Source organism: Adiantum capillus-veneris, chromosome 8, assembly GCF_014529385.1.
Source record: "Adiantum capillus-veneris isolate H3 chromosome 8, ASM1452938v2, whole genome shotgun sequence".
Classification (NCBI taxonomy): Eukaryota; Viridiplantae; Streptophyta; class Polypodiopsida; order Polypodiales; family Pteridaceae; genus Adiantum; species Adiantum capillus-veneris.
In genome coordinates, this window is record NC_140938.1 from 129937573 (window position 1) to 130009661 (window position 72089).

The 72089-nt window shown below is 41.0% G+C and overlaps 1 protein-coding gene and 1 pseudogene across 3 annotated transcripts; one reads left to right on the top strand and one right to left on the bottom strand.

Moving 5' to 3' along the window:
* Positions 1-26392: 26392 nt before the first annotated feature.
* On the bottom strand, positions 26393-29033 carry LOC147452962 (uncharacterized). Of its 3 annotated transcripts, none has more exons than XM_086518512.1 (4): positions 28837-29033; positions 27918-28240; positions 27353-27589; positions 26393-26777 (listed from the first exon to the last, which is right to left on the bottom strand). In XM_086518512.1, exons 2-4 carry the CDS (start codon positions 28155-28157, stop codon positions 26691-26693), a joined length of 564 nt encoding a protein of 187 aa, XP_086374638.1. In that variant the 5' UTR covers positions 28158-28240; positions 28837-29033; the 3' UTR covers positions 26393-26690. The 3 variants fall into 3 exon arrangements, with proteins under 3 accessions (XP_086374638.1, XP_086374637.1, XP_086374636.1); XM_086518511.1 differs by having other exon boundaries at positions 27849-28203; positions 28837-29028; XM_086518510.1 differs by having other exon boundaries at positions 27849-28240; positions 28837-29026.
* A 13730-nt stretch (positions 29034-42763) lies between these two features.
* LOC147452963 (uncharacterized) lies at positions 42764-44052 on the top strand (annotated as a pseudogene).
* The last annotated feature ends 28037 nt before the right edge of the window (positions 44053-72089 follow it).

The following is a 72089-nucleotide window of genomic DNA, read 5'->3' on the forward strand; positions in this document are numbered from 1 at the left end:
AAGAGCCGATGATGATGAGGCAAGGAGGTTTTGGGCACATGCATAGCAGGCATGTGGAGGAGGCAACATGAGGAGTTGAAATAAAAGTTGCAAGATTGATTGAGGAAGGATGGAGAGGCATGCACATGGTGATGGAGCACGACAGCCATGGGACAGTAGGAGCAGTCAGGGGTTGGGGACGAAATAGTTACATAGATGTGGGCACATCGGTGCTCTGAGTCAAATGGTTAGCATAACAATTGAGAATGCCATGTGCAAGCATCCAAGTCAAGAAACAGAGGAGGGAATGTGTGGTTGTAGATGCCCACCAAATGTGGCACGGGAAGGTGAGGTAGCCAACATGCCAACAGTCAGTGGTCATGCAAAGAAGCAGGCCATCTACTCTCCTAGCTTCTCTATGATAAGCCTACAATTGCAATGGTCAGCTCTGTTTTCCATCGGTCCCAAACGGTATTGCATCGGACTGTCCTACATCAAAAGTCTTTCTTGAACTTTACAACTGAAATGGAATCTGTAAAAATTCCATCTATTACAAGACTGGAGCAAGTAGATATGTATCCACAATTGTGGCCTTGGTTTTTAGATGGAATCTCAAGTGGATTCCATCTCAATTAACACAAATAAAAGGCAAAAATGATGCAAGGTGGTGGGCAAGGAGGCGGGTGGTAGGACACATGCCAGTAGAAGAAAGAACGTGGAATGGGGAGGTATATCTAGCTTGTACGAGTGTCAAGGAGGTAGCTACAAACCAAGATTCGGTTAGGTGGGTTGGCGATATTCGAAGCAAGGTGCAACCAAGCCTACATCCCAAGGCGGGAAAAGGGGGGCAAAGGGCGACAATAGCAAGCTCGTTTTTTTTTGTGTGTGCATGCACAAAATCCACTGCGAGGTCCTAGCTTAGTTGAGATGTTGAGGTCGCAGGTTTGAAGTTCATGATCACATGTCATTCTTTCACAACACTCCAAAACATTTACGAAGTATCTACTCATTATTTTTGAGGGGGTCCTCGTGTATATCTCTTGATGGGTACCCAAGAACTAAATTCAATACATACGTATTCTAGGGAATTTTTAAGAGAACAAGACACACATAGGTGCATTGGCACTACCCTAGGTTACCTCTTAAAAGCTGCCTAATGAAAAAATTGCATACCTATAGCTATGTGACACACTAGTACCACAAAGATTCAACATTGAGGAGATGAACTATAGAAGTAGTTGCCTTAACAGAGTATTAGACACTTACGGTAGAAGTAAATGCATTAGGAGAATTTGATATTTGATGAACATAGTATTTTGTCATCCTTTTTTTGGCTGCTAAAGTCTTTAGTATCCATATGGGTGAGGGTTCTTCAATTCTATTTGTATGAAATGTGTCCCTCAAGAAAGTCTTAAAAATCTTCAAGACAAAGAAATCATGTCCTTTCAATGCTATTTCCTAGATATGCATTCATTTTTTTTTTTTGGCATGCTTAAAAAAGATTTTGAGAACAAAAGATCAAAAAGTGTATCCATAGGAGTTTGACTATGATGTGAAGTACTGAGTCAATAAACTTTTTGTAATATTTTAATTTGTAAAGAGTCATTTCATTATAGGACTTGACAACGCTTCGTTTTATTAAATTGTTTTAATATTCTCAATGCTTATCAAATCTATGTTTATTTATGAAAACATTAAAATATTTTTTGTTTTAGTTTTTCAATGTGTCTTTTTATTTTATTACCTTTTCATTTTATTTTGTGCACCTTTCACCTTATTATTGAATTGGAACCTTTTCTAATATATAAATTATTTGTGATTATCTATGTATAATGGATGTATAATGAATAATGTCATGCATATTTTTTTATTTATATTTTTATTTTATTCTATTTTATTTTCAAATGATAATGTGCAGCATTCATCTTTCCCCTTGTTATTGAAATGGAGCTTTTTTTAATATATAAAACATTTGTTATTATGTATGTATAATGGAAAATATAATTTTTATTAAAACACAATAAAAATTCCATGTGATTGTAGCCACTCATTTAAACTTACTCTTTATAAATTTCATCCCCCTTTTAACTTAGTAGGCCTTCATGCCTTCTCACCTTGTTTAAAAAAAATCACAATGGTGAGTAGATTATATTATCATAACCAAAAAATTACAGATTCTTCGTTTTCCCAGGCTCACAATTGTGAGTTGAGAGAATTTATATTAATCCAAAAACAGTACAAAGTCTCTCGAGCACTACATGTGTCTTGAGGGGGCTAGGGTTCTATCAGAGTCTTGTACACAGAGAAAGCCTACTAGATGTGTTATTCCTACCCTCTTGAGTGTTCTAAACATCTCAAAGCATATATCCATCCTTCATCTTTGTCAACTACCCCTCTTCTTGCTCCTACTATGTGAATGAGCTCTGTGCTTAACCGCACAATATCATCAAAGGGAGCTACCTCCAGCTTTTGCCCTCAAAGCCAAAAGGAGAAAAAGTACCCGATCGACATTCATGCAACCGACCAGTAGTAGGTAGCTCCATGGGCAACACCAATCCGGCGACCTTCCTCTCCACATGCTCTCTCTCTCTCTCTCTCTCTCTCTCTCTCTCTCTCTCTCGTCACATGCAACTTTATAACACCTCACTAACCCATGCAAGAAATGGGTAGACGGTTATTCACGCTCATGCCATGAGTCTACTCATGACTTAAGTCGAGGGATAGTGCAATATGTCCCTCTACTATAGAATACTATGTGGTGGCAAGTCTAGCAATAAACACACGCACGCACATACGCACGCATGCATGCATGCACACACACACACACACACACACATATATATATATATATATATATATATATATATATATATATATATATATATGAATGTGTGCTAGGATCTTCATTCTTCACCACAAATGTGGCGAAGGCATAGTAGCATGTGGCGATTTTGCTTGCATAGAAAATGCAGCCTTTGGCTTTTTATAAGAAGCCTTAGAGGAGAAGAGGGTTAGGTGGATATTTGAAATTTTATTGTTTCTTACATTGATTTAAGCTATCTTTTCATGTAAAGAATTGGAATCTTGTTTTGTTTTTAGCTTGTCAAATGGGTCCCTTCATTTCATAGCTTAACATGGAATGGCTTTGTAAGGATTGACCTCCCTTTCATTTCATTGATTTAGACGGGCGAAGTGAATCTTCAGCTTGTTTATTCTTCGTTAGGGTGGGACTACATTGCTTTTATATTCTATGTACCTTCCTAATTGTTTAAAAGAAAATGGTCTATACTATTTTATCAAACTCTCTTTTAGTGGACTACATAAGGAGTCTTTAGTAAAACATTGGATTTTTGGTGCAATTGTGGACCATTGGATAAAGCTTGAAGATTGATACCACGTGGCAAAAAACTTTTTGTTGGCTTTCTAAAAGAAACCTTTAGTGTTGTGTTGAGTTAAAGAGATTTTCATTGTTTTCAGTGCAGTGCACGATGGAGACTTACTTTTCATTTCACAACCTGACATGTCTTTACTTTTCTTGCATTCTATTGTTTTAGAATGCTAAAGTGAAGCTTCACCTTGCATAATTTTAGTAATTTTACACACACACATATATGTTTTTTTTTTCATTTTACTGTTTTAGAATGCTAAAGTGAGGCTTCACCTTGCATAATTCTAATAAATTCTACACACACACATGTATTAATTAGTTTTTTTTATTTCACCTTTCATTTCACAACTTCACATGGCTTTACATTTCTTGCATTCTATAGCTTGATTGGAGTCAGTGGTAACGTTCGAGAAAGTCTCTTTTACTAAGCGATTATTGGTCGAGTTTCCTTCTCACAAAGAAGAAGACCGGAAATACTAGCAAATTTTTTGAGATTTGCAAAATTTTTGGACGACCTTCTCACATATTTCACAGATTTTTCTTCCGTTTACCATGGTTTGCAGCTAGCTAGTCTCAATTTTCAATTGGCTCAAGACTAAGCTGAGGCAATCCTTTCCCAAACACTGATACTAGTTTAATTCAACCTAATAATTTTATCACTTTCTTATTGTTTTTGAAAGCCGTCGTGACTCTTTCACTTGTTTGAATATTATTTTAGGTCTTTGTGAGAGGTATTAACATTTGTGTACCTTTCTCTTTAAAGAGGACCATTGAATATTAGGTCACACACAAGCTTTCTCCTCCTTCCACCTTTTTTTAACCAATTTGCTACAATGCTTCTAAGTGGTTTTTCAAACATTATTTTTTATTTTTTTGGAATATATTGTAGTCTAAATAGTTTATTGTTGCTTTTTCAAAAATCATAATATTTTATTGTGATAAGAAATATTTCAAAAAAATTAGTGTCACTTTCTTGTTTTCTCTTACAAAGAAACCTTTTACTAAATTCTTCTCAAAGCCTTATTCAAGAAATAGTGAACTTTCACCTTGTTTTAAAGAGTAAAGAGCTTTTTCACAAAACTAGCGGTTATAAGTCTCTCTCTCTCTCTCTCTCTCTCTCTCTCTCACACACACACACACACACACACACACACACACACACACACACACACACATGCACATGTTTTAATCAAGCCATCATGAGCCTCCCCCTTTTATAATAGTATAGCTACTTACCCTTCACTTATGCATTTAAAATGTTTTGAAAAAACCTAGTATGTGACCCGCACATTGTTGCGGTCAAGGAAACATGGCATGTATTCTCATAGGGCTATCTTATGTTCCAATTAGAACACTATCAATACTCTCTTTCAACATGTATAGTCTATTACATTTCTAAAAATGATGCATGCCACAACCTCTTGATAGATTTTAACAAACATGAATATATGTAAGATGCTCAAAGCATTCTTAACCTTGTATCTCATGCTGAGGCCCTTTGTGCCAAATTTATGGTCTTATTGGCTAAACAGGACCAAGCTTGGGCTATCATGACCAAGGAAATGCTTGATGCAGCAAAACTAGGATCAAAATGGGGAAAGTGGAAGGGGGTTGGGATGCACGACAAACTTCTCGCCCCGAAGTGGTCTTATCTTATATCTGGTGGACTCTCAGGGGATCTGATGAGGAAGTGCAAAAGTGTTGCTGAGGATTTGGAATGGGGGGAAGTAACCAGATACTTTAAGAACTCCATTTGCACTGGTCCCCTTGTCTCTCTAAAATATTGGGGCCGCCACAAAGCCCTTACTAGATAGAAATGGCCAGGAAGGTGAATAATAAGGGACTCGTTTGACTAGAGCATTTCTGGGATGGCAACAGGAAGTGCTGAAAAACTGCTAACTCTTTAGCCATCCAATTTCAACTGGATGGCTTTGAGATCTTACTAGTCTATAGGGTGATTAAAGATCTTGATAAGGTGGTGATTCCAATTTGTGAATCCAACTTTGAATGGGACGCTTGGAGATGGCTCAGAAGTAGCCTCTTTTGGAGACCACACTCTAAAGGCATTTACCATGCATTAATGCACAAGGCTAATTGGTGAAGCCTCCTCAACAGATTATGGAAGAGACACTAGACGGAAAAATGGTGGGAGGGAGTCATGGAGAACATTTGGAAGCCAAGATGGCCTCAGTATATGAAGATTTTTCTGTGGAAAGTCATGTGGGGTGCTCTGTCGACGGGCGTAAAGATACAAGAAAGAGGCATCGGGTCTGATTGTTGCTCGGGGTGCAAAATTGCCAGTGAAGACCTAGCCCACCTTTTCATGGGATGCTAGGAAATCATGGGCATGGCTGGGAAAATATGCAAGTGGATTCAAAGGACATGGAAAATTAAGTTCTTCAAGAATGATCTGTTCTTTGCTAGTAACAGGATGGGAAGTCCTGCTCTTCTCGTCTGCACTCAAATAATCAGGTACTACTTCTTTTACCATATTTGGCAAGCAAGGAAGCGGCGTGTTTGAGGGGGATCTAGCGGTGGCAAGCTTTTGTGAAATCATGCAAGAGAGCAGAGTGACGATCCACATGATCGGAGGCAAACAAACCTCAGAAGACTGGTCTAGAACAATACATAACATCTTGTAATAAGTAAAGCCGGTGAGTAGGAGTGGCTTCTCTGCCAAGCAGATAACTTGTAATCCTTTGACCCTCAAGGTTTGGTCTGAGCTCGAGGATTGGTGCATATTTCTGTTCTTAATCTTACCCACTCACAATTGTGAGTTTTGCACACAAAAAAAGATGCTCAAAGCATTCTTTAAAACCAAGCTTGGGAGCTTCTCATAAACATTATCTTTCATGAGGTGCTAGCCTTTGTTCAACAAACTTAGGAGTGCTCTCCTTTTATTGGGGTGGGTAGAGAGAGAGAGAGAGACTATTAGGCAAAATTTGGACTCACAAAGGGGCCCTTTAAGGATTTTGACTTTACCTCTCTCTACCAAAATGGGTGCATGGATAATTTTTTGCAAATAAACTCCAAAGTTGGCGGAGGTTTGACAGTTAGAATGTCCTCTTCAAGCTCTATCTACTGATATATAGCACGCCATGAGATTCCTCATATTTTAGAAGATTCTTTTTTTGATTCACTTAGAGTCGCAATCTAAGTGAATCAGAAAAAGAATCTTCTAAAATATGAGGAATTTCATGGCGTGCTATATATCAGTAGATAGAGCTTGAAGAGGACATTCTAACTATCAAACTTCCGTCAACTTTGGAGTTTGTTTGCAAAAATTTATCCATGCACCCATTTTGGTAGAGATAAGTAAAGTCAAACTCCTTGAAGGGCCCCTTTGTGAGTCCAAATTTTGCCTAATTGAGAGTCCTCCTTTTGGTCTATATGTAAGATGATGCAAAGCATACTTTTTAACCAAGCTTGGGAGGTTCTCATAACCATTATCTTTCATGAGGTGCTAGCCTTTGCTCGACAAACTTAGGAGTGCTCTCCTTCTATTGGGGTGAGAGAGAGAGAGAGAGAGAGAGAGAGAGAGAGAGAGAGAGTCCTCCTTTTAGTCTATCTTGATCTAGCAATGCTACCAAACTTGATGATAGAGATTAGATAAGTTAGCCTGGTGTGAACAGATGAATGCTAAGAGAATTCAATGTGAATAACTTTTTTTAAAAATGGAGTGGGCTCTAGATTCGGTTTCAATGATAGGAACACAATTGGATTCAATGTATCTATTCCACTCTCTTACTTGCTTCTATCCTTGCACCTTTCTTATGAGCAAGACATGATAGTAGTGCACATCATAACTGCCTGCATCATAAGAAGGATGTATTTTCCTTGGTCTACCTAGGATTGACAAAAGTGCTACCAATTCAAGAAGTACAAACTGGGTAGGCCAGCAAGTTATTAAAGGTGAGGACCAATGGCTACTACATTATGTAAGAAAAGATTAGGGCTCATAGTTTCAATGTACCAAGAAATTTTCAAGCTTCAAAGAGATGAGTTGGCTTTTTATGAATATTAAGATTGCAATTGACCCTTCCATCTATGTTTCTCTCTAGATGATTTGCTTGCATCTCTATCTACGTCTTCTGAAAAAACATAGTAATGGTTTAAATCATCACCTTATCACAATAATGCATAAGCAGCTTAATACAATAAGATTCACACTACTTGTTCATTTACACTTTCACGTCATTTGCATCTTTAAAATGTGATAGAATTGAAAGTAAAATAAGTTTGCTTAGTTGTTCATTTTTGTAAGAGTTTTGGCCATTATGTTAAACTGAAGGATGTGGTGCAAATGAAGTCGATGACCTGAAATCATGCATGCAATTGATCTTCCTCTCCCTCTCTCCTTGAATTACAAAATCATGTTCCTCTTTGTGAGAGCATATTGTATTCAACCATTTACATGCTTGAGACTATTCCCTTATGCACAATCTATATCATACCAGCTATATAGCTTATCTCCTTATCTCCTACTCCCTTACATGTGAGACCGGACATTGAGGCAGTAAGAATAAGGACTCATAACCCTAAAACTATTGTGTTTGAAGTCCACCCAAACCTATGTCTTCTCTCTTCTCCATTTCTTCACACACACACACACACACATACACACATACACACACTCGCTCGCGCACTTCAATTGGTATCAGAGCTCATGGATTGGGAGCACCATTGGAGCTCAGCGAGGAGGCAAGTGGAGAAGCAGCAAAAATTGTAGGACGTTTTTGTAGATCTATTTAGGCCTATCAAAATGTCTTCATTTAAGCCGATTCCCGGAGTATGGTTGACCGGTTTTTTGTCCTCTTCAACTTTGCAGAAGAAAGTTTTCTCAAAATATTCACCAATTTTGAGATACGTCACTCAGACTGCCTGTAGGTCGTGAAGTAGAAGCTGCAGATTTTTTACAGATCTGTTTTGATATGTTCAAACAACTTATTTCAAGTCCATTTTCGCGATCCCCAACCGTTTTTGCATGGTTTACAACTTTGCAGAAGGAAGTTTCTACGGATTTTGCACAGTTCAGACAGCAAGGTGGTCTACCCTCATCGATTCTTCTTCGTACAGGTTTTCGTCGCAGACTCTTTCTGCAATGTCTGTCACGTGCATATTTGATGTAAGGTCTTGAGGGTCTATTATATCAGACAAATTGCCGTAGCGGTTACAGAAAAGGGTTTTTGTGGTTGATGTAAGATCTCATGCGGTTTATGTATTGTGATGGAAATATGCAAAGCCTATTGTTGAGGGTCATGGTAAGGTTTTATTGATTTGGGGGATTCTCAAATGTGGAGATCCTTTTGCTGATACAGGTTTTGGAGCGAGCCCCCACCATCCCCATAGTTTCGGCATCGACATAGGATGTATGTTTATGCGGTTAGTGCAGTATTGGTGTGCATCTGCTGACCCGCCATTGTTGGCATTGCTTCATCTTTATGCGTATGCCTTTGACAGTGTTTAGTTGGTCAGAGACACTCTTCTAGAGTTGGATACATTGATAGTGACAGCTCTTTGAGATATTATCTTGCCGGTTTAGCCACTTTGATCAACATTTCAGTCATTGTACACATTTGTTTTGGGTTTAGAAGTCAGTTTTGCAGGGGAGACTCTGCTGAAATTTTTCATGTTTTCTATCATCTTCTTTAGTGGAGTGGATCTATCACTTTTGTTCCTTGTCGAGTGATGGCTTCATCATCGGAGACCTCTTTGTTCAACATTGAGAAGTTATATGGCACTAACTTCCCATTTTGGAAGGTTGGATGAGCTTTCTAGGTCCATCATCATGTTGACTTTGTCAAAGAATGTGTACTTCAATGTGAACATGGAAAAGACTAGTTATGAGCTGTGGAAGAAGTTATGTGACATGTATGAGAAGCAAAGTGTAGCATCACAGGTTTATTGGCTAAAAAAGTTAGTTGATTTGAAGATGGATGAGGGCACACCCATGTGCAACCATCTCAATGAGTTCAACACAATTTTCAGTCAGCTTTCTGCGTAAGGAGTCAATATTGACAATTCGGTCAAAGCAATGTTCTTGCTAGTTACGCTGCCAGAAAGTTGGGATACTTTTCACACAGCCATAAGTAACTCAGAAAATCCTGATGGTTTAACTGTGTTGATGTTGAGGGCAGTTTGCTTACTGAAGAGGTTAGTAGGAAGAATCTTGATACTTCTCGTGGTGCTAGCAATGCTCTCGTTGTTCGTTGTCGATCACAAGAAAAGGGCAAGCAGAATCAGAGAGGAAAATCTCGTAGCAGATCACGTGGCCAAAAAGACATTGAGTGCTATCATTGTCAAAAAAAGGGTCATATGAAGAAAGACTGTCGAAAGTGGAAACAAGAGAAAGGCAAGACTAAGGAAAGCGATATAAAGATTGAAGAGATCAAAAATGTTTTTGTTGAAGATTTTGATGGAGATATTTATCTCACATCTGCCATGGATTCAGCATTTTTGGTTGCCACTGATGACTATGCTTTACAGGATTGGGTTATTGACTCAGGTGCATCGTTTAATGTGACTCCTCACAGAGAGTGGTTCAGTACATATGATGCAGCCCGTAAAGGTCGTGTTCGTCTTGGAAATGATTTTGCTTGCGACATAGTTCGTGTCGGCAATGTGCAGTTGAAATTTTAGAATGGTTCTTCATTCATGCTCAAGAATGTGAGACATGTGCCGAAGCTTACCAAAAGCTTGATTAGTACAGGCCAATTGGATGATGCAGGATATTACTGCACATTTGGTGATAGTTCATAGAAGATCACCAAAGGTTCTTTAGTGGTAGCACATGGTTCAAAGTCTGGGACTTTGTACATGCTACATGTATCCAATGTTAAAAACCATGTAATTTGTGTAACCGAGCAGCCAAGTGTTTCTTTGTGGCATCGCCGGTTAGGACATGTGTCTCAAAAGGAAGTGAAAATCTTATCTCGTTTTGGTTATGTGCCTGGCTTCAATTTCTCACATTTTTTAAGTTTGTGAGCATTGTCTTTATGGTAAACAAACACAGTCACCACACAAAAGGGGAAGCACTCGAAAAAGTGATCCGTTAGAGTTAGTGCATAGTGATGTCTGTGGACCTATGCCTAACGTATCCATGGGAGGTCCATTGTACTTTGTTACATTCATTGATGACTTCTCAAGGAAAGTGTGGGTATATCCTCTCAAGAAGAAGGATGAAATTCTTTCAAAATTTCAGAATTTTGTGGCATTAGTGGAGAATCAGTCTGGCAAGAAAGTAAAGTGCTTGAGGTCAGACAATGGTGGTAAGTATGTCACTAAAGCCTTTCAAAATTTTCGTGATTCCAAAGGCATAAAAAGAGAGTTGACCGCTCCATATAACCCTCCACAAAATGGTGTTGCTGAGAGGATGAACCGTACCATACAAGAGAAGTTATGTAGCATGTTGTCTAATGCCGAGTTGCCTAATGGATTTTGGGTGGAAGCGTTAGCAACTACTTCCCATCTTATTAATAGATCTCCTAACAAGGCTTTAGATGAGAAGGTACCTGAAGAGCTTTGGTCTGGGAAGCCACCTTCTTATAAGCATCTTAGAGTCTTTGGCTGTGAAGCGTATTGCCATGTTCCAAAGGAGTTTCAAAGCAAGTTGGCTCCTAAGTCAAAGAAATGCATATTTCTTGGCTATGGCAATCCTGGCGAGATGGGATTTCGGTTATGGGATCCTGAAGCTAAAAGGATAGTTTGCAGTAATGACGTATACTTCAATGAAGAAAAGATGCATAAGAAGCATGTGCATATAGTGGAGGTCAAAAGAGTTATCTTCCAAGAAGATGGAATTGTCCACAATAGGGTTGAAGTGCCTAATGTCAGACAACAAGTACAGAATGTTGCTACACGTCTTGATATTGCTTTTACAGTGGGAGTTGTTAGCAGATATATGTCAAATCTAGGCAAGAATCAATGGGAGGCAATGAAAGGGGTTATGCGATATTTGAATGGTACAAAAGACATGTGCATTTTCTTTGGAAGAGAGGAAGCATGTGTAATTAGTTACACGGATGCAGATTATGCAGGAGACTTGGACAAGGGAAAGTCCACTTCAGGCTATGTTTTTGAATTCACTGGAGGTGCAGTTTCATGGCGATCTCGTTTGCAAGATTGTGTTACCTGTCTACTACAGAGGCTGAATATGTTGCAGCTTCAAAAGCTTGCAAGGAAGCTATATGGCTTGGTCGGCTGGTGGGAGACTTGGGAATCAATGTTGAGATACATGTGTTACATTGTGATAGCCAAAGTGCTATACAATTGGCAAAGAATCCAGTATTTCATGCAAAGAAAAAGCATGTGGATGTGAAGTATCACTTCATTTGTGGACTATGATTGGTCGGTCTCTCTCTCTCTCTCTCTCTCTCAGGGTTGATTTTTTAATAGGCACCCTTGCATGTCAAAATTTAGAGAAGTTATAGATTTCTAAGCATGGCCCTCATTTTAACTCTTAAAAATAAAAAGGACAAAATATCCGAGAACTAGTAAAAGGTCCGTCAATTGGGCAATCTCTCTCCTCATTTGGGGTACCAATGTGAGGGTTGGTTTTTATCAAGCATTTCATCCATTTTCTACTGGTGAAAATGTTAGCTATCCTTTGAAAATTACACTATAATGCGAAGACAATCATAATATCTTGAAAATTGGAAGGGCTTGAAGGATGCCCTTGGTGAGATATAGTGCCTATGATCTCAACAATAAAATACTCTCTCTCTCTCTCTCTCTCTCTCTCTCTCTCTCTCTCTCACACACACACACACACACACACACTCACACACATACAACCAATAGCATGGATCAACCTCTTTATTCACATGCATAGCAAGACATCACCAAGTGGACATGAGGTGAGCTTTCTTTTTCTCGGTCTCTTTAAAAAAAACTAAACTTTTAGAAATCTCTAAAAAATATCGATGTTGGTCTTGAAAAAACCCTTGAAAAGATAAAACCAAGTATACATATTCCAAAATTAAATTCTTATTAATAATAAAATCTTCACTAAAATTATTTATTTATTGTTATGTATATTTAAACTAAAACATTTATTCTATGCAAAGTAGTGATCGAAAAAAACATTTTTCCAAAAACTTGGCAAACCTACATATATGAAACAACAGAGGTAAATTGACAAAATTTGAAGGTTTCCACTAATTTTTTAAAATTTTGTAGGTTCTCTCACCTTCAAATATAAAATTTAAAGATAAATTTTAACATTTGTAGGTGGGATTACACTAAACCTAGGTTTTTATCAAGACTGATGCAAAGTAGAAAGTCTATTGACTTTACATTCTGAAAAGCCTAACACTTCTTACAATGTTACCCTTTACTTTTGCATTTTAAATCTAACCCTTTACTTTTGTTTTGCAAGGCTTTCTTTGAAATGAAGTAGAATGTGACACATGGAGGGTCTCTCTTCCTTCAAATTTTTAAGTCTCTCTTCCTTGAAATTTTTAAGTCTGTCATTTCTTACAATGTTACCCTTTACTTTTGTCATTTCTTACAATGTTACCCTTTACTTTTGCATTTTAAATCTAACCCTTCACTTTTGTTTTGCATGGCTTCTTTGAAATGAAGCTGAATGTACACATGGAGGGTCTCTCCTTCCTTGGAAATTTTAAGTTGCTTCATATATAGTATAGATGTTCTTTAAAGTTCTCTTTGAAATGAAGCACAATGTGACACGTGAAAGGTCTCTTCTTCTTTGAAAATTTTAGGCTCCATTATATATAGTATAGATTTTTATTTTTCTTTAAAGCCATTTGATCTTTTTTCCACTCCACCTTTCAAGGTTTCATCCTAAATTAGTAAAAATGTTTTTCTTTTTTGGCCTACTAAAGCCTTAGTACCCCAAGGATGAAGGTCGTTCAATTTTCATTGTTAGGCAAGTGTCTCTGAGGGGCTTAAAAGTCTTGTGAATAGAAAGAAGTTATAGACTTTTAAATGTTATTTCTCTGAAGCCTCATTCACTTTCTTGGCGCCTCATTCACTTTCTTGGCATGCTTGAAAAAGGTTTTAGAGAACAAAGAATTAAACAATATATTCATAAGAGTTTGATCCCATGATGTGAGGTATTGATAAAAGTCTTTTCATTTAAAAAAATTATTTTAGTAAATTTTTTTATTATTTTCTATGTTTATTAAATCTATCTTTTCTTATATGAAAGCATTAAACTATTCTTTTGTTTAAATTTTTAATATATCTTTTATTTTATTGTTTTTATTCTGTATACATTTTTCACAAAATATAAAAATTATCAATTTTCTAAATTTTATTATATCTTATACATGTTAGACCTGCCTTTTCTTATGAAAAACTTTTAAAAAATTTGATTCAATTTGAAAATGGGTCCCTTTATTTGTTTTACTTTCTTTTCGTTTTATTCTCTTATAGAATGCCAATGTGAGCCTTTCAACTTGTTGTTTAAGTGGGGCCCTCCGTAACATATAAGCCATTTGTGATTATGTATGTATAATTGACAATAATATTTTATATTACAAAAAATGACATGTGATTGTAAGCACTCATTCATACCCGCTCCCTATCACTCTCGTTCCCCCTGATGACAGGTCTTATCTTTAGTAGGCGACTCTTTACCTTGTTCTAAGATGGGGGAGACCTACTTGCACATTACTCATTTGTGTTTCTATAAGTAGAAATACACTTAATATACGTCTTTTGTGTCTATTTCTCTCACACTGTGGTTTTCTTTTATAATATCTTTTAGTAATGTTTTATGTTCAGTCATCTTACATTTTTCTCTCTTTTAAAATTATGCCTTTTTTGTTCCTTGGAGAAGTTTCAAATCCCTCATGCGGGTGACTAGAGGCTCTTCAATAAATAAATTAGAGAGTTACCATCATTCTTGATCATGCCTAGAGATTGAATATAGTGAATTAAATCTGAGTAATTAGAGAGATCACCATTCTTGATCATGTCTAGACATTGAATGTAGTGAATGAAATTTGAGTAAGGCTTTTGGAAAAGTTGTTCTGAAGGTTGTTTATAATTGATGGTAGTGAATCGATAATTATCCTACTGCTGAAGGAGAGCTAATTTATGGGGCTCTAAAATACACTTAGTGATGTGGGTGACTTCAAGTAACTAAAGTAAATACTCTCGATTGTTGGGCCACCGCTCAATCATTGGATGTTGCTTGCTAGTAGTTTGGTGTTATTTAATTGGTCAATTTGTTGGGGAGGAAGAACGATATAGTTTTCTTTGAACTTGAACTCTACCTAGGTATTTACTTGTGGCCTTCAAAGTGGATACCACAGTACGGCGTACATCCATGATTGTTCATTTTCATCAATTTGCAAGGAAAGAAGACATTTAGTGACATCCCAAGTATATAAGGTTGTGGTCTTGACTCGTACACTCCTAGCATTCAGGTGTATGATATTTATTACTACCATAACACTCATATATACCAATGTCAATAGAAGCTATTATCTTTTCAAACAAGTCTATCAAAGCTTAAGCTTTGACGGTGCCTTCTGCACTATTTATAAAGCCATTTTACCTCCCATTGAAAGACCCAGGGGACTGAAATGAGAGATCTTTCTCCCTACTACCCTATATATAGGCTCTTTGGCTCTTAGACCTAGCCCAATTTAGGATCTCCATTCCACATTTAAGCAGTCTAGGCCCTTGGCTTGGGTCCGTGACCCCCTAGGTTGGCCCTTTGCCTTACATTACTCCCCCCTTGGAGAAGTGTTTTTGTCCTCAAAAACGAAAGTAGGAAATTTCTTCTTAAGGACAGTAATGTTTTCCCAAGTGGCACCTTCTTCAGGTTGGTCTTTCCACTTAACTAAATCTTGACGACACACATGATGACGAGTACGTAAAACATGGTATTCTAAGATTTGTTCAGTGTCATGCACTTGGACTGGAGGTCACTTACATTGTCGTCCCCAAAAGCGTTTACATAAACGACTTACATGAAATACCGGATGAATACGAGAGTACGCAAGTAACGAGAGTTTGTAGACCCGGTGACCAACTTACTTGAGTATTTTGGAAGGCCCACAATAACTCAAAGATATTTAGGTGTTGGCCCAATCTTCATACTTTTTGAATGCTCTGGCACACACAAAAATAGCTCTTCCCCTTTCGTGAAGGTAACTTGCCGACGTTTCCCATGAGCATACTTTTTATACTGATCATGCACTTGTCAAATATTTTGACAAGCCAGTTTCAACATGTCCATATGATCTTGGAGGAAACCTTGACCTTTTGAAGCTTTCCATTAGCCAATCCCATTGTAATTGGTGACCTAAGTTGAAAACCATACACAAGCATGAAAGGACTAAAACCAATCGTAACATGCTTAGCACTATTGTAAGAAAATTTAAGAATAGGAAGATAATCTTCCCAATAAGACTGCTTCTTGCTAACGTATGCTTGCAGCATATTCTCTAACACTTGGTTGACTCTTTAAATCTGACCATCCGTCTAAAGATGATCGCAATACTTAAGTTGAGTTGTATACCCAATCATTAAAACATTTTCCACCAAAAGTGACTGTTAAACTTGGGATCACGATCACTATTAATCTTACTTGGTAACCCATATATTATGTACAAATTGTCCACAAATAATTGAGCTAACTCTAGAGTCTTAATTTTGACTTGGTTGGAATCAACTTGCAAAGTTTAGTCAACCGGTCTACAACCACCCATACCAAGTCATGACCTCGAATAGTGTTTGGTAAACCCACAATGAAATCCATAGAGATACTTTCCCATTTACCATTAGGAATCTCCAATGGATGTAAGAGACCTCCTGCCTTCAGGCACTCTGCGTAATTTACTTGACATTTCTAGCAATGCAAAACATAGCCTTGAACATAGCCATATAAACCTAGCCAAGAAAACTGTCGTCATACGAGAGTATAAGTCTTCTTAATGCCATAGCCCCCTGTACATGGACTGTCGTGACATTCATAAAGAATTTGGCACCGAATGTCCGTGTCCATCGGCACACACTCTCCCGTTGTGAAGTAGATACCCATCATCTATGGAAAAATTCTTCCAGTCTCTGCAACTCATCATTCGAAAGAGGAGAACTGAGTGTGGAGGTTAAAGACACACTATCAGCATTGAAGTGAGAAGGATCCCTCATTTGCACATGGCTCCACACTTTGGAGTATGCTTCATCATGATCACATTTGCCCTTGAGAGATTGTAGAAACTCACTTCCAGCCGGATAAAGAGAAGAGAGTTGATCTCAGGCATTCGACTAAGAGCATCATCCACCACATTGTATCATCCTTTAGGATACTAGAGCTTTGAATCATACTCCTAAAGAATCTCACTCCACCTAGCCTTTCAACCCTTCAAATCTGTTTGTTGTGTAAACCATTTTATGCTTTCATGGTCAAACACGATCTCAAACTGCGCTCCATACAAACAATGCCGCCATGCATTCAAGGTAGATACTATTGCATAGAGTTCCCTTTGTAAAGTCAGAATAATTTTGCTGGGCAGAATCAAGCTTCTTGCTTTCAAATGCAATTGGCCTTCCCTCCTACAAAAGGACTAATCCAATAGCACGATTGCTAGCATACGTTTCTAGAACGAATGGTTTCAAAGAATCCACAATAGCCAAAATAAGAGTTGTAGCTAGTGTGTCCTTGAGAGCATCAAAAATTTTCTGTTTGCCCCACTAAAAGGTTTTCCCCTTAGCTTTCAGCTGGTCTGTCACATTGGAACAACAATATGAGTGTAGTTTTAAACGAACCTTCAATAAAAACCTACAAATCTCAAGAAAATCTAAAGCTCTTCAAGATTTTTGGAAGAGGGCCACCTCCTAATGGCATCCACTTTGGATTCATCCATGTGTATCCCATCAGTTGAAATAACATGCCCTAAATAGTGAATCTCCTCCTTGAGAAAATCACACTTTGATTTTTTGGCATATTACTTTTATTCTCGTAAAAATTCAAACACTTGCTTCAGATGTTGTAAATGCTATTTCTCAAAGGCACTATACACGAGAATATCATCGAGAAAAACAATAAAAAACTTGTCCAAATATGGTCTCTCAAGACACTGTCCATAAGTTTCATTAAAGTAGTTGATGCATTGGTCAACCTGAAGGGCATAACCAAAAACTCATAGTATCCAAACCGTGTTCAGAATGCAGTCTTGCATATATCCGCAAGCCTAATGCGCACTTGATGATAACCAAGTTGGTTGTGCATACCATTGTTGATTACTTAGCAATGTTGCAAGAAATTGTGACCCATGTTTACCAAAAGATTTTAGACAACTATCTGCAAATGTTTGGAAACACGACTCAATATTGTCAGTCATCTAGAGGTGGATAGGCAGTTTACATGTGTTAATCTTGTGCTTAAAGATATGCTAAGTGCGTACATTTAGCACAAAGCAATCCAATTAGAAAGGTTATCTCTCTAGTTGAAGTTTGATTACCAAGAGAAAAAACATGGCGCGACTAAGTTTAGTCTCTTCACATTTAGGTCGGGTTCTCAACCTTGAATATCATTTATGGTGGGGTTTCCTACTGATGAAGAATGATACAAGTCAAAGAATTATCCTCTATTGATGAGTTATCTCAGCCTGTTAGTTTCATGGAAATTGAGAAGAGGTATTCTTTTAAACACCTCTTAACTATGATAGCTCATTTAGCATACTCAAGTGAGTTCGAAATAATGTCTATACGCTATATTGGATATGGGCTAATTACATGAGATGGTTGCAAATAGACGACAATGTGAAAAATCAAGATGTTCTTTTGATTTCATTGAACCTCCTAGTGAACTATGTTTCAGTCAAATGGACGGCTGGATCCATATAGGATGCCACAGTGGAAAACATTAGTGTTCTTACAAAGATATACCACTTTTGTTTTTGAGGACGAAAATGCTTCTCCAAGGAGGGAGTAATGGCAAGCCTAAGATGGTTTTGGGTAGTAGGCCAAGGACCGGGATGCTCATGCGGTTCAGGGGGCTATATTTGGCAGGACAAGAGCCTTTATGTAATGTGGTTGGGTGGAGAGTTGCATGCGTCAGTTCCCTCGGTCTCATATACTGAGAGATTCTGCAAGATGGAAAATCTAGATGTTCTTCTAATTTCATTGAACCTCCTACTGAACCGTGTTTCATTTAAATGGACGGCTGGATCCATGAAGGATGCCACAATGGAAAACATTAGTGTTCTTACAAAGATATACCACTTTTGTTTTTGAGGACAAAAATGCTTGTCCAAGGAGAGAGTAATGTCAAGCCTAATGCGGTATGGGTAGTAGGCTGGGCCGGGATGCTCATGCGGTTCAGGGGGCTATATGTGACAGGAAAGAGCCTTTATATAGTGTGGTTGGGTGGTAGGAGTTGCATGCGTCAATTCCCTCACTCTCATATATTGAGAGATTCTACAACCACGTCTATGCCATGATGCACAGCCCGTGTCGACAGTAACCCTGGTGGTAAATCATCTAGAAATATATCTTTATATTCCATTAACAATTCTTTTAACTTATTAACAACATTTGCTTGTTCAAGTTAGAGAGTAGTAGCCATAGATGGAATAGAAGACATAGAAGCATGCGGCATTGAGGAATTGTCATATAAAACATGATCAACATTTGAAAGAAAGTGACACATGGAGTAACACAGAAAAACTTCTTCTATTTCATCATGAGAAGTGAGCTTATAAGCTCTGTTGTACATATGAGTGGCGAGGAAGGCACATCCTTCTCTCACAACAGCACCACATGCACGCCATCAAATTCAAACATCAAATTGTTGTGCTCATAGCTATGTTTAAGTGATGATCCTAGACTATGTAACCACTCCAACCCAGTACCACATCCGTCCACTCCATATTCATAACTTAGAAATTCAAGGACGTGTGATACCCTTGACATTTACAATGGTACATGTCTCACTTGCGTGTCCACACCTCAACGTCATGGTCGTTCATCATCGCTACCTTGTAACGGTGGGAACTCAGAGTCAGTGGCAATTTGAGCCGTTTCACTAACTTATAGTTAATGAAATTGTGTGAAGCAGCATCGTCCACCAAAATTCGCACCTTGTACCCTTGGATAAACCCATGCATACGCACTAGATCATGTGAACCAAAGGTCAACTGCCACATGGATGCCATTATATAGCATTTGTACACCAATTGGTGTGTGTTACCTCCACATTGGAGAAACAAGAGGACTCCTCAAGACACAACAATTGCACCATGTTCACTGCTCTCTCTTTTTTTGGACAACAGATTTTCCCTTGGGACAATCCTTTTTGTCGTGCCCACTCTCTAAACATGTGAAACATAATTTATTATTTTTAGCCTTAAACTCTTCACTGGATTGAGGGCCCCTAGACCCCTTGGGTTTCTTAGAAGCATCCGATGCAGCTACTATAAACTTTCTTTTATCGTGTCCATGTTATGTGCATGCATTTACATGTGTAGTGACAGGCACGTGAACATTATGCAGTTTTCTCTCATTAGGATCGTCGTGTATATGCGCTTGCTTTATAGCCCCCACAAGAGTCTTGGGATCTTGAATCTTGACAAGCTCTAATGTCAGCCCATGGATAAACCCACTCACTTGTTGAAAGGAAACCCCTCCAGGTCCAAAATGGCATCACGATAGTGCGAGAGATACTCCAATAGTGTTTTATGTTGATGCATAGATCACTTATCCTAAGCAGAACAATTTTTGTCCGCTTCATTTGTGCGCAAATTTTTTTTTCAAAACACAGCCTCAAGAGCTCTTTATTGACTTATTGAAAGCTTGCGTATGTACAATGGGTATGGTGTTACCCAACTCCTTAGCATCTATGTACGTATCTTTTTCCTTGAACCTAAAGTAGATTTTCGTTTCAAGGAATTTAACATTGGCAACCATGCGGTCAAACCATGGTGCCCCTAGGATTACATCCTCGTGCTTGAGAGGAGAGATAAAGAAGTCCTCTTTGTCCACATAGCCTTGGACATGGAGCTTCAATTTCCCAATTAAAGGAGTGGTTGAAGCTTCTTGCCCCTTGAAAGCACCATCGGCGGGTAGGACATCTCCCATCTCATAGGCTTGGATGCCTAGCTTGGTTGCTAACTCTGTGGATATGAAATTGTGAGTAGAACTAGGGTCAAAGAGAATAAAAGCATCATGTTCTCTTATCTTTCCCCAAGCATGGCATAGAGGAGATCCTTTGTGGTGAGCTTTCTCTTCTTGGATTTCGACCAAGGTAGCTCTAGGAGGCTCGTTTCGTGTATTCTTGTGGGGGCAAGCACGATAAGCATGCCCTTGCTCCCCGCACTTGAAACAACGGTTATCTTTACGATAACGCTCAAGCTCTTCAGGAGAGAGATTTTTGCCTTTATAAACTCACTTCTCCTTAGCTTTGTTGTTGTTGGTGTTGCCTTTAGGAGACTTTTGGACATTCTCCTTCCCCTTAGGCTCATTGTTACGGTCCTTGTTCTCCGTGGGCTTAAGATTTCTCTTAGCCCCTTGTTGGAAATTGATTCGTGAAGCCACCATGGTATGGTGTATGAATGCAGATATGGTGCGTGGCCTTTGGGAGTTGACATACTCCGCCATATCTTCAGTTAGACCCGCACAAAATTGTTGTTTTTGCTCTCCAAAATCCATCTTTTTGAAGACAGTGGCTTTGAGATGTAAGTCCCAAAACTTGTCTACATATTTGTGAATAGATTCGTAAAAAGAGAGCTTCAAGCTTCGCCATTCGGTGAGTACTTTGTCTTTGCATCGGTAGCCAAAAACTGCTTCATGATGAAAGCTCTTAAAGCTTTCCATGTTCGTGGAGCTTTACCGTTTGCCCATAGGCTAGACCACCATTGCCTGGCGGACTTTTGAAAATGCATAGCTACATGGCGTATCTTAGAGGACTCCATGAATCCCTCATCTCCAAACGTCGCATCGAATTATTGGATGAAGGCCAAGACTTTGTCTGTAGCACCAAAGGTGCCATCGTAGTAAAGGAAAGAGATGTTCTTTCCTCCCTCTTTGAACTTCTTGAGTTTGGACGACCGCTTCCACGCAGCATAGGATTTCCTATAGCATCTTCTTTTTGGTGGTCAAAAGTTGCACCATCGCTTTCTTCATAAGATGAAGAATTTGAGGAAGATGGAGAAGAGGGTGACCTCTTTCTTGCCTTTGTCTGCACCATCACTTTCTTCATAAGAGGAAGAAGATGAAGAAGATGGAGAAGAGGGTGACCTCTTTCTCACCTTTTTCTTCTCTTGTTTTCTGTCATCCCTCTTTGAATTATGGTGTGGAGAAGTGTGCGATGGTCTTCTCCGTTTAGGGGTGTTGGAGAGCATTTTGTCCGCCGTCTTCGTGGCCCCATCTCCGTCGAGGTGGCAGGAAACTCGCTTCTTTCTCGTTCTTTTGATAGGGGCTCTTGAGTTCTCCTTTGGGAAGGAGATGTGTCGTCAAGTAGTAGATTTTTGAGCCCTTTGTATGGATCCTCTTCTTCTTCCCGAATCGGAGAGAGGCCTCTTTTGGAAGTCTCACAAGGAGGCTTCCTAGGTCTCTTTCATGGTGGGGAGTTTGGAGAATCCCATGAGCACGAAGCTGCCATTGCACTTTACTTTGGAGGGATGGATTGTGCATGGCTTGTTGAAGCTTAGAAACAAAGTAGTTAATAAGCATAGGGGCATCATTAGTAGCCTACTCATTAGCAAAATCAAAGCTATCAACATTAATTTCACTCTCTTTACTATTGCTAGCCATTCTAACAACTTTTAGGTGTAAACTTTTTTTTATATACTTTGGCAGTTCAAGCCCTAGTTGCTACTCCTCTTTACCCCTTTTAGAAAAGCACTCAAGCTCCTGCACCTGTGGCTCAAATATCATTAACTGCAAGGAATAGAAGAGAGGGTCTTTCAACACCAAAACAGTACCGGCTCCTATCAAGCTTCTAATAGCTCAATAATGATTAAGCCGTAGGCAAGCCACGTAGGACTCCACTATTAAGACCATAGATCTCGACGGTAATGCCCCGTTATCTGCACAAAGCAGGCGCACTGCAAGGCTGAAAAATCCCTATTCTACTTACTCAATTGCAATTAATAATACCAACCATTTATAGCTAACTTGAGGACCTCCCTTCTTGAGAACGAAAAGAGAAACCTTGTGCTCTGATACCAAATGTAACATTTAATGGCCTAGCAACTTGTGTGTAGCGAAAAATAGCATAAACATAGTGACCATTTTATTAGAATAGATTCCTAATGAGCATAGCAAGAGTGCTTGGATGGAGAGAGCAACAAAAAGCATAACACCTAGTTAGATAGGCATGAACAATACTTCAAAAGAGAGAGAAATTAAGCTATTGACAACAATTGAGGACCGGATTTACATGGTGCCGGTTCCCCCTTCAAAAGGCTACGTATTATAGGTTTTCCCCATCAAGGGAGACATTTTACAATACAATACTTTGTGTTCCTTCAATAACTTGCTGGTGCAATGAAGATAGAAGCTTCAAGCACCATGCACACACTTATAAAACACAACATCAATCCCCTCACGGTCTTACACCCAAGACCTCACACACCTTCGAAGATGGTCGACCCCTCATGAATTTCACTCATGCTGACATCCCATTGTACCCTACAAAGCTTAGCCAATGATAATTAAGCAGCATAAGTGATAGCCTTGCGGTGTGTGTCCCCCTCTTTCCCCTTTTGTGAGAGCTTTAGGTAATCAAATAATGCAATCAAACTCTCATTGGACCCCTTAGTCTTCTGGCCAATAGGAATCAGGCAAGCCATTGGGTTGTCGAATGCTCATTGGACCCCTTGGGAGACTGTTCAATAGTACTTTAGAGAGCTTAATTTCTATTGGTTCTTTTATCAAAAGTGTTTTAAAATGAATCAAACTAAATGTACTCTAGCTTAATTCGCATTGGTCCACTTCTATGGCCATCCATTAGGATTTGAATGCACCTTGGGGACAATTGGACTAGGGAGCTGATATATGTCGCCTATTCCCTTTGTGTAAAGGAAACCTGCTAGAGGTGTGTGTGTGTGTTTCTCTCTCATCCCCTACTAAAAGGGCTCGCCCCCTCGTATCTAGGGATATGTGAAGACTTTTTGGTCTTCACATAAGCATTCAATATTACCTAGAGTTTGACCATTGGATCTTACCTTTGAATTTTGGAAGTCTTAATGGACTGAACCTTGGGGTCTTTGAAGCCCATTGTTGCACATTGCTCTTTTGCAAATGGCCCCCCCTTTGGATCCCTATTTTCCCTCCTTTGAATCCCTACTGTGGCAATTTGCCAGCTTGACCAATATTCTAACTTTTTCTCCCCTGGTACTTTCCCATATTAAATGATCAGTTTAACATGAGAAAATCATATAAGAGAATTAGATATTAGTTATTATGACAATTTGCATGAACATGCAAGTCATGCAAGACTAGAGAGACCATGCCCTTTCCTTTCCCAAAATAACTTGAAGCTTTGATAGCATCGAGAGACCCAAGGGACTGATATAAGAAATCCTCCCTATAACCCTATATATAGGCTCTTTGGCTCTTAACCCTAGCCCAATTTAGGATCCCCAGTCATGTCCAAGCCTTTGGTCTAGGTTCATGACCCCCTAGGTTGGCCCTTAGCCCTACACCCATCCTATGACAAGTACAAGCACATATGCAACAAACTTGTGACATATTGAATGTCTTCGATTTCAAAAGAACGAGCTCGGCACACTGTTCATGTTTACAATGGATCAGAACCATCAGCATGTTTGAGGTAAAATTTAGTGATTTAGTTTCAAGACCTTACAATTTATACGCTTATAAATTATTCAGTCAAGTCCTTTGGATATTACCTGCAAGGAAAATCTTCCAGAGATTATGCAAAATTGAACCCAAACTCTTGTAAATAAACTCCTAGTTTTACTATGCCATGACCAGCTTCAATTTTTTGAATTGAACCAGTAAAATTAAGTGGGCCATTATTTTCTCCTGTTAGGAAATATGTTTGTTGGCAAGCCCTGCTCCGGTGTAATGACCAGAATGAGCGAGCTTACAAGAAGTTTGTCCCTTGTACAACTACTCCACTCCTCCAATTTCCCATCAAGTAGAGCAGGAAAGTGGTAAAAGAGGATCTACATTGTAGGAAGTATCTAACCATCGAAGTTTACAATGGGAAATACCTCCAAGCCACAATTCATTCCTATAACCGCAAAGAGTACAAGGTAAGGGAATCTATCTGTTGTATGTTTCTCAAAAATGTACATATGAAGACCAAATCTCTAGGATACCCCTTTGTTTGGAAGATGAGACCTTGAAAATCGCAATATCCATGCAACCGCCCTCCTCACCACAAATCTGTCAAGAATGCGAGCTATGACATAAGAAAACAACATACTGCCCTCCGAACCGGCTATGCATATGGGCATACCCAAAACAATGGCGTAGAGACTTCTACTATGTGCTACATCGCTACACATGTTGTCATGGCCAGCAGGTACAACCCAAGTGGCCTGGAGTTGTTCATCTGCAAGCATTTAAATCAATCAAAATAATCGGTTGCTGATCCAGAGGCTCCAAATGCATGACCAAAATTGTAACAAAAAAGTAGGGGAGAGCTACTGCCCAGACTACTGCCTCGACTTTTGCGCACGGTGAGGGGGATGTGGCTGCCTCAGAAGAATCCATCACCGGATGCAAAATGTGTACTCAGAGGAGGAGATGGCTGTTCAGATGGCTACTGTCACTCACGAGGAATCGAGGATTCCACATAAACTGTGCCAACAGGACTCCATCCCAAACCCACAGTTGAAAAATACTATACATAGAACCTTCTACTAGAAAAAGCTATCCAAAATGGAACTCAAAAAATGAGGGAAATAAACACAAAAGATACAAATTCGCAATTATATTTTGACTATAAAACAACTAATGAACGAAAAAATCTCCCTTTTGTGTTTGTTAAGAAACAAATGCAGCAGCCACACCTTAAATGCACACTGCTTTGCCCTCAGCAATACCATAAGCCACATTGCATTGCCTTACCATTTAACAGCGCTTTCGCAATGCTAGCAAATTTCAATGGAAAACATTGCTGAAACAGAAACACCTGGACATGGCAATGGCCAAAAAAATACTTGCACAGTCCACCATTTAGAGAAGGTTTTTAGAGAAGTTCCAAAGCCTCAATAGAAATCGTTGCTGACACACAAACACCTACATCGGAATGGTCAGAAAAATACTTGCACAGTCCAGCTCTAAAGTCTCAATGGAAAACATTGACGACACCACAAACACCTGGACATAGCAATGGTCAGAAAAACACTTGCACAGTCTGCCATTTAAAGAAGCTCTAAAGTCTCACATCAGCACCTACTCATTCTAGACTTCACACCATCTGACACTAGATTGACACCACAGTTCGGTTCTTAATTACCTGTATGAATCACCAGGCTTGTAGGGAAAAAGGCGAGGAAACTATACTTCTTGGGTAGAGATGGGAAATAACCCACAATGAGCTCACTGCTATAATTTTCGAGCTGTCCATCGACCTTCAAATTTCATACACTGCCCTTCTCACCCATATTTTAGAAGACATGTCAAAAAGGATGATTAGCACCCTTCAGCATTGGGTATTAGGTGGAGGACGGGCACTACCATTGTGGCAAACATACTTAGCCATGGCAATCACAAGATACATATCATGCAGTTCGTTATCTTCAAAAGACTTAAGAAAACTCTCTTGCCTTGCTGAAAGGAAAGCACGTGTTGCAACAGAATTCAGCAATCCACCTTTACAAGGTGACAGAGTTTGGCAGAAGTAAGAGAGAGACAAATGCTTTGAGAGACTCCCATTTTCAAGTAATGAACTAGCTTGACAGCCCCACGCAAGAAAACTCAGCTTAACTACAAGCATACAAGGTGAAAGGCCTGCGACAGACGTTAAAGGTCAGATGCCCAAACATAGCAGGATCTGCCCCTGGACCCTTCAAGACAGGCACATCCGACATAATGAGAACAACCACAGACACAAGAAGAGAGACCAGGTTTAGGCCAGAACTATTTTCTTTTGACTGATAAAACTCTCATTATATTACAGCTGTTTGGAGCAAAAGAATGCTAATAGACCTTATTTCCAACAGTACAAGAAATTACCAGGCAACCCATTGAGGAGTATACCATGGGCAAAAATACTACTACCTTCCTAGTTGCAAACAGCTAAGACCACAAGAGAGCCAAACATCTTACTTAACACTCTATATGAAAAGCAAAAAAACTAATTACAGAAAACGCTGGTGATCGTACTACTCGTATGCCGAGATGGCACACCCTGTATGCCAGCACATCATTTTGGAGGTATAACAAGCTTATCTCCAGCATAAATATTATCCCCATGCAAGCCATTTGCTGCTTTCAGGTCATCCAGAGAGATCTGCACCTCAAAATAGCATTAAGTTGTGTGAGAAGAGCAAGATACACAGAATTGGATAACAGAAACCCCCACATATACATGAAAGCTGGCAATCAGCCTATCATGTTGGTGCCTTACATGGGTGACGAAAAAAAAAATGCATCATGCATGTCATTATGAATCAATTTTTAGCCCTCACGTAAGCATGTTGAGTTTTGAGATACATAAAAACAGACATCCACTATGCTGTCTCATGAAGAGCACTTAAAAAACGAAAAGCTAGGGCAGAAAAGTAGGCTAAAGCTCAAACTGTCACATACATAATGCAAAAAAAGTGAAAAAAAACGCACCACTGTATGACCCCAACCCTGTAATCAATGAGTCAATGCAAGCTTGACACAAGATGCCATGATTGCAAATTGCTATGGCATCACAGCAAACTGGAACCATAAGTTCATGCAAGCTCAGACTCAAGATGACCTTGATTGCACGTCATTTTGTCATCAAACAAAATTACTGGCCTTAAGATCTCCGTGATTGCATGAACCTTGCCAACCAAGGTGACAAGGTATGTGGAAAAGGTATGAACAGCTTACCCCATATTTTCCTGAAATGGCCCATAGAGTATCTCCCCTCTTGATTTCATAACTTTCTTTGGGCTTCAGATCTCTACTATCAAAGCTCTCACTCTCCTTCAGCTTGGGCTTGCAATCAGTTTTCTTGGGTGGATCAAAAAGGCGAAGGAACCAGGGCTTTTCCTCGACCTTGGGCTTCTCATCAGGCTCTGGCTCAGGTGGAGGAGGTTCCACTTTTTCTGTTGCTTTGATTTCCTCCTACATGATACGAGACAAATGAGTCCTCATGAAGTTGGGCAAACCTTTTCTTAAGGTTAACATGGGTAAAACCTGTGCCCAATCAAGCAGGTGGTCACGATCAAATATGCAATGAGAAGTAAGCCAAACAAGTTCAAATAAACATATGCTTGGCAGCCCTACAATAATCAAAATGCCTTCTTGTATGTTTATGCATGGATGTGTGTGTGCGCGCACGCATGCGCACGCCCTCAACACGAAAGAGGGAGAGAGAAAGGACCTCTGGTACACTTTTCAGCTCATCTGAATGAGGAGGAATAACCATAGGAGGGGGAGGAGGAGGGTCCACCTTCACAAACTCAACTTGCTCTTCAATGTAGACCTCCTCTGCATCATAATCGTTACGGTCTCCATCAGGAAGAGTAAAATCCTCTCGATCTCCATAATACTCTTGAATGAGGGCGTCCTCTTCTTTTTTCGCCTTCACAAATCTGAAAATGCCCCATGCAACTCCAACTGCCACTGCTGCACCAGCAACTTTGGCTGCAGCTCCCTCCTTTCCCTCTTTTCCTTCTTTACCAGATGACATCTTGTCACCTTCTCCTGGCGCTGGAGGGGGTCTCTTCTTCACCTGCCTATCTATGGCAGGAAAGAGCAGTCACAGTATGTGGCCTGCAAGGCCGTGCATTCATCAAAACTATACACTAACAATTTCCACTACCAGCACAATAATCAGAGCCACATAAATCTCTCTCTCTCTCTCTCTCTCTCTCTCTCTCTCTCTCTCTCTCAAGCACACGCAGGGAATACAACAGAAACCCTAAGAACCAGATTGCTCGTACTGCGAATCATGATCGCGTTCTTCAAATGTAAAGCTCGTCTGCACTTCTTGCTGTAATGCATGTGCTTGTAGGACATGAAATCTTCCATGTTGAATGAAGAATTGCATGTCCTACAAGACATGCATTACAGCTAGAAGAGCAAACGCCTACAAAGCCACCAGAAAGACACAGCTCCTCCCTCGAAACCCTAGGTCCACCTTGTTGTAATGACAGACGGCAGCATGAACATGAAAAATTTGACACAAGTCGCATTATTCTTCAACGAGGCTCTACCCGGCAAAGAGTAGCCTTGACGATAGGGACAAGATCCACGACGGCCAGACTGCGCAAGGCCTTCATGACGATCGCAACCAGCGAATAACAAAAATGTACGAGAGGGGCGACAAGATCAAACACAATGCTGAGAACAAAGTCGCGGACTGATACCTGAAAGGGGTGCGATGGTGAGATGGGTACTGGCTTTCTCATGAAGAAGAAGCTGCCATGCTAAAGGGACGACGGAGCAATGTGTGTGTGAGTGCAGAGAGAGAATGAGAATTGTGGCCAACGAATCGACTACAAGTGAGCAGTGGAGATGATAGATGAGGTTTCAACCAGCCGGCGCACACACAAAGGTGCTCCCAGTGTCCCAAAATCTAGGTGGTTCTTAAAGCTAAAGCTCTGTGGTTAAAAGCTTTTAACATCCCTTGTACTCAAGGGTGCATTCAGACTCCACAAGCAACCCCCGCTGCTTGTAAGCAATTTTGGTGTGTTGTGCTTAACATCTAGAATCTTTTTTGCACTTGAACTCTTCACTAATTTAGGAGGCACGGGTAGATGGCAGGCTTGCCCCCTCCGTCGAAATCAGCAGAGTTGGATCTTGCATGCCTCATTTGCTAACATTCGCGGGCAAGGGTGGACCTACGACCGTGCAAAATTGCTATTAGACTGGGTTCTAATGTAGCAGAGGAAGAGGGCACCGAAGAGGCGTGCAAAGCATGCAACATTCATTCATTGCAGGAGAAGGAATTCGAGCCTTCCATACCCATAGCCATCATTGGAATAGGAGACCCCCCCTCCTCCTCAAGTTAAAGCCCTTTTGCCTACTTTTGGACGCGAATGAGAGAGAAACAACCCTCAATGTCACACCCAACGCTTTCAGAGTCTAATGAGCATCCAGCTTGGCTCTAAACCTTTCTGCCTTCCCTTGTGAAATGCGAGAGCAGAGGCAATTGAAAGCTAGGGAGTTGTCGAGCTCTCGTAAGAATCTAGCCTTAGGCTAGGGGGAGGCAGAAATAGACATAGGGGCATGCAAGCTGCGTGGCGGTCTCTCATTGCCAAAGTAGTGTGATGCTTGCTATCAGACCCACCAAGAGTTGAGCAACCCCTCCCCCTGAGGATTGTTGATCTTCCACTTAATTTTAAGTGAGCAGTGCAAAAAAAGGGCTTTAAGTGAGAGAAACGCACATTTGGCAGAGGGCGTGTATCTCTGTGGAGGATCTAAAATTTCGATACTTTTTGTTGAGCCAATAGCTTTATGCCACTACTACTGCACATATTGTGCAAGCTCATGTTCCATGCAGTTTGAACGTTGCCTCACCGGCTATGCTCAAGGGCCCTCTCCAAGAAGTCAAAGTGGATGCAAATAAAATTGGGTTTAGATGAAGCGAAGGCCGAGGTTATGGAAAGGAGCCTCTTGCCCCATGGCATGCAAAGATAGTTGAACAGCAAAAGGGACCCTTCCAATCAACTCTATTGACCTCCCTCCATTGGTAATACAGCTTCTTTTGGAAGCGTGACATTCGAGCAGTGAACCACTTGCACAAAGGCAACCTAGAATGAGGTGGAGTTTGACCGTTATTCTAGAGATATGCTCAGAGTAATTGATCATAAATTTAGACCAAATGACATAGGATCAGACAAGCAGACTTTCAGTGACAAATTCAGATGAGACTGGCACCAGACTTCAAATAAATGACTAGGTTGAAATGAATAACCAAGTTTAGATTATGAGACATTGAATGGGACCCGTAGTCTCTAAACAGGGCTAGTGCGAGGCACCTCTCTAAAGACTCATTCCTCCTCCCCTTTCTTTGAATTTTGGTATATACAAAATTTTAGATCACAGGGTTTCATCTTTTGCATTTGTCATTCCTTTTGTCTAGTGCGTTCTTCATTGCAGGCTTCTAGGTTGCACCAAATGGTGTCTAAGCGACTAGAGTTAGTGGTCCATGATTTTGTTGATTGGTTCCAGGTTGATGCTGAGGAGTATGGGTGGTTGTGTTATCCTTCATGATTATTTGGTAAATAGCTTCTTGCTCCAGTTGCTCCTTATGGGTGGCCATTATCTAACTTCATAAGGTGTGAGCTGGTACCATTTCTTCTTGTCGAGACCATTACATTGTTTTCTTTCCCCTCATCAATCTAGCTCTGGCTAGCTGGTGGCATATGGAGGCAGTGGTCATCCATCGGATTGGATTTGGCCGATTCACCTTGATTTTGTCCTTAAACAAAATCTCAACCATTCCTCTAAACTGAAGCTCATGAGTAGCCTTATTGAGAAGATCCTTTTTAGGAATCTTTGATGCTTGAATAGACAATTGTAGAAGGTCATTTGTATGCTTTACCAGATGCCCCAATTGGCCTTTGCATTGGCTCATCATCTCTCTGAAGTTGGTTGGGTCTTCCTTTAGCTCAACAACCGTGTCCTTGTAAAAGGCATACTTAGCCATTACCTATTTCTTATTTGTAAGGTCAAAAGTTTATTTTGTTCTTATTATCTATGTGGCTATCTTAAGAGTTTCATGCGACCTCGGAAGTTAGCCGTTCAACTTTCCTAGATAACTTCTTGTAATCTTGTTCCATGTCAAGCAATGAAGAAGGAGGTTTTTTTGTGTCGTCTCTGTCTACGCGCATGTTTCACAGTCTCTGTATTTTTTGCTTATGTTTCACTATAGTTAACATAGGCGATCTTACGAGTTCCTGTTTAGTTGGGGAAGATTAAGAACGGGCCACAGACTTGAACCAAATGAGAGGAATGCATGTCCAATAGGGAATCAAGAAGGCTAGGGATGTGTATTTCACGCGCTTTGTAGCCCGAAAGATGGAAGAACGGGGTGAGTATCACCATGGATGGCAAGAGTATAACCACCTATTTAATCAACCAGACCCATTTGAGTATGATAGGGATGATGGAGAGCGAATACCCATAGACTGGAAAATTGAAGATAATTTGTAGTTTGAAACGGAGGAGGAGAGATTCTTAACACTAGGTTGGTAATGGGACACTTTTATGTCCTGGGACACTTTTATGTCCTGTCAAGTGACCATTTTCCTTGGATTATGTCAAGAGTTTCAAAATGGATTTTGAGGTGCTATCTATCTAGAAAGTTGTCTCATGAGCTGAAAAAAACTCGACATTTTTTTGGAATATCAATTCCATCTTTAACCTTGTCCTTGCACAACATTTCACAACCTAAACTGTGTGAAAAAACGGGTCCTGTTTTTGGCTTTTTTCAACTTTTTGCAACTATACCACTCTAGAATTCATTTTTGTGAGGTCTATAATGCTAGAGAACTATCTTTAGTAGGCCTCAACATGTCCTGATGCTTCTAGGGAGAAATAAATATTAAAGTTGTAAGTTATGAGCAAATTACAAAAATTATCAAATCCTGTTTTTTAGCCAATTTTAGCCCTTCTATGATTTTTTTGGTGGATTTCATGATATCCAAATGCATTTTTTATTTTCTTTGTCGCATATTGTAACATAAAGCTAATATTCCTTGAGTTTTGGGGCACCTAATCCCCTATTTTGCATAGTATACAGCGATTGTTGATTTTTTCAATTATAGAAGAAAACGAAACATTCTAGTATATCAAGTATAGCTTTTTCAATATTGTTAGTTTCTTGTGACAACTACATGCATTTTGTATGTAGTAACCATATCTAGTCATAAGGATCAAATTTGGCTAGATATTGAATAGTTTCTATGGGATTCTACAACTCATAATGTTGAACCCAGTTTTTCATGTTTGCTGTATTTATCACTTCATCTTTGTCCCCAAGATTCCCCTTGGTAAGAGATGTATTATTATTTTGACATGCTCCATGGCTCCTTATGAACATAAATAAAAATAGGGAACTAAGAAAACATGCATATATTATTTGTATTGAGCATGGCTATAGAAACTTTGATGATAGGTTTGCAGAATGGTAAAAATTCAACTTTTTGGTATCTATTTATTTTGGCAAAACAAAAAATAGTGAGTGAGAAGAAATCATATGTTCTGATCACCAACCCATTGAAGTTAACTAGGGAATTTATCTCAAGTCCTACAAAAATCCCTAATCTAATTTTTATGCAACAAAACGTAAGAAATTACTGTTTTAATGAAAATGCATTGGTCCATCAACTTTGGAGGCTTGGTGTGACCAAAAGATGAGAAATTTTACAAGTTTCTTATTTTTTCCATGTGTAGTAGGCCTTGAACTATAACCTCATGAAAGGATTTTACAAAATGAGTGGATCTACTATGGTTTTGGAGGTTTTTTTCAAAACCCTGAAAGGACACTTTTATGTCCTGTTAGGTTACCAACCTAGTGTTAAGGGAACAGAGAGCAAGGCACCATGTTCTTTCTGCCCCAATTGTTGGAGAAGCGTGACTGTGACACTAAACCAAATTTCAAATGTGAAGGTGAGATTCGAAACATTTGAGGGGAAAAAGAATGAAGACCCTGATTGTCATATTGGTCATTTCCAAACAAAATGGGCGGCTAGTGGATACGACCTTTTGTATGGGGATCCAAAGAAATTGCAGCAATTACAGGCACTGGAAGGGAAGGCCATGCATTGGCTTAGTGGATTTCCAACAAACACTTTTGCAAATTTTGATGCATTAAAGAATGCATTTTTTGGGACGATCCTGAAAAGAGAAGATGTCCAATGATTTGCTGAAGAAGATCAGAACAATAAAGTAGAAGACGCTTAAAGTGGAGGACTATCCACATAAGTTTAAAACAATTTGAATAGGTTGGAGGCGGCCAAAAGACCAACCGATGAGATGGTGGCAGGATATTTTATGCGCGGATTAAGAAAGGAGTTGAAGAATGCAGTGGCAAGTTATGATATGGCAGGAGGATTTGATGGGTTAGTTGATTTGGTAGTCAGAGTTGAAAAAAGGTTGAGGCTTACAGGAATAGGGGGGTCATGTTGCGAGTAGAAGGGGAGAACGGTTGCTTCCAATTCCAATTTTTCTTGCATACTTACTTGTCAACCTCTCACCATCTCTCCCAACTCCCAATTACACACACACATAGACAATGACACCTTACACACATACCCATAAGCTATATAATACTCATATTGTAGAGTTGATTAGCAATTACACATCATATCAAAACATAGCATAAGAGAGAGAGAGAGATAAAGGAATCTTGCAGATCAATGGCCTAAAGCCCCAAACTCCACTGCACCTTTTGTGGAGATTGGTATTTAATATTTGATATTACTTGTTGGTGCCAAAAATTGGAGGCCTCTCTTTTACACTTAGTTCCACTTTAGTTATGAGTGGAGAATATCACTTATTGGAAGACCCTCTTAGGGTGAGTTCTCACTATCCTACTTGCAAAGCAGTCATAGTGGCTTATTGATAAAAGATCTAAAACAATGTGCAAATATAAAATGGTCGAGGAATTTATTTATTGCCGATGCCTTCTCCTCAACTCCGAGAACTCCAATCTACAAGTCATCAACTCATTGTTAGTAAGAAATAGAAAGACATCATAGTAATTACCCATCACGCTCTAGCTATCTCCATTGTAGTTAATCACATACATTAGGAGCGTGCCTAGTCTCGTAACATCCCTCCCCCCAAGGATAGCAACTATCCTCAGTTTCTCAATAGAGAATCAATTGAACCGTGAGTGATGAAATGTGTGGAGAAGAACTAGGAATTTTTTTAGTGAAAAAATCAGATATTCATTTAGCATCTTCTCTAGGGTGGCCTTTAAAAGTCAAAAGATAACAATTATAAACCATGTCAGTGCGTGTAGTGGTGGTTTCGTGATTAACTATTCGTTCAGGGATGAGTTGTTCTTCTTGATCTAAAAGTGTGAGTGGTTCCTTATGATGTGTAGGTAGGGGAAATTTTTTTGAATGGACCATAAAAACGAGGAGCACATGTGCTTTACAATGCTTGTGAGCATGCTTAGTGTACAGTTCTTGTGAATGCTTAATAGTAGAGTGTACACTTTCATAAACTTCATGAAAATTTGTTGTACGCTTTGCCGTATGTGTCGAAGACTGGGGACTAGGCTGGGGACTTGCCAAAACATCATGTGCAAGCCACGAATGGCTGCAAGCACACAACTAGACAATCCTAGCAAGCTCAAAGGAACAATGGTGTGTCACTCACCGCTCAACGCTTTCGTCGTGAAGGATCCTGTGCTATGAAAAGAAGGAGCTGCCCCGCTGATGCCGCACTCTACCGCCTCGCCACCACCAATGCCGTCGCAATGCTTGATCACTCTCTCTCTCTCTCTCTCTCTCTCTCTCTCTCTCTCTCTCAAGAATACACACACCTGTGAGCATACGAGGGAGAAGGAGACAAAGATGGAGCAAGAGCACTTCTTAGCTTACACCTTATAGAATAAGGATTTTTAGGTCAAATGGACCTTCTATAAGAGTTTTGTCCATTCACACATGGACGCCCACAGTGGATGGTCAAAGTAAAAAAAGTATCAAATGAGATATGTGGTGCGCCTCTCATCAGCGATCACCCAAGCACCTATAGGACCGACAAGCCCGGTCCCTGACTCAAAACAAGATGATATCTGTGGATGTTAATTGGACCGACGCCCATTTGCCAAGGTCAACACCAAGCGATAGAGAGCGTTGGGTAGTCACCAAGCCTCCTATTCGCTCGGTGCTGACTCCACTATATGACTTGTAATCACATCGCCACAAAGGGTCTCCATTGTCGATTATCATGCCCCAAGGTCCTTATTGTCACTTGTAATGGCTTTAACACCAAGGTCAACACCAAGCGATAGGGAGCGTTAGGAAGTCACCAAGCCTCCTATTCACCCAATATTGACTCCACTATTTGACTTGTCGATTTAACATGCCCCCCTTCCTGATGTAGATTCCATCCTTGAAAGCTATTGAGATGAAGCCCGTTTGTCGAGGTGGAAGAGAATCCGAGATTGAATGTCCTTAGCCTTCTTCAATCACTAAAAAATCAACCAAAATTGGGATAGTAACTGCATTCTCATAAACAATTAAAAAGCATATGCAGTGAGTAAGCACACAAATTGATTGGTAATAGAAGCAGTAAACATCAATCAAACACATAAGTAGTTGTAAAGAGCAAAAAGTAAACAAGCCTGGGATCGCTAATTTAACGATCGAGAGGCACTAGAGGTCAACTATTAATACCATGGACAAGCTTCTCAATTTTCGCTTGTCAATTAAGCTGTTTAATCGCGAGAGCCTAGTATTTCATGTGCGGGGGCTGACTAGAGGCTATACCTAGAAGACCTTGTAGTTAAGCTACGATAAAAGGAATTTCTCATGAAATCATTGCCTGACTTACTTCCTTTTCTTTGACCCCCCAAAGTCTTTTCACATTGATTCAATTTTGATGTGTGTGCTTATTTTGTATGCCTTGGGTTTTTTGCTTTTCAAGGAAAAGCGCCCACATTGGGAACCTCTAGGGCTCTAGTACCATAAGCAATACATGTAAGTGAATTACCAAATCAAGCTGGGATTTCTGTTCCAGCTTAAGATTTTACATTGTGGCACTTTTGAACTTATTTTTTTTCGTTTTCAACATGTTAATTTTGTAACTTTGGGGGGTCATATAACACTGTTACCCTCCCCAGGCTCATCACACTGGTAAACTCCCTTTACAATACTTAAGCCAAAGGTCAATAGGGATTAAGCCCACTAGAAAGCCCTAGTACATTGCACACAATGCTCCCTATATCGGATTAAGAACCTAAAGTAACCATTGATTATTTAAAAAGGCATTCCCCATGGTATTAAGAGAAGATCTCTAACTCCTAACTTGGTCAAACTAGATTAATCAGACTAGCTAATGTCTAATATAAGCAAATGTGCAGAATATTGCGCTACCAATCACATTTAAAGTAGACAAATATGGATACAAAAACAAAGACAAGGGACGATGCTAATGGTCAAGAAACACATGTTTGTGTTGATGATCGCGCTTGATTTGAAGAGTGAACGAGAGAAAGATTCCATGAAGTTCCAAATTCTAACAATAGCAACACGTTCCTGTACACACTAGGAAACACAAAGAACACCTCTAGGAGGCACATCAGTGGGAAGAGGCACCAACCCTTATTGAACACAATCAAACCAACATAAGGAACCCTAACCGAATTATTTGCGCTCCCCCTAGAGAGTCAAGGGAACAAGATATTGTAGAGGTTGGGAGATAACCCTAAGGCTAAACCCCTATCCTCGTCATCATCAAGAAAAACGAAGTCATCATCCGTGAGACCATATGTGCCATCCGTGTAATCTTGTAACTCAGCGTATCTAGCAAATCCCACTCACATGCAAGCACCGGGTAGACTATGTGAAACACCTGTGCAAATAAAGAGGGTACCTCTCACCCAAGGTAGGAGTGGATGACTCTATCATACTAGCCATATCTGTACACACAGATAGATGATGGTTAGAATGCAAATATTATAACGGCCGTGTCAAAAGGTCGTGTCCTTGTGCATAATGTGTTTTTATGATTTTGGGTCATGTACTAGAACTCATAGGTTTCCAGATTTTTGTTTGGTAGCTCTTGCTCTTTTACTTTTTTATTTTTGTTTTTGTGAGGATAAGGCTATTTATATACGTTCCCTAAGATTGGAAGATTGAGAGGTCAGGGAGGAAGATTAAGAGGAGAGCAAGTGAACGATGGATGTCGGCAAACACTCTCTCCTTCCTTGGGTAGATCATACCTGTTGGAATGATGTCGTCACCTTTTGAAACCAATTGTTCCAAGTTGTTATGGGTAAAGACTTTTATCAATAGTTGTTGATTGCCCTAGGGTATTTCATCTAGTTGCAAGGGTGTTAAGGTACTTTCCCATTATTTTATTTGCAACGTTGTTGTAGGTGGTGAACTCACAATGGGAGGTGCAAATTCTTTTTTGTTTGTATGGATATGTACAATGGTAGGTGGAGGTTGTGTCAAAGCTTCTATTTTCGTATAGGAACTACATGAAGAGCAAGAAGCTTAATTCATTTTTTCTATGGTTTAGCTGAGCAAAACAAGCCTTTCTCGCTTGGAATCCATACTAGCTCTGGATTCGGTATATAGTGTTCTATGATTTTTCCTTCCCCACAATCTTTCATCGGCTTTGTCATCACAGGATTTGTCTCACATGGGTCAAATGACAGGTAAGAACACAATTTACGTTTTGGTACCCAGATTTGATTATTTCCTTGATAGTAGCCTTGGGCTTCCAATAGTCGTTTAGGAATCCCCAACACCACATTTTCTTACATTTCTGGGAGCGAGTGGGGCGTTTCTTAAAGGGCTCCTGTTTTTTAGCATCAACCATGGTCTCTAAAGAAGCTTTAGGGACCCACTTGTATGTTTTCTTTGCTATATTAGGATGGGTCTTGTGTGTCTCAAGCTTTGTTTCAACTACAGAAGTTGAAGCTCTAGAGGGTTGGACTATAGGTACAGATGTCCCAATGTCTGTCAAGCCTTCATCCGGTAGGTCATCAGAAGCTATATGTATTGCTCCTATCATGTTTAAAGGTACGAGTGGTGACATTTCATCCCCTCAGGTGTTACCCAGGTCGTCCCCCTATTTCCCAAAGTGTCTATGATTGTTGCTAGGTGGACCCAATCCACATTTTTAGACTCAGTCATCCCAGGTAGAACATCCATATAAGGAGAATCTTCCCCAACATCCGTGTCCATTTTACATGTGTAACAATATTGCAATGGGGCCAAGTGAACTTTGATATTAGATCTATGATCAAGTATAAACCTGTTTCCTAGAGGATGTGCTCGACCAGTTACAAGATCCACTCGAATGACAAAATCTTGGAACTGCAAGCAGACATGGTTTTTAGACCATTCATGCACCATTTTTGCTTCCCTCATGAAAGGGTGTCCAAAGATCATCTCAGATGTCATAGTGTGCTTGGAGAAATCCATAAAAATGAAGGTTTATCTTATTTTGCATCCAAAGACCTTGATCTTGAGATCTTCTAGCATCCCAATAGGTTTGACAATAGACCCATTGGCCATCTTTACTACTATGGCTGTGGTCCCAAGGTGAGGTCTTCCCATAGTTTCCCATCAATTTTTAGTCACAATGTTAACCCCAATGCCACCATCAAGGATTCCCTCCACAGTTAATCCCTTGGTAGTGATTGGTATTGTCGCATCGGATTCATCGCCCTCAAATTATTGTCCCAACTTGTTAACAGGTATTTTTACAATAGAGTTCTCATCTAGGTTGGGTTGTGTATCTAACTGTTCCTCCTCTATTGGCATCTCCCTAGCTCCATCCATCCGTGCAAATTGTGGTAGCCCCACTTTCAGTTCTCCATTGAGGAAAGCTCGAAGAGCTAAGAATAGATCGGGGTCTCCATATAGTTTGGACATGATGGTGGTTCTAACTTCTGAAGCCATGAAATCCATCAATTTGGTAATATTTAACGACACCTTTTGGGCTTCAATCCCTTGATGTGGGGAAGATGGGATCTCCATTTCTTCGATAGGGTCAGGTAGTCCCTCTGTAAACATTCTTTCCAGCAAGAAATGAGTATGCCCACTTTCCCATGACTTTAAGTTACTTTCTTCTCGGATGACACTAGGTATGGCTAGGGGTCTATGGACTTTGTGAGGTTGTTGTTGCGTAGGGAACACTGTGTCTATAATCTGGATCTGCCTAGGTGCTGGCTCTAGATCCCTTTGGGTCTCTTCTACCAAACTCCTTAATTGCTTGACTCGCTCGATCTCCTCTATAGGGTTTGGGTAAGTTCCTATCTTCTTCTTGGGTCCTGGCCATTGTGGCTCATGACGATCTTCCTTGTTGGTTTCTTTCCTAATGGCTCCCTAGTGGTCGTTTTGTTCTCCATGGTTTCACTTGAATCAGAATCCTCTTCAACGTCGTTCATATATACGGGGTCGTCACCAGTCCCTATGTTGGTCTTTGAACTGGGGTCTGACTTCGCTGCTTTTTGCAATCTCTTCCTTCGTGTTTTCTTCTTCTTCTGAGATTGGGCAATCAATGTTATGTCTCTTTCTTCAAGAAAATGATTTTGTTGTTGGAGCATCGATCGTGTGAGTACATTTATTGGTACCATAGGTGTACTTTGTGATGGCTCCTCGATAACCTCAATCAGGTTTAATGGCGTGATCTTCGGTGCATTTGGATTTTGTAGACGTGCTCGCTTGATTGGTTTGCATTAGTGTACCATTCTTTCATAGCCTAATAGGACACTCGGCTACACAATGTGGACTTCCACACTCATAACATTGAAGAGGTGGTCTCTTAGCAGTGTAATTGATATTTTGGCCACTTGCAAGTAGCTGCTCTTCTTGATAGACGGGTTTGACTTGTTCCCAATAGTCCTCCATGTAGTATTGTGGACTTTCTTCAAGCGCATCAATCCCATAGGAAATATTAGGGTCTATATCTTCCTCACAGCCTTCTAAACAAGCAATAGATGACTCACAACCCACTTGATTCACAGAAGTGATTCTCGGATGTGGTGGTTGCGGTCCTAGCACTGGAGGTGGTAAGGATGTTGTTTGAACAACATTTTGGGCCCTAGGGACCATGTGTTGTGACGTTTGCTCAAGACGTGAGGCCGGCATCAATGTAGGCACTCGCGGTGTGTCCGTCCATGTTAAGGTTGGCCTATTGGCCATCGCGCGCTTAAATACTATGCAATCCTTAGCTTGATGACCATACTTCCTACATGCATTGCAATTCCCATTAAATTTTACTCTAAGAGTAGGGCATTCACTGGTACTATGCGGACCATAGCAAACTGAGCACCATTGTTGCTCCCTTCTTGGATACATATGATTGTTTAATTTGTGGAGAAAAATTGTCTATAAGACTCTCTTGAATGGCCTTGGTGAGATCTGCTAAAGTCATCTCAAATATCTTGGCTCCTTAGCAATAGGCTTTAGGGTCATTGGCTGATGCCCCGATGCTTGCGAGCTAGTAGATTTAGGCTCAACAGACACTCTTCTCCTTGAATCATTAAATTATCCTCCAATTGTGTTATGACACACAATTTCTATTTGAAGTAAAGGAAATTTTCTTGTATTGTGTATTCAAGAAAGGTGTGCATTGAATTTTCAAACATATCCAACAAGGTGGTTTTAAAGTCATCGTCCTGTGCATAAGTATCACACATAGCATCAAACAAAGTTCCCATAATAATAGATAGATTGTTAAAAGAGGGTCTTCAACCCAAAGTATCAGCCGCAACGTTTTCTTTACCAGGTTGATACTGAATTTTGGGTTGAAAAGTTTGAATAAAAGCAACACACTTAATATGTCTATCGTCTATTAGGGGTTGAGATAACAAGTACTTGATACTTTGCTGATCACTTTTAATGATTAAGTTAGAACCCATTAGATAGTGTTTCCAAATTTTCAAAGCATCCACTAGAGCAATCAACTCTTTGTCATATGTACTAAATTTAAATTCAGATGGTTTAAATTTACGACTTTCAAATTATGCAAGTGGATAGTTATCTTGCATAAGAACTGCACTGATACCTTTTCACTAGCATCAGTGACTACCACAAAGAATGGTCGATCAAAATCAGGCAATTGTAACACATGTGCATTAGTCAAAGCATTCTTGAGTGCAATGAATGAGCTTTCTTGTAGATGAGTCCATACATATGGGGTGTTTTTTTTTAATAGAAGAGTCAAATAGTGTGATTTGTAGGCAAAATTACAAACAAACTTCTTGTAATAGCTGCATAGACCAATGAAAGAACGTAGTTTATGCAAGTTTTTGGCTAGGCCATGATTGTATAGCTTCAATTTTTTTGGGGTCTACATGTATTTCCTTACCCGATACAGTATGTCCCAAATACTCTATTTCACATTGGAAAAATGAATTATTTTTAGGATTCAAGTATAGTGGTTTTGTGAAAGAAGGTCAAAGAAATTCTCCTTGCACAGATTTACTAAACACCTGTATGTCCTAATGATTTTTTAAAACTGGTTGATAGCTGGAATCTAGGCAGATCCCAGGCGGCAAACTAACGCAGCCCAGCAAAACGAAGTTGCAGACTCGCAGTCACTGCATGGAAAGTTTGTAGCGAGCGACTGGCAGCTCCATGGAAATAGAGTGCATTAGATATAAAATAGAGTTCGTGGTTCATAGGTCTGTAGGGCGACTTCCACGAAGGCAAGCCTGACAAGAAGCTTCTTCTTTTAGCTCGATTCTTTTCTGCAGAAGTCTCATTGCAGGTGCTCTCTCTCTCTCTCTCTCTCTCTCTCTCTCTCTCTCTCTCTCTCTCTCTCTCTCTCTCTCTCTCTCTCTCTCTCTCTCTCTCTCTCTCTCTCTCTCTCTCTCTCAAGGTGGTCTCAAAAGAGCGCAGCAGCAGAAATCCCGAGCGTTCATGCCCTATAAAATTTGCCAGCGGCAAAAATCCCGAGCGTTCGCCCTGTAAAATTTGATATGTGTGTGCTAACACTGCCAGCAGCAGAAATACCGAACGTTCGCTCCCTGTAAAATTTGATGTGTGTGTGCTAAAACTGCCAGGTTCACAATGTCGTTGTCTGCATGCAGTACCGATAATTGTGTGTGTGTGTGTGTGTGTTAGAGAGAGAGAGAGAGAGAGAGAGAGAGAGAGAGAGAGAGAGAGAGAGAGAGAGAGAGAGAGAGAGAGAGAGAGAGAAATTGATTTTTACAGCAGGTCCGTTCATCCAGGTACATGATGTCAAGGTTGTATTTTAGGTTTCTTTAAATGAGTCTCTACAAAAGAGGACATAAGCTTGCTTAAAGCTTTCTGTGTGGCAGTAATGGTTCTTTTTTTGCTTTATTTAGAGAGAGCACGCATACACAATGGCTTCGTTGAAAAATAGTGTGAGAGGTGCGGCCAATAGCGGGAGCGAAGAAGGCGTCCTCGTTAAGAAGAGGGGGCGTCCTCGAATACCGCAGAGGAGAGGTCCTCAAACGAGTCGAAGAGGCCAAAAAAGTTAATGGAGGTGAGTGTCACAATCTCCGTGAGAGGGGAGGACATAGATACATGTCTTCTTCCACGCGTTGACGAATTCTTGCAGAAGGAGACATTAGCGGGGATGTGTGCAGTGGAAAGAGGAGGCAATGTTTTCCATTTGCATTTTCAGATGGTGGTTCGTATGTTGTCGTCGTCTCTTATTGCCATCAACAAGAAGTTGAAGTCATACTTGGGTTGGGACAAGGAAGGGCCGGCAGGTGCGAACATCCTGTGCAGAGCTCTAAAGTAGAAAAATATGCATGCCTTCCAGGGGATGGCCGTAGGCTACTGTATGAAGGACGAAGGGGAGGCGCACTTCCAGAAGCTGACTCACAATGTCACTCTTGATGATATCAACAAGGGTGTAGAGTTGTATACCCTTTACGGTGTAGACGACCTCAAGAACAGGGTATGCCTAACACCGAACAATATTTTCGACCGTGCTGCAATGTATTGGAAGTTCAAAATGCGGCACACTCTAGGGAACGATTTCTTGTCCACCTTGCACATCATGGTGCGTACTGGAAAATACTACCCTTCATTGTCGTGGATCATTCCTTACCAAGGCCGATGAATGTACCTGAAAAAGATAAGAGCGATGTGGCGCTGCATGGCTTTTCCCTCAACCGTGACTTACCAGGACATAGTCAGCATTTTTGTGGCCGATGACTTGTACGCCAATGCACAACTAAGAGCCGATTGGTTTAGGTCCCGATGGGATGCTATAGAAAGGTTAGCATCATATTATTCTGCTTTCTTTTCCATGCGTTCATTGCTTTAGGTACTTGCCACCGTCTGTGAATAGCAAGGAGCTTACCGATACGACTGCATTTAAAGAGACCAATGCCGACGATCCAAAAGCCAATGTTATTATCATTGATGACAGTGATGATGACGATGAGGGCACACAGATAGGCGATGATTTCATGCCTCTTGTGCATCGTACAGAGGCAATACTTGTTGCATCTTGAAGGTTTATAATTCATGACTATTTGTTTTCCTTGAACCTCATTTTTTTGATGTTGGATTCTAACTTGTTGGGCTCATTCTTGTTTATGCAGATTGTAATGGAGGAGGGGGGTCATTTGAATGTTGTGGAGGCCACTGACACGCAGGACACGTTGGAGGGAGTGGAGGAAGGTCTTGTTGAAAGATTAAAGGAAATCCTGCTTACAGATTTGGAATGAGGTCCATGGCCATGACAATGGCACCCTTAAGTCCTTCATAAAAGAGTCTGTAGAGTCAATAAAAAATGTAGTTCAAGATTGTCAAGTAAATGTAGCGGATATCCAAGTAGCTCAACTAGAGGAGCAAATATTGTCATTACGCAAGGAGGTTTCATCTTTAAAAGTGCAATTGAATAAATTGAATGCACTTGTGATAAGACTCAATAATGTAATCGGACGTTTCCGTTCATGAATTTAATCATATTGCTCTTCATTCTCTATCGGATGTGTAATTGTTGTTTCTGTTTACTTGTCATTACACATCAACTTGAATTTATGCCTTACCAGTTTTTATGACTTGTTGTTTATTATGGCGTTCCTTCACCTTCAAGATTCCTTGGCATCTTGAAAGAAATGAATTTATTTTGAATTCTACCAGTATGTGTGTGTTAGTCAGTGCAAGGAAAATATATTAGTGTGTCTCTAGCTAATCACTTGAGTGAGTACATGTCTTAAATTTGATAGCATTTTATCTCAAGGAAAAAATATTAGTGTGTCTCTAGCTAATCACTTGAGTGAGTATATGTCTTAAATTTGATAGCATTTTATCTCACTTTTAGAGAGAGAGAGAGAGAGAGAGAGAGAGAGAGAGAGAGAGGAGTTAGAAATTAACTGCTCTTTCCTGAATCCCTAATTAGTATGTGGGCCAATTGGAAGCTCGTCTTCTATATTTTGAAATATGGGAATAACTAGGTCAATGTATTAATTGTAATAGATTGAAAACCATGAGGCACTTCTTCATGAATTGTGCTTATGTTAGATCTAGGTGGAGAGCTTCTGAGCATGCATGCTACATTGGAATGTAAAACTTAATAAATTTCAGTAGGTTTTTGGCTTGATCAAGGTGGATGACACTAGTCTTGAGATCGCTTGATGCACCTTAGGGTTTGGATGCTAGTAGTTGTTTGGGGGTTTGATCGATACTCTGTTGGGCACACTCTGCCATGGACTTTGAACAAGTAGTTTGAACTTTGTTGCAGTAGGTTTTGGCAAAGCCGGAGAAGGTGGTTCGCCAGCTGTGCTGCTGTATAATTACTTGCACTGCTCATATATGGGTGTTGCTTTTCGCTCGCTTTTGACGACGTGTAGGCTCTTGAAACGCGAAAAGTAGATTTTGAGCTCGCTTTGTGCCCAACAAGTTCATTATTTATTTAATGCTACATGGAGCTATGGTGCGTACTAATCCTGTTTCGCATAACGCGCACACGCGTTATGCGAAACAGGAGAATGGCTCATTCCAGGCTTGCCCGACGAGCTGGCCATCTCCATTCTTGCCAAGCTTCCTTTCTGGAAGGTCCCCGTGCTTGGTGGCGTCAGCCGCACCTGGCGTCGTCATGTGGCCGCCCTCCGCCACCGGCCGTCTTCGTCCAGCCAACCTCTTCTCCTTCTCTGGCACGCCTGCCTTCATGACAAGAAATGTGAAACCTGAGTTTGAGCAGGATCACAAGTTCTTACTCCTCGACCCTGCATCCGGCGCCCGTTGCCTCCTCCCACCTCTCAGAACCCACCATTTCCAGTATGTGCAGGTGGAACGAGATGGCGGCAATTTAATATCTTGGTGCTAGACCGTGTTTACCATTCAAACGAATTCTTTCTATTTTGCTTCAACATCAGCAGCAACCAGTGGCACCGTTGGCCTGTTTCTCCATTGGCTAACTGTTTGGATGGCATCTGTATTTTTTGCGCTCAAGTAAACGGCACACCCGTTGCAGTGAACGGCTACTTGTATAGGGTAGCAGGCACCAGTGACTTTGGTAACTTTGAAACTGATCGATTGTACAGGCTAAATTTCGGTGAAGCTTTAAGAAAGGCTCTGGACCATATTGCAGGTGTTGGTGCAGCAGCTGACGTCAAAGAGGATACAGTGCTACAATGGGAGTCTCTGCCGGATTTTGGGAAGAAGCGCATCTTTAGTAAAGATAAAGCACGGTCTATTGCATATTGCAATGGAAAAATTTACGTTCTGGGGGGTAAATGTAACAAGGCTCAAGTCTTCTCCGGCGAGGTATGGGATCCTGGGGCGCCAGAAAAAAAAAATGGGTTCTAGTATCGGAGCTATGCCCATCCATCTTGTTTGAGTCCCCTCTTGTAACTAATATTGGAATCCACCTCTGTGCCATCTCCGAGGCCACAAGCCACATCATGTGCTACCAAGAGCACACCAAATAGTGGACACCATGGATCCGTATCATATGCCCATTTCCGGATAGTTTTTTTGCCCTCGGCAAGGGTCTGTGGCTACTCCACTGTGGCTACCATGATGAAGGTGAAGACGTCAAGTTGCTCAACATATCAACGTCTCTATCACCCGCCAACGACATGTTGGGTATGAAATCCCTGAAAGTACCAACCAATGATACACGGCCTTTCAAGGTATTGGAAACTCTAAGGTCGTCATACCCTATTGTTAAGGCTCTCAAGCAAGGTAAGTCTCACATCTTTAAAGTTCCCTCCTACAAGACACTCACATTCACCACTCCACCTAGGAGACGAAGTTTGCATTGATCCAGCGTGCCTTAATGTTCCAACATTCAGTTGTGTCTAAGAGCACCCGAGGCATCATGTGCAACTCTTTGCAATATGATGGAAACCATCAAGAATTCTAAATCTTTGCAGTATGTCCTAACCAGAATATCATAAAAAAACACAATGACAAAGTCTTGATGGTCAATGAAAATTTGGTTCATCCTATGACTGAAAATTGCTGGTGCATTTGTCAGACCAAATGGCATGACAAGGAATTCATAGTGCCCTATTTATGTTCTGAATGTAGTCTTGTAGACTCATCTTCTTCAAACATTTTAACTTGGTGATTTCGTGATTTAAGGTCTATTTTGTTGAAGATGTTTGCCCCTTTGAGTTTGTCCAGTAGATGATTTTGTTTACAGGCCTGTAGTCAATACACATATGAAAAGCTCCATTTTTCTTCTTAACAAGAAGTATCGGAGCTCCATATGGTGAAACTACTAGGTCTAATAAGTCTGTGGTCAAGTAAATCTATGATTTGATTTTGTATATCTCTATGTGCGGTTGGGTTTACACGGTATGGTGCTCTACAAGGAGGTTTATTGCACGGGATAATGTCAATTTTATGGTCTTCAGGACATGTTGGTGGTATTCCACAGTAATGGAGCTCCGTATGGTGAACTACTAGGTATAATAAGTCGACGGTCAAGTAAGTCCGTGATTTGATTTTGTATGTCTCTATGTGCGATTGGGTTTACACAATATGGTGCTCTATAGGGAGGTTCACTGCACGGGATAATGTCAATTTTAAGGTCTTCAAGACGTGATGGTGGTAATCCAGAAGGCAAAACATGCATGAAACAATGTTTAAATCGTGAGAGAAATTCATCGTGTGAAGAGTCTTGAGAAGTTTTGGTTCGAGCAAAAAGCTGGTTTACAAGGACTAGATAGGTTTTTCTTTGCTTTTGAATTGCTCGTTTGGCTTGAGTGTGAGTAGTGGGAATTTTTGGTGTTCTAGGATTTCTTGGATTGAGTAAGTTTTGATTTCATGAGTGAGAGATAAAGTGCGTGTTTTGTAATTAATTGGTGGGTTAAGTTCATGTCGAAAAGGCATTTCCAAAATCATATCGATACCATGCAAAGGTGCGACTATAAATGTACGTGTATGAGAAAATTCACCGATGCAAACTTCAACAGTGACTTGAGTTTTACAGTTAAAACATTGATTATTATAAATAGTTTTCACTTTGTGAGGTGAAGAGAATTGTGAAAGAGATAGTTGTTGTGCCAATTGTGTAGAGATAAAATCACGGCTACTATCGTCATCTAAAAGAATTGTGATACCTTCACCTTTAACCGTGTCTTTCACTTTGAGAAGAGTGTGCGGAGATATAGGAATACCTGCAGAAGGATCTTCATTGGCGTCATACTCAAGATCATAGCCCTCACCATAGTTGACATCATCTTCATTGTCGTCGAGATTAGCATCTTCAATGAGGTTAATTTGTGCACCATTTGGGCGGTTTCTATTGAATGGTTTTTGGTTGTGGTTGCGTGTGACTCCATTAGGTTGGCCATTGGAGTGACCACTCTTAACATGGTTGTTTTGATACTTATCTGCATAATGACCAAACTAAAAGCATTTGTAACATTTCACCTTTTTATTACCCATTCAAAGAGTGATTAGGGCATTGTTTGTTGGAAGGATTCTGGTTGGTCCTCTACTGTGTGTGGGTGTTGTTGCTGCCATGAAGCTGAGAGGATGTAGCAGAGTTGTCAAATATGCGTCTCTTGAAGAAGGTACAACTTTGGTGTTTGTTCCTGCCAAAGTTAGGAGAGAAAAGAATTCTTTTGTTATGGTTAGTGTTAGTAGACTGGTCAACTTTAAGTTGATTTCCGCCTTTGACAGTGAATTTGGCTCAAATATGTCCACTTCAATACCAATATGCAGTTCTAACCCAGATATATACTTACGCTTTAATTTCCTGCGGGCATGTTTGATAGCTTGAAGCTGAATGAGACAATTCCAAAAACGGTCAATGTAAGCTTGTACATCTTCATTTCTACCTTGGCAAATTAAATCCCATTGGTGTCATGCTTTAGCTTTGTACCGTGTTAGTAGAAAATGGGGTAAAAATAACTTTTTGAATGCATGCTAGGTGCGAGGTCTTCTATTGTGCGCGTCTGTCGCACGTGTCAATGCAAGGGACTTGCCGATACAGTGTGTGCGAGCCACAAATGGCTCCAAGCATGCAACTAGCATAAACTAGTAAGCTCAAAGATGACGATAGTGTGTCACTCACCGCTCTACGCTTGCTGTCGTGGAGGGTTCCTCGCCGCGAAGAAGAAGGAGCCACCATTGCGCCATGCTCAACCGCTTCACCGCCACTGTGCCGTTGTCGCAATGCTCAATAACCCACTCTCTCTCTCTCTCTCACACACACACACACACACACACACACACACACACACACACACACATACACACACACAAGGAGATGAAGAAGAAGAAGATGGAGATGGAGCAAGAGCACTCTTCAATTGCACAAATGAAAGAATGAGTGAATTTTAGGTTTAGTTGACTTTTATATGAGATCGCCCCATTCACACTTGGGCGCCCATGCTTAGCCAACTAATCCCTTGAATGTTCCAGTTAGAGTGCGCCTCTCATCGGCGATCACTCTTACCCTTTTCCTATTGGACCGACAAGCCCAGTACCTGACTCTACCAAATAAATAATACGGCGTCCGTATTAGGTGATAGTAACATGTCCCCCTTCCTGATGTAGATTCCGTCCTCGAAAGCTATTGAGTTGAAGCTCGTTCATCGAGGTGGAAGAGCATTTGAGATGAATGTCCTTAGCCTTCTTCAGTCACACTGCAAAATCAAACAACATTGGCATAGTAATTGCATTCTCATATACAGTTAAAAAGCATATGCAATTGTAGGCAGACAATTTGATTGGTAACAGAATTTTAAATGATTTGTCAGCAATAAACATTAAATTGCAATATAATCAAACGCATAAACAATTGTAAAGATAAAAATTAAACAAGCCTGGGGTCGCTAATTTGATCAAAAGGCACTAAAGATCGACTGTTAATACCATGGGCAAGCTTCTCAATTTTCTTTGGTCAATTAAGTTGTTTAATCGCGAGAGCCAAGTATTTCATGTCCGAGGGCTGACTAGAGGCTATACCTAGAAGACCTCGTAGTTAAGCTACGATAAAAGTAATTCTCATGAAATCATCGCCTGACTTATTTACTTTTCTTTGACCCGCTTTCACAGTGATTTAATTTTGATGTGCGTGCTTATTTTGTATGCCTTGGGATTTTTTGCTTTTCAAGGAAAAGCGCCCACACTAGGAACCTCTAGGGCTCTAGTACCATAGGCGATACATGTGAGTGGAGTACCAAATGAAGCTGAGGTTTCTCTTCCAGCTTAAGATTTTACATTGTGGCACTTTGATTTTTTTGTTTGTTCGTTTTTAGCATTTTAATTTTGTAACTTTGGGGGATCGTATAACACTGTTACCCTCCCCAGGCTCATCACACTAGTAAACTCCCTTTATAATACTTAAGCTAAAGGTCAATAGTGACTAAGCCCACTAGAAAGTCCTAGTACATTGCACACAATGCTGCCTAAATCGGATTAAGAACCTAAGTAACCATAGATTATTAGGAAGGCATTCCCCATGGTATTAAGAGAAGATCTCTAACACCTAGCTTGGTCAAACTAACTTAGTCGGACTGCTTGATTTTTAAACCTAGACAAGTGATTATAACAAAAATTACGTTGAATTTAATGTTTGATACTAAGAAAATGTGTCGAATATTATGCTACCAATCACAATTAAAGCAGACAAACATGGATGCAAAAAGATAAGGGGCAATGCTAATGGACAAGAAACACCTGTTTGTGTTGATGGTCGTGCTTGATTTGAAGTGTGAACGACAAAAAGATTCCATGAAGGTCCAAATCCTAACAACAGTAACACGTTCCTGTACACACTAGGAAACACAAAGAATACCTCTAGGAGGCACATCAGTGGAAAAAGGTACCAACACTTATTGAACACAATTAAAAAACATAAGGAACCCTAACCTAATTATTTGCACTCCCCCTAGAGAGTCAAGGGAATAGGATATTGTAGAGATTGAGAGGAAACGCTAAGGCTAAACCCCTATCCTCGTCGTCGAGAAAAACAAAGTCATCATCCGTGAGACCATATGTGCCATCCGTATAATCATGTAAATCTTCTTCATCATCAGAGGCACCATGTTTACTAAGAAGGTCACTAGACGCCTATAGTTATCTTGGTCAAGAGGATAGGCTTGTGCAATGGGAGATACACTCTCTACTAAGTATGGATCAGTCGTGGTCAAGAGACGTATCAGCCTTTCTAACTCCTCGAAACTCCTCTCACATGCTAGCATACCTACCAAATCCCATTCACAAGGAAGCACTGGAAAGACCATGTGAAACATTTGTAATAGGTGAGGATTTGTGCCAGTAGTTTTCTATTACCTTAGGTGCCTCATCGAGTTGCAAGGGTTGTAAGGTACTCTCCTAGGATCGAACTTGAAGTGGTTCATCAGGTGATTCTTGAACATTGGGAGGTGTGGATTCCTTTGTAGCTTTATGGAGGTCCACTATTGTAGGTGGAGGCTGTGGAGAAGCTTTTACCTCTATGGATGCATTACATGAGGAGCTAGAAGCTTCATGGGACTCCCCCCTTCCTGAGCTAGGTGGAACAAATGTTCTTTCTTCGGTACCCAAACTAGCTCGGGAGCGAATGTGTAGCATTCTATGATTTTTTCCTTTCCATGATCGTTAATTCGTTTTGGAGCTACAAGATTGGGGGCACATGGGTCAGGTGACAGGTAAGAACACGATCTACATTTTGGCACCCAAATTTGATCATTTCCATGATAGTAGCCTTGGGCTTCCAATAGTCGTTTAGGAATCCACCGCCACATTTCCTTACATTTTTTGGGGCGAGTGGGACGTTTCTTACAAGGCTTCTGTTTTTTAGCACTAGCTATGGTTGCTAAAGAAGATTTAGGGACCCACTTGTATGCTTTCTTCGTTATATTAGGATGAGTCTTGTTAGAAGCTATATGCATTGATCCTAGCATATTTAAGGATACAAGTGGTGGCATTTCATCCCCCTCAGGTGTTACCCAGGTTGTCCCCCTGTTTCCCCAAGTGTCTATGGTTGCTACTAGGTGGACCTAATCCGCATTGTCCGACTCAGTCATCCCAGGTAGTACATCCATATAAGGAGAATCTTCCCCAACATCAGTGTCCGCTTTACACGTGTAACAATACTGCAATGGGGCTGAGTGAACTGTGGTGTCAGATCTATGATCAATTATAAACCTATTTCCTAGAGGATGTGCTCGACCAATTACCAGATCCACCCGAATGACAGAATCTTGGAACTGCAGGTAGACATGGTTTTTAGACCAGTCATGCACCATTTTTGCTTCCCTCATGCAAGAACGTCCTAAGATCATCTTCGATTGGAGAAATCCATAACAATGAAGGAAACTCTTATTTTATGTCCAAAGACCTTGATCTTGAGATCTTCTAGCATCCCAATAGGTTTAACAATAGACCCATTGGCCATCTTCACTACTATGGTTGTGGTTGAAAGGTGAGTTCTTCCCATAGTTTCCCATCAATTTTTAGTCACAATGCTAACCCCAATGCCACCATCAAGGATTCCCTCCACAGTTAATCCCTTGGTAGTGATTGGTATTGTCGCATCGGATTCATCGCCCTCAAATTATTGTCCCAACTTGTTATAACAGGTATTTCTACAATAGAGTTCTCATCTAGGTTGGGTTGTGGATCTAAGTGTTCCTCCTCTATTAGCATCTCCCCAGCTCCATCCATCTGTGAAAATTGTGGTAGCCCAAAATTTAGTTCTCCATTGAGGAAGGCTTGAAGAGCTGAGACTAGCTCAGGGTCGTTATATAGTTTGGACATGATGGTGGTTCTAGCTTATGAAGACATGAAATCCATCAATTTGGCAATGTTTAACGGCACCTTTTGGGCTTCAGTCCCTTGACGTGGGGAAGATGGGATCTCCATTTCTTCAATAGGATCACGTAGTCCCTCTGTAAACATTCTTTCCATCAAGAAGTGAGTATGTCCACTTTCCCAAGACTTTAAGTCACTTTCTTCTTGGATGACACTAGGTATGGCTAAGGGTCTATGGACTTGGTGAGGTTGTTGTTGCGTAGGGAACACGGTGTCTGTAATCTGGATCTGCCTAGGTGCTGGTTCTAGATCCCTTTGGGTATCTTCTACCAAACTCCTTAATTGCTCGGCTCGCTCAATCTCCTTTGTAGGGTTTGGATAAGTCTATCTTCTTCTTGGATCCTGGCCATTGTGGCTCATGAAGATCTTCCTTGTTGGTTTCTATCTTAGTGGTCATTTTGGTCTCCATGGTTTCTCCTGAATCAGAATCCTCTTCAGCGTCGTTCATATATACGGGGTCGTCACCAGTCCCTATGCTGGTCTTTGAATTGGGGTCTAACTTCGTTACTTTTTGCGATCTCTTCATTTGTATTTTCTTCTTTTTCTGAGATTGGGCAATTGATGCCGTGTCTCTTTCCTCAAGAATGTAATTTGTTTTTGGAGCATCGATCTGTGAGTTTGTTTATCGGTACCATAGGTGTACTTTGTGATGGCTCCTCGATAACCTCAATCAAGTTTAATGGCGTGATCTTCGGCGCATTTGGATTATCTAGAAATTGGGCAATCAAATGATTTATGCCACATCAATTAGACATGAGTATCAGCATTGTAGACATGCTTGCTTGATTGGTTTGCAATAGTGTGGCGTTCTTTTGTAGCCTAATAGGACACTCGGCCACCACACGATGTGGACCTCCACACTCATAACATTGAAGAGGTGGTCTCTTAGCAGTGTAATTGATATTTTGGCCTCTTGCAGCAAGAGCAACTACTTGATAGACAGGTTTGAGTTGTCCCCAATAGTCCTCCATGTAGTATTGGACTTTCTTCAAGCGCATCCATCCCATAGGCGATATTATGGTCTATATCTTCCTCACAGCCTTCCAAACAAGCAATGGATGACTCACAATCCACTTGATTCACAGAAGTGATTCTTGGATGTGGTGGTTGCGGTCCTAGCACTGGAGGTGGTAAGGGTGTTGTTTGAACAACATTTTGGGCCCTAGAGACCATGTGTTGTGTTGTTTGTTCAAGAGGTGGGGCCGGCATCAATGCAAGCACTCGAGGTGTGTCTATCCATGCTAAGGTTGGTCTATTGGCCATCTCACGCTTAAATACTATGCAATCCTTAGCTTGATGACCATACCTCCCACAGGCATTGCAATTCCCATTGAATTTTACTCTAAAAGTAGGGCATTCACTGGTACTATGCAGTCCATAGCATACTGAGCACCATTGTTGCTCCCTTCTTAGATACATATGATTGTTTTGCGGAGCACGATTGTCTCTAAGACTCTCTTGAATGGCCTTGGTGAGATTTGCTAAAGTATATCTTTGGCTCCTTAGCAATAGGCTTTAGGGTCATTGGTTGATGCCCCGATGCTTGCGAGCTAGTAGATTTAGGCTCAACAGACACTCTTTCTCCTTGAATCATTAAATTATCCTCCAATTGGATTGCATCGGTGGTGACTGCTTCTCAAGTGGTGATACCTCTAATGACTAGGCCATTGTAGATATCCTCATGTCGTAATCCCCTAATGAATCTATCAAGCAATTGATTATTATTGAGGTGCTCATTGGGATTACAACGAGAATTCAAATGCTTCAAGCGACTAATAAAGTCTCTCACCGACTCTCCTTCCTCTCGTTGGGCTTTCTGGAGTTGAGAGGCTACACCCCAAAGCACTCCCTCTCGTATGTATTCTTTTAAGAACAATCTCCTAAGAGTAGGGTAATTTGTTTTTTCTTCCACCCTTAGGGTTCTATACCAATCCCCAACCTTTCCACTTAACGTTAGGCTTAAAGCATTACTCTTATGCAGGTCACTGTGTTCTCCTAGATAATTGCATATTTGTTCAAACACTTCGATATGCTTTCTCACATCCCCATCTCCACTAAATTTTTGTGCGAGCTTGGCTATTTGTATTGACTTACTTCTAGGTTCTCTATCAGGCGTGTTATGCATATTCTCAGCAATAGATCGACCGATAGCTTGAGCAAATGTTGCCAAGTCACCTAAGTGAGCAGGAACCATGGGTGGAGGTGCTCCAGAGACTACATGTGGAGTAGGTATTGGCATTGGGCTTGGCGCATAGGAAGCCCTTGGGTTCCCCGTTTGGTATGGTGTTGTGCCGTGTGGTGGCCCAAAGTTCATGTGTGGCCCTAGGCATAGCAGACGTCGGATGTGACATGCTAATGCTAGCCGGTATAGTCCCATGGAAATAAGAACTTGGGTGTTGTGGTTGTGGAGCATAGGTTGTTGAAACAATGGCAGGGGTAGGGACTACATGAGTACGAGGACCCATGGGTGTATACGATTGGTGCACACTTGTAGGTACTGTTGCAGGCATTGAGCTACCATGTAGAGGTGCTTTACTAACAAATGAGGTCCATGGCGTGTTTCTCGACATGCCCATTATTGGGGTAGGCATGGTAGCCGTGGTGTCATCAAGGGAAAGATAAGCTAGACTTGGAAAGGTAAAGCTATCACTTGTGGGCTCAGATTGCACTGAGACCCCTGGTGAAACAACATATGGAGGATCCATCGGACTTACTGAGGGAGTCTCCATTTGCGATAAGGTCGGTTGTTTAGCCTGTCATGTATCCAAGAATCTCATGAGACCCGTTCAAGGCATGTTGATCCCCTTGTTTTGTCTCTCTAACTCAATGACCCTATGGATGACCTCACAAACTCTTTGTTGTTGATCCTCCACACTAGTAGCACCCATTATGGATTGTAGGACATCTAACCAACCCATGTGATAGGTGTGACCTGTGTATAGGTCGGTTAGAGTTTCCATTTGTAGTTCGTACTCCCAATTCTCAAATAAGAACCCTCCATCTAGGATTGAGGTGCTAGGGTTGTCCTTTGAGCTAGATGCAATGTTGCTTTCTAGGGGTTGGCCCTTAGCGGTTGCTAAGTCAGGACAACTCGATTGCTCTCCTAGCAAGGATGTTGACATAGGGGCTTTTGCTTTTAACTCTCTTCGTTGCTCCGCCTTGTGTAAGCTCTAGATTTCCTTTTCCCTAGCCGCAATGATATATCGTTCAATCTCTTGCACTTCGGCAAGGCTTCTACCATCGGGGAACATGACCTCGGAGGGGAATAGCTTTGAAGAGTCAGGGGGTGCAGTGAATGGAGTATTACGTGCACATTGTCTAAGGGCATAGGGTCTATGTTGGTCATGAATGGCAAATTTACTTCCCCACCCCCCTCATTTATATCGTTAGCTCCATGTTTGGAGCGAGTTGCTTCACTAAAGATTTCCTTCAAGCGACTAAGCACGATCGGCTTGGACCGTGGGCCCATGGCATGCATGTCTTGGCTTGAGCTATCAGGATTAGGCATTGGGAAACCCTCCATGAAGTCATAGTCAGAGCAAGAGTCACTAGCCGCTATGTTTGGGTCTTGGTTTGTACTACCTTGGGTCCCCGTCGAGGGCCCGAAACCTAAGGTAGGTGGATAATGAGAACTCGCGTAAGTCGAAATTCTCTCTAGTTGCTTCGTCTCTAGCACACGACCAGAGCGTAGATGCATGTGCCTTTGGCACCCTACAAGCGTCGGCGAATAACCTCGAAGGTTAACAACTTACTTTTTAAGGCGTCCGTTTTCACTCGTTTTTTTTAATGTTTTTTAATGATCAGTTTTTTGATTAAAGTGTGTGATAGCTCAAAACAATTGTATCACTTAGAGGATCGTGGTGTGCTTTACAACATAGCGTTCGGTCACCTGAAGCTCTGTTGGTCCTCAAAAAGGTCAATTTTAGCTACGTGTGAAGCTAAAATGCGTAATTTTAAAGGGCAACTGAGGCCTGAGCTTGAGCATGAGCTTGAGCTTGGATCTGGGGGATATTCCCGATCCCAGTCCTACCTTTAAAATTTATATATATATATATATATATATATATAAGGTCACCGCGGCCGCGATGTGCGCGCGAGCACACACACACCTAACCTACCTACTTACCACTAATACGACTACGGTTACACACTAACACACCACTACATCAACTCACTAGCTAACATAACTACTTACTGTACTTTACAAAGAACTAACATTATGGATCTACAACTAACCTACCTACTTACCACTAATACGACTACTGTTACACACTAACACACCACTACATCAACTCACTAGCTAACATAACTACTTACTGTACTTTACAAAGAACTAACATTATGGATCTACAACCTTAGTACTAACACCTTCACAGAGAAAACACACTACCTTTCGAAACTTTATTAACAAAGAAAACACAGTACCTTTCAATTCCTTATTAACAAAATAATACACAGTAGCAAAACAAACTCCTTCTTCTCAACATACACACTTTCCTTCTCTACCTTTCCTACAATTGAAATTGCACCACAAAGCAGCATAGAGTGTCATTCAAGCTAAGTGTATAGCATTTCCCCGGCAAGAAGCCAAAAATATGCGCGTTTGTCGCACGTGTCAATGCAAGGGACTTGCCGATAGATTGTGTGCGTGCCACAAATGGCTCCAAGCATGCAACTAGCCTAAACTAGTAAGCTCAAAGATGACGATGGTGTGTCACTCACAGCTCTATGCTGGTTGTCGTGGAGGATTCCTCGCCGCGAAAAAGAAGGAACCGCTGCTATGCCATGCTCAACCGCTTCACCGCCGCCCTGTCGTCATCGCAATGCTCGATCACCCACTCTCTCTCTCTCTCTCACGCATACACACACACACAAGGAGATGAAGAAGAAGAAGATGGAGATGGAGCAAGAGCACTCTTCAATTGCACAAATGAAAGAATGAGTGAATTTTAGGTTTAGTTGACTTTTATATGAGCTCGTCCCATTCACACTTGGGCGCCCATGCTTAGCCAACTAATCCCTTGAATGTTCTAGTTAGAGTGCGCCTCTCATCGGCGATCACTCTTACCCTTTTCCTATTGGGCCGACAAGCCCGGTACCTGACTCTACCAAATAAATAATACGACGTTCGCCTTAGGTGATAGGAATGTGTGTGCGGGTTAACATCTATCGTGTTGTTTGGTGGCATTCCACCATAGGGCAACGCTATCAATAAGGTAATTTGACACCATGCTTTGGGAAGTGTTCATCATGAAAGTAGTCATCCAATTGACTAACCCATGCTAGTACTGTGCTGGCATCTTTAGTGCCATCAAAGTCTTTAAATGTGAAAGCTGCTACTTTTATTTTCTTTAGAACACGTGCAGATTCTATGTGGGTAGAGTGCAACAACTTATCTTCTAGTTCCTTCCTTCACATGCATTCTTGAGTGAGAGATTGTTTCAAATTTGCGAGTTGTTCAACAATCATGGGCGGTTGTGGAAGATTTGACATGTTGGAGTGCTTTTCTCTCTTTTTTCTTTCTTTCTTCTTATTTTATTTCTTTTTTTTATAAAAGAAATGGCTATATAGAAATATGTATATTCTTGATATGAAAAATTAATGAAAATAACAAAGTAATTTGTACTTAGATCAACGATCGGTGATGACAACCAATCCAAATGTGGAGCACCAGGACAAGGTTGAAAGCAACGATCAATTGAATAAGTTAGATGCAAGTAAATTGATTTTTGGCATCCAAACTCCCATGTCCTAGTATTAGAAATCATTCGGCAAAAGAGTCCGTAATTTGAAGAGGCTTTAAATATCTTTGGCCTTGCTGCGATTTGAATGGCGCCCTTGGAATTTGAAATCTTCTGCCTTCTATCGGTTGGCTACTACTTGGAAGTAGTGTTAAATATTCCTTTATATATATGTATATATATATAATATAGATGAAGGTAATGTGCTTGATGGGCAGCCAAAAAAAGGGGTTAAGATGGGGCGACCAAAGCTTCCAAAATTGGGCAACCAATTGGTGGAAACATGGTCACCAAGAGCTTGAAAGAGGATAATGGAGAGAATTTCCACTTAAGTTAATTGGCTTGAACATTCAAAGGGTGGCCAAGGACTTGTGGTCAATTGAGGATGGCCACACCTTAAAGTCAAAAGGTGTGAATGCATAAATACACGATGTTTAAAAAAATGTGATGCAGCGAACACAGCCAAGATGAGAGCGCACAGAGTAAGAGGTAGGTGGCGGCCCCTGCAAAGATTATTTGCATTCGAGGCTATGGTACCGATTGATGGAGATCATGGGGTGCCTCTTTTCTTGTGCAATTTGGCGAAGGTCGGCAGGAAGCCTTGTATGTGTGCAATGGGTAGTTCCCACGGTCTTTTGTTGATTGGTCTTCAATTGATTCTGCTTCCCTTCGTATAAAGTAGCCCAAATTTCTCAATGATGCTTGGTTGTACCTCTTGAGCCTTGAAAGCTCCTAAAAGGATCTCAAAGCCGTGCTTTACCTCATCCTCGCTTTGTATTCCCAATGAATTGATAGCCAAATTTGTTATTAGCACTCTTCTTCTTTTCTTTAATGATGTCGAGCACAACCCTTCTGAATCTTCTTCAAAGCTTTCTGATGCTGGATTGGATTGATCACCTTATTAGTTTTTCTTCAAGATCTCCTTCTTCGTTCCTTTACTTGCTCGTAACTTCACAAATCCAAGGAAATTTAGCTGTTGCTTGTTATTAAATGCCGCAAGGATGTCTGCTCTTTAGTCCATATCATACTTCCAAACTAGAGTAACAAGTTCTACTTGGTGTTTAGGAGACGTTGTCACCACAAACATGATCCTAAACATGCATACTATTTAAATTTGTGCACAATAAAAAGAGAACTAGTCTTATAAGACAAAAATATTGTTCATTTAGAAGGCATTTTCATATGCTTACTTTAAGGAATTATTGTAAGCATTGACAAGGTTCATATTGTCCTTAAGCTAGGTTCCTTGCATCCATTTAGCATCTTTAAAAGGATAATTCTTTAACTTAATAAGATATCGTTTGATAATCTTACCATTTCTTAATACCTTGTCTTAATGTCATAGGATGGACTCAGATTGAAGTACTTCTTGATCTTTGATTTTTGGAGGTATGCAACTATTGCTTCTTTCGGTGGTGCTCCTTTATAAGGTTTACGTAGGCTCTCATGGAAAACATTGTGCATGAGCCAATGGTTTGGAAACTTTAATTGATAAGCCATCTAATTGATTGGCTTAAGAATTTAAAAAGGACCACAATATCTTTTTGCTAGTTTAGCATAATACTCTTGGTGGCCCGTAGGATTCTTGCTCATAGTATGTCTTAGACGAGCCTTGACAAACTTTAGCAAGACCCAATCATTTTCCTTAAAGGTTAAGGCTCTTCTTTGATTATTAACAACAACCCCTTTTTGCCTTTGCTTTGAGATGGATATAACCTTTTCAATCTTTGGAAAATATTCTTGTGAGTCTCGGCTATATTTATCAATAGCGAAGATCTTTCCATGTACTTTAAGTAGTAAGGGACTTTTGGATCTTCCTTCTTTAACCTCGAAAGGTGCTTTCCCTATAGAAGTATGCATAATGTCATTGTATGCATACTCTATAAGAGGTAGGTACTTCTCTCATTGAGAACATTGATCTACTTCCATGACATAGGCTTTTAGTAGATTCAAGAATCGTTAGATTAGTTATTTCACTTTGGTCATCCGTTTGTGGATGATAGGCCGAAAGAGAAATTTAATCTACTTCTAGATTCTCAAAGAGACCCTTCTAGAAATTACTGGTCATTCTAGGATCTTTGTCCGACACTATGGATGTTGGCAAGCCATGATACTTGAAAATTTGATATCTAAAGAGGGTTGCCGTTTGATGTGCCTTAATAGTCTTTTTGATAGGCATCATAGTGTGTTTTCTTGTTAAGGAGGTTTTCCCCTGTGCATTGTATATACGCCCATCACTTTAGGGCTATCTATCTTTCCATTGCACACTAAGTAACACACTCTTTATTGTGTGCCTTGAGCTTCCTTCATCTTCTCCAAGCTGTGTGCATTTCTCTGCAACCCTAATTCCAACAATTGGTATCAGAGTAGGTTACGTCATCTCGGGCTTAGTCGCCAGCTACTCCTGCACACGCCTGCTCACTTTCTTCGATTACAGTGAGGTTTGGCGAGCGTCCGCAAGTCGAAAAATATTTCGGGAAGACTCACAGAGCTTAATCTGCTCAGATTTCTGATTCGGGCTCATTTCAGCCTCCGTTTCCACTACAGGCAGGTCTGCACAGTAATTTCGTCATTTTGTGCTGAATTTTTGTCAGTGCCAATTTCTGCATAATAGGTGCCTTACAGTCTTCTACGGTTTGTGCTATATAGCACGTGTTGTTCCTTCTCCGTTTCTCCACTTCTTATGGTTCTACTGCGAGTTGCAAAACTTCTGTTCCTAATGCTTTTGCTGGCAGCACTTCGTCTGGCAATTCTAGTGATAAGGGCAAAAAGAAGATGCGTTGCCATTATTGTAAAGCTAATGATCACTTGATCAAGCAGTGTCCTAAGTTGAAGGCCAAAGAGGCTAAGAAGCAAGAGGGTGGTTCCACTGCAAATGCTGGTTCCACTACAAATGCAGCCATTGTTGAGTCTTCTGTGAAAGGAGACTGTGATGTTGATGTTGATGCAGAATGGGCTTTTATCGCAGAGTGCACTTACAATCTTGCTGTCCATGATGCATGCTTGTCAGTTGTTGCAGATTCACATGTGTGGTATGTTGACAGTGGTGCTACAAAGCACATTACCTCACATCGTGAATTGTTCACCTCTCTTCAGTCTGTCCCTCATGGAAATTCAGTCACTTGTGCCAACAATGCCTCTTATCCGGTTCAGGGATTTGGAAAGATTGTGCTTATTGCTGCTAATGGCAGTTCTTTCACACTTGTTCATGCACTTTATGTACCTAGGATCAAGAAGAATCTCTTGTCTGTATCCGCACTTGCTAGACTCGGACTTGTAGTCAAATTTGTGGATGACAGATGTACAGTTCATGCTCTCAATTTTTGTGATGAAATTGTTGCATCTGGCCTTTTGTGCCATGGGCTGTATAAGATCACTTTGTATGACAAGTGTGGATAAAATTTTGCAAATGCTGTTGCAGATTCAAGGGCTATTTCAAATGCAAAACTTTGGCATGCACGTTTTGGTCATCTGAATTTTGCGAGTTTGTTGCATTTGCAAAAATCTGATATGGTTGCTTCTTTGCTGCCTCTTGAAGCACCTCTCAAACATGTTTGTGAAGGCTGTATTTTGGGTAAGATGCAACATTCTAAGTTTCCAAAGGATGGTACAGTTCGAGCCACATGCAGGTTGCAGCTTGTGCATGATGTTTGTGGGCCCATGCAAACTCCTTCCTTGGGCAATTACCTTTACTTCGTGACTTTCATTGATGATTACTCTAGGCATGCATGGGTATTTCCACTTAAAGCGAAGTCCGATGTTTTTATGTGCTTCAAACAATTTCTGGCTATGGCTGAAAATGTCTCGAAATGTACTATGGGCACCCTCCATTCCGATCGAGGGGGGGGAGTATATGTCTCATGAATTCAATGCATTTTTGGCTAGTCGTGGGATAAAACACCAATGTACAGTGCCTTATACACCTCAGCAAAATGGTGTTGCTGAGAGGAAAAACAGGTCACTTATGGAAATGGCACAATGTATGGTCAAAAGTCAAGGTTTGCCGCATTCTTTTTGGCTTGAGGCCATCATGTGTGCCACTTATGTACTAAACAGGTGTCCTACGAAAGCTTTGCAGTCTATTACCCCATATGAAGCATGGCATGATAAAAAGCCTTCTATTGAGCACATGCGTGTTTTGGCTGTTTGGCATATGCTTTGGTGCCACAAACACAGCGCAGAAAATTGGATGATAAGGATTTCAAATGTATTTTTGTTGGTTATAGTGCTGAAAGCAAAAGTTACAGGTTGTATCATCCGCAAACAAAACGTATTCTGGTTTCACGGGATGTAGTGTTTGTGGAAGATTCTGTTCAGCCCTTGCTGTCATGTACTCGAGACAGTAATGTAAGCTCACATGACATTATGACACTTTGTTGCCTCTTTTCAGTGGTGGAAATACGAATGTAAGTTCCAATGAGTCAAATGTACAGCCTATGGGGGTTTTTGAAAATGTTATAGATCAGCCTACTACTGACGCAGATGTACATGATGAGGAAAGGGCTGAAAATGAGCACGCTAGAGGTATGCCAAAATGGCTAGTGCACACTTTGCGTGACAGTAAATTGGATGCACCTTTGTCTAGTCGTACTCGTTTAGGCTCTTGCCATGCATCTTATGCATCAGATTGTTATGCTTTGGCTGTGTCTAGCTTACATGATGTTGAGGAACCTCTGTCTTTTGATGAAGCACAGAATTCAAAAAATTGGATGGATGCCATGCAATCAGAATATGATGCACTTATAGAAAATGACACATGGACTTTACGTTATTTGCCTCCTGGCAAAAAGGCCATTGGTACGAAGTGGGTTTACAAGTTGAAACGCAAGCCGGATGGTGAGATCGATTGTCATAAGGCTCGACTTGTTGCAAAGGGTTATGCACAGTAAAAAGGCATAGATTATGAAGAGACCTTTGCTCCCACTTGTCGTATGACTACTGTGCATTTTCTATGTGCATTGGCAGCTCATTTTGGTTGGGATGTACATCGATCAGACATTGTTACTGCTTTCTTGAATGGTGACATATTTGAGGAAGATTATGTAACGCAACCTCGCCGTTTTGTCAAGAAAGGACAAAAGGACAAAGTGTGCAAATGTAACAAGGCTTTGTATGGGTTGAAGCAATCTCTTCGTGCTTGGTATGAGAAAGCTTACACTCATTTGGTCAAACAAGGCTTTCGTAACACTCCAACAGAAAGCACATTGTATGTAAAGCATGAGGGTGATGTACTTCTCGTTGTGGTTCTTTATGTAGATGATTTGCTCATCACTGGATCAAATGAGAGACATATTGCTGAATTTAAGGCTGATTTGAATGCTACTTTCAAGATGAAAGATTTGGGGCTGTTGCATCATTATTTGGGCATACAATTTAAGTAGTGTGATGGTGCTATTGCCTTGTGTCAAAAAAGTTACATAGAGACATTGCTATGTAAATTTGGACTTGAGTATTGCAAACCTATTGCCACTCCCATGGAAATAGGTTTGAAGTTGAGTCTACATGATGCTGGCGATTCTACTGATGTCACTCTTTACCAAACTGCTGTTGGCTGCCTCATTTACGTATGCAACACGAGGCCAGATATTCAGTTTGCAGTTTCACAGGTCAGCAGATTTATGCATAGCCCAGGGTCTAAGCATTGGCAAGATGTCAAGAGGATTTTTTTCTACCTTAGTGGCACTTTACATCTTGGCTTGTTTTATCCCAAGGGGGGATCATTGCCGCCAGATTTACATGCTTTTTTCAACTCAGATTGGGCCAGTTGTTTTGACATGCGAGTGTCCACAAGTGGTTTTTGTTTCATGCTTGATAGTTCATGTTTATCATGGTTGAGCAAGAAGCAACCTACTGTGGCCACTTCGAGTTGTGAGGCTGAGTACAAGGAAGTCTTCACACCTACGGTTGAGTGTGTATGGCTCAGACGCCTTATGGCTGATTTGGGTGTTGGACAGGACACTGCCAACACTATCTACAGTGATAGTCAGAGCACATTGGAAGTTGCGAGGAACCCAATTTTTCATGCTCGCACAAAGCACATTGAGGTGCATTACCACTATGTCAGGGAGAGGCTCTCAGCAGGAGAGATCGGCTTGGCTTATGTGCCAACACAGGAAAACCTTGCAGACCTTTTCACAAAGGCATTGTCGCATGAGAAGCTTGAAGCTTTCCACAAAGCTTTGGGCTTCCTCCCCTTTGTGGACTGATCATGTCCTCAGGGCATGGCACTTCCCTTTACTCATGTGCCAGCTCTCGTTCACCGCATCATTCCAAGGGGGATTTGTTAGCATATACATGTGGTAGTGATATGTGTGAACTCACTAGGACCGCTGGGGCATTTTTCCCCTCTTTAGGAGGTTTTTTCCCCCGTGCATTGTATATACGCCGTCACTCTAGGGCTATCTATCTTTCCATTGCACACTAAGTAACACACTCTCTATTGTTTGCCTTGAGCTTCCTTCGTCTTCTCCAAGCTGTGTGCATTTCTTTGCAACCCTAATTCCAACATTTTCTTCCCTAATGCAAAGACTGTAATTACGTACTTAAAGTCTCGGTCAGTAGCATACTCATGTATCATAAAAGATAGATCATTGTGAGTTGCTATAGACACCACATTTACCCTTGGCCGTCATGAAAGTGCATCGGTCACTTGATTGTGCTTGCCAACAATGTGAGCAATATGAAATTTAAATTGCAAAAGAAAATTTGCCCACCTCATTTGTTTGTCAGGGAGCTTGGTTTGTGTCATGAAGTTCTTGAGGCTTTGTGATCCATTTGTCGTATGAATGGAGTCCCCAAGAGATAGTATTTTTATGTGTCTAGGGCATATAGAATAGCTAGTAGCTCCTTTTTGTATTTTCCCAATACTCGCTTGTTGTAGTTGAGTCTTTGCCGGTCATATGCTATGGCATGCCCTTATTGAAACAAAATAGCTCCAAGGCAATCACCACAAGCATCACATTGGACCTCAAATGGTTTTGAGAGATCTAGTAGTGTGAGCACAAGTTGAGAGATAAGCTTCTTCCTAAGCTTCCCAAAGGCTTCTGCACTTTTGTAGTCCATGAATACTTAATGTTCCTTTTTGTTAAGCATGTAATGGGCCTGCTATTAGCTAGAATTTTTCTATGAAGCGTCTATAGTATGCACACATACCTATAAAGAATCATACCTCCTATAAATTCCTTGGATTAGGCTATCCTTTTATTACCTCTAACTTTGTTGGATCCATACAAGTGCATGTGACCTAAATATTGAATCTCTTGTAGGAAAATTTCACTTTTCTTTTGATTATTTAAAAGCTTATTCTCTCTCACAACTTGAAAGATTACCTAGAGGTGTCTCTTGTACTCCTCAAGAGAATTTGAGTGGCCTGAAGATTTGTGTCCATCATAAGTTTGAATGCGGTTGGAGAATTTGTCAGGCAAAACTTGTAGCTTATCAAATAGATCTTCTAACCCGGCACATGAAATCTCTTTTTTTACTCGTGATCCTATTTAGTGCTCTATAGTCAACACACATGTGATATGTGCCATCTTTCTTTTGCACTAAAAGTACTGGTGAACAGAATGGAGAGGAGCTAGGCCTCACCATCCCTTTTTCCACCAATTCATACACTTGCCTCATGATTTCCCCTTGTTTACCTTGTGAAACTCAATAAGGAGGTTTATTAGGCAGTGAGCTTCCTAGTAGAAGCTCTATTGCATGGTCATCATCCCCTTGTTTTGAAGGTAGCTCACTAGGGATGTCATCAATGAAAACATATTGGAATCCATGTAGGAAATTAGGCAACTCTAATTCCTCTTGATTCCATTTATTGCTACTTGTGAAAACATTAGAATCATTTATAGATTCTCTAACAAAAATCATATAAGCAAAAATAGAGCTTTTCATTGACTTATCAAAAGCAAGCGTATTTACCAAGGATATGGTGTTCCTCGACTCATTAGCATCTATGTCCATGCTCTTTTTTGTGTAGGTGAAGTAGATTCTCCTTTCGGGAACTTCATATTGGCAACCATGCGGTTGAACCATGCTGCCCCAACAATAACATCCTCATGTTTGAGAGGGGAGATGAAGAAATCCTTTTTGTCCACATAGATTTGGACATGAAGTCTCAATTTTCCAATTAAGGGAGTAACTGAGACGTCTTGTCCCTTGATAGCTCCATCGGGTTTCAATGCATCTCCCATCTCGTGGGCTTGTATGCCTAGCTTGGTGGTCAACTCCGTGGATATGAAGTTGTGAGTTGAACCAAGCATCATTCTCTTGCATCTTTCCCCAAGCATAGGAAAGGATAAATCCTTGGAAATGAGCATCCTCTTTTGGAGATTCAACCATAGAGGCTCTAGCGGCTCATTGCACACATTTCTTTGGGGGCAAGCATGATAGGCATGACCTTGCTCCCTGCACTTGAAGAACCAGTTATCTTTGCGATAACTCTCTAGCTCCTAAAGAGAAAGTTGATTCTTGCCTTTGTAGACTCCGTTCTCCTTAGCTTTATTGTTGTTGATAGAGTTGTCTTGGGAAGAATTTTGAGCATTGTTCTTCCCCTTTGCTTCATTTTGATCTTTTTTTTCCAAGGGCTTGGCATTCCTTTTAGCCCCTTGTTGGAAATTGATGCGCGAAGCAAGCATAGAGTGGTGGATTATTTCCGTGATAGAACCATGTGTTGGGGTTAGGCCTATGTGCCTTGACTGGTCGCCCAGGTCATGGGCGCCCGCCCACTGTTACCCTATACTTATAGTGAGTATATTGTATAGGGGGAGCTGCCACTTCGTAGTCTTGCCACCCACATCGTGTGTGTGTCTCCTTCTCTCTCTCACTCTCCGTCTGTGGTGCTCCCCGATTTCCTTCAATTGGTATCAGAGATGGTTTGGCGGCGGAGCAGGTGCCTGGAGCTCGGAGCTCGGCTATGGCAGAGGGAGCTCGGAGAGAGAGCTTACACAGGCATGAAGCAAGGGGCTTGGATTGGAGAGCTCAAAGAGCTTGGAGCTTTGGAGATCTTGATGTGCATGAGTCGGTGTAGATCCGAGCATTCTAGAGAGGTCGTGGGCTATTTTGCCTCAAGCTTGTAGAGCTAGCTTCATTGCCTACTACAAGTGCCACATCTGCTGTAAATTTATTGCAAAACAACACGCTTTTGTGACAGTGTCAAAATTAGGTGATCAAAGACTTGATTTTACCCAAATCGGCCGCCCAAAATAAAAGAAGGTACTTTGTACCCGGGTCTGCGCTCATTTTGGCTGTCAATTTATATTTCAAAGTAGGAGGCAGCAGCACAACTAGTGAGCAACAATAGCAAATCCGATGATCTTTGAGGGCTTTTCAGAGCGGATTCAATTTGCTTGTGTGGGTTGGCATGTGCTCAAGGCCGTGTATGGGCCTTGAGGTCTGATACGTTGAGAGCCAGGCGGTGAGCTCTTGCAGGTGGGTAGTAAGCCCTTGTGTCAGGACACAAATTGTGATTGCAGGTGCTTAGCTTGATGGTGTATGCCTTGTGCATTGTTGTTTTGCAATCACATGGATGCGATGAGCTCATAGGTGTTTGAGCTAGTTTTTGCTGGAGAGGGAGCCATGTATGTGCATTGCACATGTTTGCTCTCAGGAGTGAGAGTGGTTGCTCATAGTGCCGTGCTTTGGCCTAGAGTGTTATATGCATAAAAGTACACCGATCAGAGGGATGATGCACATGTCTTGTGCGGATTGATTGCTACGTATGGAAATTCTAGATATATGTTGAGCCTGTCAAGCTCGTAGGTGACAGATTCACGTGCGTACAGGTGGACAGTTTGTCCAACAAGCCACTTAGTTAGGAGTGAGCTCAGGTACCATATGTTTGGCAAGTGATGTATGCAGGATGTGGATTGCCAGTTATGGCTAAGTTTTGTATGTGATTTTGATCACTTTGCGGGGAAACTCTGGCAAATTTTTCCCAGGTTCTCGCCATAGCTTCTACGTATCCACAAGTTGCTCTTTGACAGTTTAGTGGTTGAGTTTACTCCCACTTTGACAGGTGATTTTCAGCCATCATTTGGTTGGAGTTTGGAGTCACTTGTGTATGCCCTTGTGTGCCGTATTTTGCATTGCGCATAGCGACAAATCTTGCAAGGTTTTGCAAAATGTTGCTATAGTTATCTGGCAGACATTTGGTCATCGATTGAAAGGTATTTTGGCAGCAATCATCACTCACATGTGCCGTTGAGTGGTACTCCGGCAAGAGCGGGTATGATCATATGTATGACTTTGTGAGGTGATTCTGGTCGAGTTTATTTTCGGATTGGCCATTGTGGCATATATTATTGTCTCTTTGAGGTTTACTGTTGAGATTTTGCTCCAGTTACAAAGGAGACTTTGCCAAAATTTTGTCAGATATTTATGCACGATTGAGTCATATTGACTTGTGATTTTGTGCAAGATTTTGCACGGTTATTGGTGCAATTTTGCATCAGGTTTTGAGCCATATTTGCAGACTTTTGTTGATGCAATTCGAGCCAGTTTAGGGCTGATTTGGTTGACATTTGCTAGGTTGCTCTTTTGCGAGCATTATGGCTGATTTTTCATTTGACTTCCAGCGTTATGGTCTGACACAGTTTGATGGTGTAGATTTTGTTGCTTGGAAGGAGCATATGCTTGTTGCATTGGCGGATTTGGGGCAGGATAAACCCTTGCGTGGTTTATCGGCAAATCCCAAGTCTATGCGTGATGATGATTGGCAGGATCTTGATGAGTTAGCAATGTCTACGATTCGTTTGCATTTGGTTGAGTCTGTTTACTGGCAGGTCTCGAGGGAGATTACAACTCATGCTTTATGGTAGAGTTTACATGCTATGTACGCGACATCCATGTCTACAGAGGAGTCTAGTCCCACTTCTATGTCCATGGGAGAGATGGTCCCACACGCAAGTCTCGACGGCGTAGAGACTTGACATGTTGGCATTGTGGACCTAGAGGGCACATTAGGCGTCGATGTTTCAGGTGTTTGAGACAACGGAGCCGACAGATGCGTGATGCAGATTTGGGCATGACAGATGCTAGTGAGATCAGTACGGTGGTTACTGAGTATGCTTGGACGGCGATGTCACATTTACATCTAGCTTGTCTTCAGACGATCTTATGTCTATGGATTGCATATCGGATTGCACATTGTCTTCACATTGGTTACTAGATTCAACTGCTACTTTCCATGTCACGTCGCATCGTGAGTGGTTTAGCACGTTTTCTAGTGGGAGACTTGGTTGTGTGCACATGGATGATGGTGTTGTGTATGACATTGAGGGTGCAGGAGACGTATGTTTGTCCTTGCCCAGTGGTATGAGATTTACCCTGCGTCATGTGCGTTATGTGCCAGATCTAAGACGGGATTTGATCTCAGTCAGAGAGTTACGAGATTGTGGATGCCATGTATTGCTTGGAGAACAGTCATTTTGTATGCATCGGGGATCGCTAGTGATTGCGAGAGGTGCCACGTATGGCATGCTTTGTTCCTTGCATGTAGATCACGTGAGAAATGGGATAGTCTCTGTGATGATGCAGCCATGTATATCTCGAGAGATGAGACATGTATCTTTTGCAGATGAATTGCAAGATGCTCAGACATTAGTAGAGCACGTTGAGCCAATTGTGCAGGTTATGATTATGAGTAGACAGATAGAGTTACATTGCTCTAGTGAGACACTGTAGGGCGAGTCATCGAGTATGATGGCAGTAGAGATGGCTGATTGCGATTCTGAGGAGTCAGTGATCATGCAGTCATTTCTTGATATGCTTATGCCAGATGCTGACAGGGTTATGCCAGGACAGGATATAGTCCCTTTGGATGCAGGGGAGGTGAGGATCTCTGAGTCGACACATCCATATATTACTAGTCTTGGTGATGCAGATCATGCATATGGTGCTGAGATGGCTAACATGGTCAGGTTAGCTGAGATAGCACAAGTTTCATCAGCGTTTGGGTCTCTCATGTATGACCTCGAGACTTGACATTGCAGCTGCAGTGGGAGCATTTGCAGCAGGGTTGATTAGTTGTTCGATGACTGATCTCGACATAGAGCATAGGGGAGGTTTGCAGGTATTGGACCGATACTTGCAGGAGTGCATGAGCTCTTGTAGTCTCTTTGCAGAGCTTGGAGCTAGCTTTGTGTGGCTTCCGCAGCGGGATGTTTGTCTATGAGTAGAGCCGGATGCACTAGCTCATCGAGAGTCAGTGGGTATAGGTTGAGAGAATATCTCACCTTCTATTAGTTGTACACTAGTAGATCTTGCTTAAAGGCACATTGGCCTTTAAGTGGGAGGTTGTTGGGGTTAAGGCCTATGTGCCTTGATCGGTCGCCCAGGTCATGGGCGCCCGCCCACTGTTACCCTATACTTATAGTGAGTATATTGTATAGGGGGAGCTGCCACTTCACAGTCTGTGTGTCTCCTTCTCTCTCTCACTCTCCGTCTGTGGTGCTCCCCGATCCCCTTCACCATGCCATTAGGAGTTGACATACACGGCCATTTCTTCAGGTACTCCCACACATAATTGTTGCTTTTGCTCGGTGAAGTCTACTTTTTGAAAGCTTGTAGCCTTGAGATGTAAATCCCAAAACTTGTCCACATATTTGTGGATAGACTCATGGGGGAGAAGCTTCAAACTCCGCCATTCGGTAAGCACTTTGTCCTTTGCATTGCTTGCAAGGAATTGCTTCATGATGGAAACTCGTAGAGTTTTCCATGTCTTTGGGGCTTCACCATTGCCACGAAGGCTAGCCCATCATTGACGAGCAGATTTCTGGAAGTGCATAGCTGCATGACGTAGCTTGGAGGACTCTATGAAGCCCTTGTCTCCAAAGGCCGCATCAAATTGCTGGATGAAGGCCAATACTTTTTTGGTAGCACCAAAGGTTCCATCATAGGTGATAAAATAGATACTCTTTCCTCGCTCTTTGAACTTCTTGAGCTTTTGGGACCTTCGCCATGCATGCTAAGATTTACGATGTCCTCCCATCTTGTATTCTCTAGGAGAATAGCTATAACTTTTGTCGAAAGAGGAGGAAGGTGAAGAAGAGAATGACCTCTTTCTTACCCTTTTCTTCCTTTGTTTCCTCTCTTCCTTTTTGGAGTGACAAGGAGAAGGATTGTGGGTTGACCGTTTTCTCTTAGGAGGAGTTGGTGTTCGTCTAGACCGCCGTCTTCGTGGAGCCACATCTTTAGAGGAACTTATGGATTCGCTTCTTTCTCGTTCTTTGGATTCCTCCTCTCTTATGGGAGAGAGTCTTCTTTTGGAAGTCTCATCAAGAATCCTCCTAAGCTCTCTCTTCTTTTGGAGAGGAAAGGAAATCCCATAAGCATGAAATTGTTGAGTAACTTCGACGTGCAAAACAGGGTTTCCCATAGCTTGTTGCAACCTAGTTACAAGATAATTAACAAACATGGTGGCATCATCATTAGCACCTTCATGTGCAAAATCAAAGTTATCAATGTTCATTCCACTCTCTTGGTTATTGTCAGCCATGCTAATTAAACTTATGTATAAAATTACTTTGTGCTTTGGTACCCATTAGGAAATTTCGGAGGTCATTTGGAGGGCCATATGAAAGAGAGAGAAAATAGAGCGCGTCCAATGAGCTTGAGGGCTACGTTACGTAGGAAAATACGTGGAAAGACTCAAGAAATAGGAAAATATTTTAAAAACTTTCACGAATCTAGGATTGTGGCATCGTAACTTCTTTGCTTTTACCGAGCTGTTAGGTGCATGTGTGGTCCCATTGTTGATATTCTCTTATGGTTATTAACGTACTGGAGGGTGGCCATTAAGCCCGCACAAGATATTGGAATTGTAAAACACTTTCCCTCCATTAGGATGCTTTCAAAGTGAATCTCCCTCCACTAAAGCTTTTCTCTCAGAGCTATGGATTCCACGTATTCCCGCCCAAGAAGCTCTAGGTGTTTATGGTCTTTCACACCAACTAGCAACACCTGCACTTTGCCTAGAAG

Coding starts and splice junctions, on each gene's coding strand:
- LOC147452962 (XM_086518511.1), bottom strand. CDS start 28,157: ATGTCATCTGGTAAAGAAGGAAAAGAGGGAAAGGAGGGAGCTGCAGCC. Junction 27,590..27,848: donor AGCTGAAAAGTGTACCAGAG/GTCCTTTCTCTC, acceptor CGTATCATGTAG/GAGGAAATCAAAGCAACAGA. Junction 26,778..27,352: donor CCATTTCAGGAAAATATGGG/GTAAGCTGTTCA, acceptor TTTGAGGTGCAG/ATCTCTCTGGATGACCTGAA.